Source organism: Sminthopsis crassicaudata, chromosome 4 (assembly GCF_048593235.1).
Source record: "Sminthopsis crassicaudata isolate SCR6 chromosome 4, ASM4859323v1, whole genome shotgun sequence".
Taxonomy (NCBI): Eukaryota; Metazoa; Chordata; class Mammalia; order Dasyuromorphia; family Dasyuridae; genus Sminthopsis; species Sminthopsis crassicaudata.
This window is the reverse complement of record NC_133620.1, coordinates 105,609,949-105,682,037: the sequence shown is the minus strand read 5'-3', so window position 1 is coordinate 105,682,037 and position 72,089 is coordinate 105,609,949.

The following is a 72,089-nucleotide window of genomic DNA, read 5'->3' as shown; positions in this document are numbered from 1 at the left end:
ATATGCCATGGCCATCAATTTGTTTACTCAGTGAACTTAAGCCATTCCTCTAAAGCAAAGGAGCAATCAATAACATAGTCTTTCTGCTTACATGCTAACATTTAAGGTAAGGCTCATGCTACTTGCTTTCTCCCTCCCTCCCTCTCTCCCTCCATCCCTCCCCCCCCCCCTCTCTCTCTCTCTCTCTCTCATCTCCCCCTCCACTCCTATCTCCTAATGATCAGTGCTCTACCTGTTGAAATTCTACTCATTATCCAAGAGTCAACTCAAACCCTGCATGCTTTGTGAAATCTTGATTGCCCACCAGAATCCATACTGATTTCTCCTACTCTGCACCCTTAAAATGTTTGCTGCCTGCAGCGCTCATCTGGCACTTATGATATATTGCATAATATCGTTAATTGTTTTCTCAAATTTATTCATTTAACAACTATTTCTTGACTGACTACTATGTGCAAGGCATTTTTCTAGCTGTTGTGTGAATAAAAAATTTCAAAAGACAAAATCCCTACTTATGATCAAGTAGGAGAAGACAAGGTTTATAAAAAAAAATTAATTACAATACAAAGCAATATGTGATAGATAAAATAAAAATGACTCAAAAAAGGAACTACAGGACAGGAAGAATGATCTATAATTATGCAGACCACAGAAGACTTCAAGGAGGAGGTGGCATTTAAGCTGGACCTTTATGGATGAGTGAGTTTTTGATAGTTAGAATATGGAAAAACACTTATCCTAGGCAAAAGTAATACAGTGAACCAAGTCCTAGAGGCAGGAAAATGCTTTTCCTGTGCAAAGAAAAGGGGTATTTTGGTTTAACTGGACTAGGTAATAAATGACACAGAAGATAGATTGCTGGTCCTGGAGTCAGGAAAACTCATCTTCATGAGTTCAAATCTGGCTTTAGACATTTACTAGCTGTGACTGGTAAGTTACTTAATCTTTCTTGCTTCAGTTTCCTCATGTGTAAAATTAGTTAAAGAAGGAAATAGCAAACACTTCAGTATCTTTGCCAAGAAAAAGGGGTGACAAAGAATTAGATAAATTGAAAAACAACTAAATGACAAAAATAATAAAGATAATAAGTGTGAGAGAGTAATGAAACAAAGACTCAGAAAGATAGACTGAGGCTAGATTCTAGAGAATATTTAGTACCAGAATAAGAAACTAGGTATTTATTCAATAAAGATACCACTAAAAGATTTCTTTACACAAAACTAATATGATTAAAATTTTCTCATTGCAAGATTAATCTGAAAGTAGTATACAGGACTGATTGGAGTGAGGAGAGATTAGAGTCAAAGAAACCATTTAAGGGATGATACAGGCCTGGGTGTAGGCTAAGGCAGTGTGACTGAGAATGAATACCTGTGAAATGCATTGGAAAGAGAGACACAGTAGAAATTAGGAAATTGATTATTTGGGGCAGGGACAGTGAGTAAAGTATTAAGGATGACTTTAAGATTTCAAGTCTGGGTAGCTGGGAAAATGTTGTACACTAGGCTATCTGTGGAAAAATTTCTCCCATCACTACTAATTAGATAACTGAAAATTAAAGCATTTCTGAGATTCCATGTCATACCAATCAGATTGACCAATATGACAAAAATGGAAAATGCACATGTTGAAGGTGCTGTGGGAAAACAGGTTGGTAGAGCTTTGAATGGGTACAATCATTTTGGAAAGTAATTTAGAATTATAATATAAAAAGTTACTGCACAATGCATGCCCTTTGACTCAGTTATACCTTTTTGTTGTTATTCAGTCATGTCAGTCCTGTCTTATTCTTTGTGACTATATCTAGGCTTTTGTTGGCCATAATATTAGAGTGGTTTGCCATTTCCTTTTCCAGATCATTTTACTATTAGTTGCTGTACTTTGTTTCAAGATACAGTGACTATAAATGTTTGCAATGTTAAAAAAAAAAAAAGCATACCACTAAAACTGTGCAAAAAACATGATTCTGGGATCAATGAAACTGGACTAAAATTTTGCCTCTGATATTTACTACCTGTGTGACTGTGGTTAATTTAAATATCCTCCAAGATCTTAGTTGCTCATCTATAAATTGAGAGTGTTGGACTCAATACCTTCCGAGATCATTTACAATTCTCAGTCTGTGATCCCTCATACATCCCAAGACTGGACTCTGGAGAATCAGGTATCTTTTTCAGGAATAATTTTCAGGGTAGTATAGCATATTTCTTCTCCTTTTGGGAGCCTAGAAAAATTGAGGCTTTCTTCTTCAGAAGACTTGTTGTGAGAAAATGCTACCTCTTTCATTCTAATTCCAATCTCCCACACCTCCATCACTATAGCTTCCCACATAAACACACACAATCAACATTTATGTGTTCTATTCTTTCTCTATGATTTCTAGCCTAAGGCATTTGAGACATGGGAGCTTTGCAATTAAATTCTCCCCTCTGGCCAAACTGACCCCAAACCCTGGTTTTATGACACTAACATGTCATTATTTTTTTCCCTTCTTCTTGTGTGTAAGGGCACACAGAACAATTCTCCCAAGCAGGGACCACTCCACTTTGAAAACCTATTTCTGTAGGAGCTGGAGAGTTACAATGAGCAGTGAAGTTGCTGGTATCTCCAGCCTCAGGAGTACAGGAGCCATACTACCCAGGATACTTTTGATCAGAACTGTGGAATAGATCAGATTTATCTCTGGCCTGTTCTACTTTTTCCCTTTATCACCTTCTGCCCACTTGAAGTAACCTCCTTCTGGTAACCAGTGCCCTTACATTGCTCATCCCAGTTGCCCATGGCCCCCCAGGGCTTTATTCTGAAAAACATGAAGATGTCATGCCCTAAACTACCTAGAACATCAGCAATGTAAAGTTTCCATGGTGGAGGTGGTGGGATAGGAACAGAAAAAAAAAAAAAAGAACAAAACTGATGGTCCCTCTCTCTTAGAAAGATAATAAAAACAAGTCCTGTTTTTACAACTCTTGGATGAAAATAAAGGAGTTAACATCTGATATAGGTGAAACCCTGCAATTCCCTGTCCTCATGACCTTAGACCAGTCCCAAAAATGCCCCTACAATTGCATTTCTTCATCTGTAAATTGAGGGGCTGGACAGATGGCCTCTGTATTCTCTTCAAGTTCTAGATCTAGGATGACATCTTATATCAATGCGGTTTTAAAATATAAGTGGCCAACATGTAAAAGAGAATGGCAGACTACCATTTCATAGGATCGTAGCTTTAGGTTATGAAAGGAACTTTATAGATCATCTAATCCAGCATTCCTTCAAAAAAGGTAAGGGAAATAATGGATAAGGAAACCAAAATCCAGATAGATGATAAGATTTGAACTGCAAACCCCAGGACCCTTTGCATTATGTCAAAAAGAGAGTCAGATGAAGGTTGCCTAGCCCTCAGAAAAGTCAAGATTTCTTTTACAAACATTTGCCTTTGGGAAAGGTGGGGGGAAATAATGGAAAAATAATTGATGCTACATATTTCAGTATAATACAATCTATTCTATAAATATATTTATAAGTGGAAATGCATGTACATATGCTTATATATGTATATATGGAAATGTATGTATACACACACATATACACACACACACAAAAAAAAAAAAATATATATATATATATATATATTACAGATGGAAAAATTATAAGGAGTCAGGGAGGAGAAAACTTTTATTCAATAAAAATCTAAAAAGTAGCTCCAAGGAGTTAGATCAAGCAGAGAACAGTATAAGTACATTGTTTTATTTGTGTTTGTTGAGGCAGAAAGTTCATACCAAAAATCACAAAGAGCCTTGTGGTCTCAAATTTCCTTTTCCCACTCTAAACCTTTCCCCATCGTATACTAAATCAAAACTGACTTGTCCTGAGTTCCATTTCATCTTAACCATTCTTCTCAGATGTCTATTTGGCAGACTAATCTGTGCTAAGGCATTATGGACCTGAAAGAGGCATGATTAATTTCCTTTGAAAGTAACCTGGCAGTTTTAGTGGCCTGCAAACTCAATGTGAGGAAAAAGGGCAGCATGGCATCCCAAAAATGTAACACAATCTTACACTGCATTACTGGAGGCCTAAAAGAAGGAAGGGACGCCTTTGGATAAGTTCTGGGCATTACATTTCAGGAAAGACATTGATTAACTGGAGTGAATTCAGGGGAGGGGGAGTAGAGATGGTAAAGGACCACAGGATCAGGCCATATGAGGATAAAGAGAAGGACATACATGGAGCTCAATAGCTAGCTTTAACTACTTGAAGGTTGTCATGAGGAAGAGGGATTAGGCTTATTCTATGGGTTGGAATAGAACAGAAGAAGGAACAGTGGATAGAAATTGAAAAAAAAAAGTAGAGTTTGGATTAAGGTAAGAAAAAACTTGCAAAACTGTTCAATAGCTTCAAGGAAGGGATCTTTCATAAGAAACAGTTCCCCCCATTGAATATCTTTTATTGAAAGCTGGATGATGATTAATCTCCTAAGTTATTATTTATTATAAACATTTACTCTTTTTAAATTTTTGAGTTTCAAATTCTTTCATTCCTGCCCTTACCCATTGAGAAGACAAGTAACATGATATCAATTATACATGTGAAGTTATACAAACCACATTTTCATAGTTGCAATAGCACAAAAACTAAGAAAAATAAAGTGATACAATCATGCTTCAATTTGCAGAGTTCATCATTTTTCTCTGGAGGTGGATAGCTTGTTTCATCATGAGTCATTTGGAATTGTCTTGAATCATTGTATCACTCAGAGCTGCTAAGTCTTTCACAGTTGTGCCATGGATGATCATTTATGTGAGGTACAATTCAATTCAATAAAACTTTGTCATGGTAGGTGTTACAAATCTATCAATTAGTCAATCAACAAGCATTTTAAAAAGTGCTTAGATGCTAGAGACACAAATTCAAAAGAAAAAAAGCCTATACTCAACTTTAAGTACCTTACATTCTATTGAAAAGATATAATATGAACTAAGATAAATAACAGTAATTTGAAGGGGGAAAAGTACTTAACTGGAGAGATCAAGAAATGTTTCTTCTAGGACCCAGCATCTGAGGTTCCCCTTGAAGGAAGCTAATGATTAATTAATCAATCAACAAGCATTTATTAAAGTATTACTGCCTTCTAGTCACAATGCTAAGTGCTAAGGATATAAATAAAAAGTCAAAACAGTCCCTGTCTTAGAGAGCTTGCATTCTAATAGGAGAGACAACATATTCAAGACCCATGTACAAATAGATATATACAAAAGATGAAAGGAAGTCTTTTACAAGGAGGCACTTGCAGCTGGAGAAATCAGGAAAAGATGCAGGTAAAAGAAGGCATTTGAGCTATGACTTGAAGGAAGCCATAGATAAGGGTGAGGAGAAAGAACATTTAGAGAATGAGGGTCAGTGGATACAAAGGCACAGAACTGAGAGAGTGAGTGCCACTTGAGAAGAATAGCAATTTGGCCAGTATGACCTGGTCATGGAATATATGGATCACAATAAGGATTATAAGAAAAAAAGGAAATATAGGAATGGGCTTGGTTATAAAGAGTTTCAAAAGCGAAATGGAGAATTTTATATTTGATCCCAGAAATAACAGAAAGCCAATGGAATTTATTTGGAGAAGAGTGGAGAAACTAGAAGTTCTGTGAGTAGTAAGAATGTTATTGTAATAGGGCAGGTAAGAGGTGATGTGGACTTATGAAGAAGTAAATGTGTGCAAGATTTAATTCATAAAACTCCACAACTGATTAGATATTGAAGATGAAGGTGAAGGAAGAATCAAAGATAGCTTTAAGATTACTTGAGTGACTAGAAAAATGAAGATACCCTCAAGAGAGGTGGCTAAGTTTAGAGGCTTAGCAGAGAAGAAAATGAGTTCTGTTTTGACCATATTGAGTTTGAGATGTTTAATATGCTATAGACAGTGTGAGGCTGGACTTCAGGAGAGAGATGAGGGCTCGATCTATCAATTTGTGAATCATCTGGGTAAGGTGATCAATGAACTGTCAGGATGTTGTGAAGAGGGATTCTCTGACTTATGTGAAATTCGATGATTTTGTGACTTACAAAACCTTAATGTTTTACCCTGACAATGAGGTGGTACAGTGCACAGAGCACCATCCCTGGAATCAAGAGGACTTGAGTTCAATCAAATCCACCTTCAGACAGTTACTATAGCTGTCTGACCCTGAGCAAGTCACCTAATCCTGTTTGCCCCAGTTTCCAAATATGTAAAATGAACTGGAAACGGCCAACTGCTCTAGTATCTTTGCCAAAAAAAAAAAAACTCCTACTCTAAAAGAGTTGAATATGACTAAATAAACAAAGACAATGTATTATTCTATCCTGAGCAATGATACTTTCACAGGCGATTCCTAGAAACTGAAATGATTAAAACAAAAAAACTTATGTTACTTCATTTTTAAAATGATAGGCGTGGGTCAGCTAAGTGTCACAGTGTATAGAGCACTGGTCTTGATTTCAATTCTGTCTTGAGACATTTGACACTATGTGACTCTAAGGAAGTTACTTAAACCTGATTGCATGGGGGTGAGGAAGAAATGGGTTTAGACTAGACTAGACTAGACTAGACTGGAAATTCTGAAGTAATTTGAAAATCTTTGATTCTATGAATTAAATTCCAATAATGCAAGTTTAAGAAGTTTAAGTCAGTTTTTGAGGGATCTGAAGCCATAGAGATTTTTGGGACACAGATTGGATGAATACTTGCCATGAATGTTGCAAAAGAGACATGCATTAGGTGAAAGGAAAGGAAAGGGATAAACCTTTAAATGGATAGTACCAACTATAACCCAGCCACTGTGCTAAGTACTTTAAAATATTGCCTCATTTGGTACCCACAACAACCCTGAGAGTATTACTGCTACCCCTCATTATATACTAGGATAACTAAGACAACTTACCCAGGATCACATAGCTAGTAAGTATTTGAAATTAGATTTGAACTCAGTTCTTCTTTATTAGATGACTACTAGGATCTCACCTATAAATTTGATTCCGTGATTTTAGGAAAGAATAAGAGTTGCTTTTCAGCACCTTTCAAATCACACCATATAAACAAATTCCTGTTCTGGAGTAATATGAGACAAGCCTGATCATAGCTTCCTGTTACAACCAAAGGGCCCAGTTGGGGATAGTGATGTACCACAAGCTGACTTCTTTCTCCTTTTATTTAGGAGATGTTATTCAGCAAACACTCAATTCTGAAGCATAAAGAGGTATTGTGGGAGAAAAGAACATGCAAAAATGTTCATCATGTAGAAGCATAGAACACAATCCCATGGCCTGAAAGGGTAATGTGTATCATTTAAAAACCCTCATGCAAAGTGTTCATTATTTCCCCCCTTTATTTAGAAATAATGGTTTAAAGGTCCCTCAAACAGCAGTATGCTGACTCCTTGCTTAAACATATGATTTTCTAAATCACCAACACTCAAAGTCCCCAGGCTTCCTGGATTACTGCTGCCTCTGAACAAAAGTCATAAGAAGGGTCTCCCAGCCTTCTGAGAATTATGTGAATCACCTTCCCCTTTTGCTAGGGCTAATGGGGAACCAACCAGTTAAAAGTCGTGGTCAAAATGAAGACCAAGTAATCTGGAGTCTCTCCTGAGCCTGTCATCATCCCCAGGATAATAGCGCTTCAGCCTCAGAAATATGAGGACAAGAATTGAGGGGAAATTCAGACAAACCTCCCATGAACATTTGGTGTCTCCTGCTCTGGAGGTTCATCAAGGACTAGATTTCTTGACAAGTGTGCTTTTCTCTAAGGAAAATACATTATATGGAAATGAGAATTTATGGAACTGATAAATTAGAAGGTGGGTGGTTTCAGGCATTTCAAGCATTATAAAAAAGACTTCTTTAAATAATAGTTCCCACTATTGCTCTGAAATGTTTGCTTACAAATTGCAGCTGGCTGCTTGACAGGGAGGCTTTTGAAGGAGGACAGAAAAAGCTAACTGAAAGCTAAGAGACCCAGTATAGTATAATGTAATAGGAGGAGCATTAGTTGAGTGGGTATAAAATCTAAACTTAGGTTCAAGTCCATTCAATCTAATAAACATTTATAAAGCACCTAGTATGTGCCATGTGTACACAAAGACACTGATTCTTAGGAAGTTTATATTACATGGAAATGGAAATGGAATGTCATATAAGAGGGTAAGCAAGTCTGCCATATTGACTGAAATGTAGTGTCTGTAAAAGGGATGTCATTAAAAATCAGTAACCTACTGCCTTTGTAACATGGAGCAAGTTACTCTACATCCCTGAGCTTCAGTTTCCTCATTTTAAAATAAGAATTTTTGATTAAATGAGTTCTAAGTTTTCTTCCAGCTCTAATACACAGAGAGGATTAAAGGAGGTAGGGTCAGGAAAAGAATGAAAAATGCCTCATTTCTAAGATTTCTGGAAAGAGTAGAGGACAAAATAATGCTGGAGTACCTATCCTCGTGTATTTGGGATGCTTTTAAAGTACAATTCAGCTAAGGCCTGACCATGTCAACACATTCACACTCAACACATTTTGCCTTCTTATTCTGGCTCATACTTTTTCCCTGTGTACAATGTTCTCCCTTCTCTTCTCTTTCCATCCAAATCCTACCTATAGTTCAAGGCAATTCAAATCCCACTTGATCCATGAAGACTTCCCTAAATAATCCCACATGCAATAATCTTCTCTTTTGGCAAAATTTTTCATCACCATATAGCACACAATTCAACACTTGACTGTAGAGATTTCTATCTAGAGCCATATATTCTTGCTCCTCAAACAAATTAAGAAAAAAAATACTTGGAAAACAGGGATGGGGGTCAGCATTTTCTTCATCTGGACAATAATAATAGAGAGCATAATCCTAAAGTCTCTCTAGCTGGAACATTATCAAATGCCCTTTGAAAATCTGTATACTTCTGCTGGGCAGCTAGGTCACATGATAGACAGAGGGCTAGATTCAGAATCAGGAAGAACTGAATTAAAGTATTGCTAGCTGTGAAACCCTGGGCAAATCACTTAATCTGTTTGTCTCATCTATAAAATGGGAGTGATAATAATACCTACCACTCAGGGTTGTTGTGAAGATAAGGTAAGATAATATTTGTGAAGTGTTTGCAAACCTTACAATGCTTTATAAATCTTGGCTTTTATTATTAAATGCTAGCAAAACACCTGAAACAGAGCTAAGCATGCAGCAAGTCTCATTCAGTAAATTCTGGTACATTTTTAGATTTGGTCTTAAAAGAACCAAGAGAAAGTAAACTTACCTTTTTTTAAAAATTACAGATTTAAAGTATTGGTAAACCTTGAAATGGACAACTCCATCAGGTTTTGGGTCTTCTTTAAAAATGCATTCAATAAAGGCCATGTTGCATAAGGGAGAAGGTGCAGGAGTTGGAGTGGGTTTAATTCTCACATCAGATTCTTAATAACTATGTGACCTTAAGAAAATTACTTAACCTCTCTGAGTCTAGTTTCTTCATATGAAAGAAGGATAATATCACTTGCCTCATAGGATGATTGTTTAAAAAAAGGAAATAATTTATAGATAGATAGACAAAGATAAAAAGGAAGGAAGGAAGAAAGGAAGGAAAAAAGAAAAGAAGAAAAAAAGAAAGAATAAAAGAATAAAGAAAGAAAAAAAAAGTGCTTTCCAAATGATTTTTGGAGTAGTTCTGTGGTCATTGTAACAATACAAAGTAACACCTGCTCTGAAATTTATAGTCATAGATGATGACCATGAGCTGACATTGAGAGGTTAAAAGTCACATGGCCAGTTTGCATGAGAGGCAGAATTTAAACCCAGATAATTTCCTTCCTGAGATTCATTTTTTTATTATTTATTACTATGACTTAACATACTTTTAAAAATTATTCCTTTCTAGTAGGTCTTAGGTACTTTTTTTTTTGCTTTTTTGCTGAGGCAATTGGGGTTAAGTGACTTTCCCAGGATCACACAGCTAGGAAATGTTAAGTGTCAGAGGCCAAATTTGAACTCAGGTCCTCCTGACTTCAGGGCTGGTACTCTATCCACTAAGCCACCTAGCTTTTTTGATTTTTTTTTAGAGGCAATGGGGTGAAGTGAGTTGCCCAAGGTCATATAACCAATAAGTGTCTGAGGCTGGATTTGAACTCAGATTCTCCTGACTCCAGGACTGGATCTCTAGCCACTATGACACCTACCTGACCCAGGTACCTTTTTGACATGAATAACTGGGACATGCCAGAAGATTTTGCAGGTCCAATCCCATTCTAAAACATTAATTCTAGGCTCTCAAACAGATTATTGCAAATTATTTCCATACCCATAATCTCAAAACAGTTTTAGACTTAACTCCATCATTACCTAAGGAAGTCTCTCCTTTCTGGGGACCAGACTCTTGGAGTAGAAACTTCTGCTTCTAGAAGCCTATGATCCTACTAAGTCTAACTCTCTATGGTCACATGATTCTAAGCAATGCAATCACTTCTCCAAGCAATTATTATCTGAAGTACAGTAGGGAGAACACTGAAAACCTTGGCACAAAACCTATGACTTACTACCCTTCATTCTCGGTGCCTCAGTTTCTTCAGTTATTAAATGAAGGGGACTATTCTCTAAAATTCCTCTAAAATTCCTTCCCAGTTCTAACCCCATTATCCCATGACAACTCTGTGGTTTCACAGAGTTTTGGAAGATTAAGGAGACAATCTCTGTTATACAACTTTCTTTCTCCATCAAACAAAATCATACCACCCAAATCAAGAGAGATATTCTTGGGCCTCCAGCTTTAATTCTTCCCCAGGAACCTAGAGAGAAACCAGATTCTCTTTTCTGATAAAAACAGAAATATTTTATTTCCCCAGTTCACCAGCAATCATGGCATGTTTTACATAAAATGCCCCTAGAAAGCTTGCACTTTTATGCTTTGCCAAAGCTGGCTTTGCTCTTGGCATGGGATGGGGAACAGAGGAAAAATTATGAGTGCGGTTGGGTTTGTTGGCGTGTCTGAGACTGAAGCGACTACATGTATCAGTAACATGTAATGACAGCCTCCCATCTGTTATTGGAAGCTTTGGGTCTGAGCCTTCATCAAGTTGGAAAAGTTGGAAGGAGAAAATGTTGAGGAAGCAGGATAGGGTTATTCTTTCCCAATTGGGCTCAGAGATGCCTGCAAGACAACCCCCCCAAAGAGAGACACTGCTTTTAGTACAGAAAAATAAGGGGTGTGCATATGTGGGCTGGAGTTAGAGAGAAGTAAGCCCATTTAGGGCTGGGGCCAGGAGGGAAGTGATGGTTGTCAGAGGTTCCCTGGTGAAAGGAATCATTTACTCGCCTTCAGCACCATAACAAAACCTCTGACCACTGAAACATTTTCTCAGGGATGAATAGAAATTTGAGAAGGGGGCCCATTCTCCTTAATAGGAAGGGCTGAGAATTCATGGCCAGCCACCCCTGGAATTTTCCCTCTGGACCCTCTGGTGGAGAAGTGGAGAATGACTTAACCTTGATCAAAATTTCTTGGGGGAGGAAGAAAGAAATAGGGCAGAGAGAGAATAGCAGAGAAAGGGAAATTCTAGATCCAGAATTGGAAAGCACCTTTCCATATCTCTTTAATACAAAGTCTGTCATCACACTACCTTTATTTGCATAAACATTGCCTTATTGTTCACTTCAATTGCTCCAAGCACACACCTGTTACCTCCCTAAACAGACTGTAAATTCTTCTAAGGAGGTTAGAACTGGTACTCTCATTCACTTAATTTTACAGATGAAGAAACTGAGACCCAGAGAAATGACTTAAGGTGCCAACAGTCACTCAGTTAGTGAATGAGTTAATAGATTTTACTGTAAGTCCTTTGAGTTCAAAGTTAATGTTTTGTTGTTGTTGTTGTTGTTGTTGTTTTCAGGATCACATCAGTCTCTAGAGATTCAAAAAAACAACTTAGCAACAATAACAACAATAAAATCCCGAGGTTGGGGATGCAGGGTTTGATAATACTTAGCTAACTTTCCAGGATACAGGGCCAGAGTGTGTGCAAGCACCCAGGAGTCAAGGAGTAGTCTAGACTTCCGGGACAAACAGAATGCAAGTAACATCCAGACCTAGTCCCCAATTTGAGCAGTAACATTGCCAGCTAGCATCTATCACGGAGTGATCTGGGAGCCCAAGGCTGCTCATGTTTGCCTCCGGCGACAGATTAGCCAGCGAGAAATCTTATTAGGCGCCCCACTTCCCTCTCGTACTCCCCTCCCCCATGAAGCCTCCCCCTGGGGGACAGGAGGGGGACATTTTCATGGATTTGATAAATGCTAATGGGAATCTGAGATCATAGGCTTGGAATAAAAGGGGAATGTGAGCAGGCGATTATGGAATTTGTTGAGGCTGGAATATGGCTTGTGAGCCTCCAAGAAGAGGAGGAGCTGAAGAAGGATCCTCTGGGCTAAAGGCAGGACTGACAGGCATTTGGGCCCTGCGTGCTGGAAAAGCCTTCCCTTCTCCTCCTCTCTGAGGCTGCAAATCCCCGAGCCCAAGCAGCCTCCTCAGTCCCTCTAGCCCCAGCACATCTCCAGCACCTGCCTTGCCCCTCCTAAGGAACAACAGTCCCTGAAAAAGGCCCCCTGAAATGTGAGACAGAATGAGAATTCTTGTGGATTTAACACTCCAGACTGCTGCCAAGAAGCCTTGAGGGTGGGGATGGGGGTGGGGAAACATTGGGGAAAAGAAGCCATATCAACCATTAGATGAGAAAGGATGGGATACTTACTATGTGCCCCGTGGAGTGATGGGGCTGTGAGAACCCTAATGGGGCTCAGAAACCAGACTCTTGGAAAGTCATGTCAAAAGGAAGATGCTTGGGGGGGAAAAATCTAAGAATAATTCTAAGGCAATACTAATGCAAAGTGGTTATGGTTTAGACTTTATATAAAAGATTGAGATAGAATATTTGTTAGTGATAATCATTGTAGTCTGGGACTGGTTAAAAAGGAGTTCAAGGTAGTTGCAAAGGCAATGAAATTGGCAGCAGATACTCTAGGTTCAAATTCAAGGCTTGGTACTTTACTATATGAATGGCCTGGGAGACCAAGTCAATTAATCTTTATGGGTTTCAATTTTCTCACCTAAAAACAAATATGAAAGGTTTAGGCCAGATGACCTCTAAGGTCATTTCCAGTTTTAATAATAATAATAATAATAATAATAATAATAATAATAATAATAGTAGTAGTAGTAGTAGTAGCTAATATTTACACAGCATTTACTATGTCCAGGCCTTATACTATAGACTTTACAATTAGTGCTTCATCTGATCCTCACAATGTTCCCAGAGGTAAGTGCTATTTTTAATCCTCTTCTTACAGATGAGGAAACTGAGATAAACAGAGGTTAAGTGGCTTGTTCAGGATCGCACAGCTTGTGAATGTCTGAGATATGATTTAAACTCTAGGTCCAATGCTCTATATGCTCTGTACCACCTAGGAGCTCTAAATCTATGATTCTATGATCCTCAGACAAAAGTCATCATCTAGACCTAGGAAGAAATCTATATATAGATTTTGAACTAGTAGAGAGGAAATGGGAGGAAATGCAAGAAATTATGAACAGGAGCCGGGAGAGTAGGGAGAGTATAAAAAGAAAAGAGCTGGAAGGGATTTTAGATGTCACCTGTTCATTATGCAGTTGCTTTTCAGCTGTGTTCCACTCTTAGTGACCCCATTGGTAAAGATAATGGGGTGGTTTGCCATTCCCTTCCTCCCATTTTACATATTAGAAAACTGAGGCAAACAAGATGAAGTGACTTGCTCAGGATCATACAGCTGGTCGGTGTCTGAGGCCGGACTTGAACACATGAAGGTGAGCCTTTCTGACTCCAGGTCCATGGTCCTCTATGCACTATTGTACCACCTAATTGCCCCCATTGCCATCTACTGCAACCCATTTATTTAGCAAGGTAACTGAGGCTAAGACTAGGGGGGGAATGGTATGCATATTTACACAGTCAATCAGTAACAGAGTTAAGAGGTGCAGTCAGATCTTCTGCAAAACCAACATTCTTTCCACTGTCTTATGCTACTACCTCTGCTTAACTCCTCTCCTCTCCCTTCTGTGGCCACCAATCCCTTCAGAGTAGGGGTGAAGAACAAGACTTGTATATGCAATTCTTACTTACCCACTTATCTACTGAGGCAATGTCTCCTCTCAGCAAGGCCAGATCCAGAAATCTCTTTTTTTTTTTCATTTATTTTCTTAATGTGTCATTTGGCTACATGGTTTAGGACAAAATAAAAAGATAAAAGTCTTAATTTCCCAAGATAGTTAACTAAGAAAAAAAGAAAAAAAAAGTTGTAGAAAAGTCTGCAAACTTATAAGGATATTGGGATAGAGATTAGAAGGAATTTTAGAAATACATTAATCTGATCCCCTCATTTTACAAATAAGGCCCCCAAAAGATGAGGTGATATATATATATATATATATATATATATATATATATATATATATATGTATGTATGTATGTATATATATATATATATTTTTTTTTTGCTGAGGCAATTGGGATTAAGTGACTTGCCCAGGGTCACACAGCTAGGAAGTATTAAGTGTCCGAGGCTAGATTTGAACTCAGGTCTGCCTGACTTCAGAGCTGGTGCTCTATCCATCAAGCTACCTAGCTGCTCCAATATACCTAATTTTTAATGGCAACAAATAGTGAGTCCAAGTTCAGTGTTCTCTTCAAAACTTTAAAGTATGACTTGTAATTCAGATTAGACAAACAAACATAAGGTGACAGTGAATAGAGTTCTAGGCCTAGAGTCAGAAAACTCATTTTCCTGAACTCAAATCTGGCCTCAGCCACTTCCTAGCTGTATGACTATGGGCAAATCACTTCAACTTTTTTTCCTCCTTAGTTTTCTCATCTGTAAAATTACCTGGAGAAAGAAATGATAAATCACTCCAGGATCTTTGCTAAGAAAACACCAAATGGGGTCACAAAGAATAAGACATGACTAAAATGCCTGAACAACAACCTCAAAACCAAAACTACTTGTACAGAATAGATATAGTAAAGCTAATTTCTTCCTAAGAGACAAAAGCCATAATCCATTTATTCCCTCCTTGGCTCTGAGTAAAACAAGATTTCCTTGGTCAACAACATAAGGTTTTCACTCTTTCTGTTGTTGTTTGCTTGCATTTTGTTTTCTTTCTTAGGTTTTTTTTTTCCTTCTTGATCTGATTTTTCTTGTGCATCAAGATAACTGTATAAATATGTACACAAATATTGGATTTAAAATATATTTAAACATATTTAACATGTATTAGACTATCTGCCATCTAGGAGAGGGAATGGGGGGAAGGAGGGGAAAATTTGGAACAGAAGGTTTTGCAAGGGTCAATGTTAAAAAATTACCCATGCATATGTTTTGTAAATAAAAAGCTTTAATAAAAAAAATAAATTAAAAAAATAAAGATTTCCTTGGTCAATGATGGAATTTAGAACAGGGTTTTTAAAGAGAATTGAACTGATTAGCAGACAGTACTGAAGAAGTAAATAGTCATTCTAGACAGGAAGATGACTTACCCTTTTGTAGATTTCTTACCAACATAAAAATCCCTTCACTAAAAGTCACCTCCAAAGGTCAACTAATCCATCTATCAGTCTCTAAACAGGACATCCCTAAACCTAGCCTAGACAAATGAATCTATCTACTCAATAATCCAATCTTTCATTCACCAATGATTCCTGTTTTATAGGTCATGTAGAAAGTATTTGTTGAATACTTACTATTCAAAATAAGCAAGTAATTATTAAGGGTTTATTATGTGCCAAACTTACTCTTTAAGCTTCAGCATAAATTATTGTCCTTCTTCCTTGTAGAAAAAGAATAGGAGAGAATCTTAGACCTGAAAAGTATCTTCAGAGCCATCAAGTGAAATCTCTACCTATGCAGAAATGTCTTCTAAGAAGTCACCATCTAGATCTTGCAAAAAGGTGTATTGAGTCTATTGACTGATGATCAGTGGAAATCAAGGAGCAGGGAAGGGACATTAGAGACAATTCTAGAAATTAAGCCCTAGAACCTTGAGGAGAAAATTGGGGTATTATTGTTTTTCCTTCCTTTTGAAAGAGTACCATTGACTTCAGGAGTATTGTCTTGACTTTGTGTGAAATTAATTTAAGTGAAGCAGAATTGCACAAAGTCATCAGTCTCACCCTCTCCTCCTGAGTCATCAAAGTCACCCTTGGAAAACCTATCCTAACAGTGCCATTAGATGTTGAGAAATTAGCCCTGCTCATTCCCACTGCTTCTAATGTTTCCTTCTCAGATCAAATTAAAGCAATCTAAAAATCCCTCCTCTTCAAATACTTAGACTTTGATGTCTTATCTTCTATGAGCTATGAATCCCTCATTGCTTTTAAATGATCTTTATATAATACAGTCTTGAGACTTTTCACCATCTTAGTCTTTTTTGATAGGCTAGCTCATTGAGGTCTAAAATATCTCATTGGTTTCTAAAGTTCTAAAATATGACATATCAAATGGAACTCAGTTCTCCAGGTGTGGTCTCACTGTGGCAGATTACAGTGAAGCCATCACCTCCCACATTCTGAACATTTGGCACCTCTTAATACTAATTAAATATGGCATTATCTTTTCTGACTGCTGACTCACATTGAGCTCAAAGTCAACTAAAACCCACATACAAGATATAGTTTCTTCCCTAATGGAGCTTATGACCAAGTAGATGAAATACATAAATAGAATCTAAGAATCTCAGAGTGAAAAAATACTTTTAGAAACCATTGAATCCAATCCAAATAACTCCAAGATGAAGTGATAAATGAAAAACATAAAATGAAGTACCATACAAAGAAGTACCTACTTGGAGAAAGAAACATTTGGACTTCATTGAAGAGGTGGGATTGAAAATGAGTTGTAAAGGATAGCAAGGACTTCACTTGGTGGGGTTAGGAGATGATTGAAGGTCAGCGTAGATTTGAGGAATGACAATAATCTTGTGTGGTTACAGCATAAAGTTTACAAAGAGGAACAGTATGACATTTGGTAGACTTAGGATTCCACGTGAAGGAGATTGAATTTAACTGGTAGACAACAAGGAGAAATTGGGGAATATGGGATTATGGGAGCTTAGATTTAGAATTGCATTTGGTCATTTCCATCCAGTCCACTTATTTTACAGAAAAGAAAACTGAGACAAAAGGAATTACCCAAATTCACCCAGTAAATAACAGAGACAAATTTGAACCTAGGTCCTCTGATTGCAAATCAAATCTTATGGCATTTTTCTGGCTCTATACAAATGCAAGGTTTAAAGGAATTACCCCAAATTCACCCAGTAAATAACAGAGACAAATTTGAACCTAGGTCCTCTGATTGCAAATCAAATCTTATGGCATTTTCTGGCTCTATACAAATGCAAGGTTTAATTATGAAAAGGGCTATCCCTGAAAACTACTATATAATGATTTTTGGAGATTAGATTCATTATATGTTCAAAAATTACTACTTATTCATTGGTTAATAACTGATTAGTTTAAATACTCATGCTAACCAATTCATAACTTTCAATATTGAATAAATCCTTGATTAGAATCAATCAATCAACAAAATTTATTAAATACCTACTATGTTTCAGGCATTCTATGCTACAAGTAGAGATACAAAGAAAAATAAAAACAGAAGCATATTCCTTTCCATCAGGGGAAGCAACACGTATATAGATAAGCATTTACAAAAACATGGGGGGAAATATGAAAGTAGGAAAATACGCTAGTGGGGAAAGGGACTCTCCGGAGGATTAGAAAAGGCTTCATTTCAAAAGTATTGTTAGATCCAAATCTTTAAAAGTCTCAGCTATTCCAAAAGTCAGAGGAAAGAAGGAAGTGAATTCTAGTACTGGACACAATCAGCACAAAATCATAAAAAGGGGAAATGGAGTACCATGTAAGGAATATCAAAAATAATCAGTTTGGACTAGAAAGTATGTGAGCGAGGGAAGCTCCAGAGAAGTAATATTATTGGTTGGAGTCATGTTGTGAAGAGCTTTCCCGAAGATGGATAGTGTCATTGGATTTTATTATGAGGTTGAGGTAAAAGAATAGATATGACCACCTTTTTTGTACTATTGTGCTTTAGGAAAATCACTTAAGTAGCTGTGTGAAGAATGGACAGGAGTGAAAAAAATATCTATGGCTCACCTAACTCATCTGTGTTCTGAAAGGATAGCACTTCAGGAAGATCCAGGCTGGAGTGTGAGAGCCAATTGTTCAATTTTCAATACAAGCACTCACACCTTGGAAACTGACAAACACTACAGATCAAGACTTGATATAGCATTTTGTTGAAAAAGATGGAGAAAAGTCTTACTGATGCAAATTCAACTTGAAAGCATGTTTTTTGGAAAGCCATTTGTTAAACATTTACTAGTACACCCCCGAGTCCAAACCTGGGTAGCAAGAAAAAATTTTTTAAATCCAGTAGCAATTTGCTTAGCAGTATAGTAGTGGAAGGAGAGTTAGAATTAGAAAATCTGATTCAGATTCTGCTATTTACTACTAGAAAATTATTGAAGCTCTTTTAGCCTCTGTTTTATCATCTCTACATCCTAAGAGAGAGACAAGATTGTCTTTGAGGTTTCTTCCAATTCTAAATCTCTGAATTTAAGCAGTGATCAGCCCTTAATGATCACATAAAATGAGTACCTTTTAAAGAAGCTACAAATTTTCCTTTTTACTCCTCCCAAATTTGCCTGGTATCTTCTAGAATTCAGTTAGATCTTGGTACTACCTGCATCTAACCACTGGTTATCATCAGTGAATACATGATCTTAGTCCATGTTCTTCTCAACATCCTGGCTGCCCTATGGAGCCACCAAAGGAGTCCTCTACCTTCACTTGGGTCCACTTAGTCTTGATTAAAAGCTGAAAATACAAAGATCCTTAGATAGCAGATTCCCCAGGAAACAAAGAAAACGTGCCCCTTGATTCACCTCCAGCCCAACCAGTCCTCTCCTTCCTAGTGATGGTCAAAGGGAAGCTGACATGCCAGGAATTATGTATGATCCCAAAATTGGCCTCTGCTCTTAGGAGCTGATCAGAAAAGTTGTTTGAGAAATAAATCTCTCAGCTCTGTAAAAGAGCTATCTCCTCAGGTGAAATCTGTTCTGATTCTTCTTTGTTCCCATTCCCAACCTGAGCCTTTGGGGAATGAGAATGAAGTCATAGTTCTAGGACTGCCCCTAACTGTGAGGTTATGGGTGGTTGCCCAAAAACCATATTTGTCATTTGTTAAAAAAAAAAAAAAACTTCAACTGTGAGGAAAATTCTACCATGCCTAGGTATGAGATTGTATAAGAGACTGAAATAAGGTTGGGATAAAGTGAGGAGAAAAGGAGGAGAGATAAAGATAAAGACCAATGAGAGAGAGAGAGAGAGAGAGAGAGAGAGAGAGAGAGAGAGAGAGAGAGAGAGAGAGAGAGAGAGAGAGAGAGACAGAGACAGAGAGACAGAGAGAGACAGAGACAGAGAGACAGAAAGAGAGACACAGAGAGACACAGAGAGAGAGACAGAGAGAGAGAGAGAGAGACAAAGAGAAAGAGAGAGAGAGAGACAAAGAGAGAGAGAGACAAAGAGAGAGAAAGAGAAAAAGAGAGAGAGAGACAAAGAGAAAGAGAGAGACAAAGAGAGAGAAAGAGAGAGAGACAAAGAGAGAGAGAGACAAAGAGAGAGAAAGAGAAAGAGAGAGAGAGACAAAGAGAGAGAGAGAGACAAAGAGAGAGAAAGAGAAAAAGAGAGAGACAAAGAGAAAGAGAGAGACAAAGAGAGAGAAAGAGAGAGAGACAAAGAGAGAGAGAGAGACAAAGAGAGAGAAAGAGAGAGAGACAAAGAGAGAGAGAGACAAAGAGAGAGAAAGAGAAAGAGAGAGAGAGACAAAGAGAGAGAGAGAGACAAAGAGAGAGAAAGAGAAAAAGAGAGAGACAAAGAGAAAGAGAGAGAGACAGAGAGAGAGAGAGAGAGAGAGAGAGAGAGAGAGAGAGAGAGAGAGAGAGAGAGAGAGAGAGAGAGAGAGAGAGAGGACTACTGAGAGACAGACCAAAAGAATTTCCACTTAAAGTCAGTAACAGTAAGAAGACAACATTCTGTTTGGGTAGAACTCTATACTTGGATTGAAGAGGACTTGTATTCAAATCCTACCTCAGACAGCTGCGTGACCCCAAACAAATAAGATAGTTTCTTCAACTGTAAAATGTGGCATCTTAGACATCCCCTTTCCTCCACTTCTAGGGTAGCTAGGTGGCCCAGTGGATAGAGTGTTTGAGCTGAAGTCAGAAAGGCTCATCTTTCTGAGTTCAAATCCACCTGGGCCAGTCACTTAACGCTGTTTTCCTCCACATCCTCATCTGTAAAAATGATTTAGAGTAGAAAATGGCAAATCACTCCAGTATCTTTACCAAGAAAACTCCAAAATGGAATCACAGAGAGAAAGACATAACTGAATAACAACAACAACAACAACAATAGCAGACCCCTTTTAGTTCCATACCTATGATACTATGAAAACAGAGGATCCCAGAATGGAGAAGAAAGTCATTGTACCTGCTGTGAGATAAATCTCTACTTTTTCTTTTTTGTCCATGTCAGAATTAATTCAGGAAGGAGGCTTAGGTGGAGCTAGAGTGAGATGAAAGGGTGGGGATGAGATAAAGGAAAAGAAGTGAGATAGAAAGATGTGCCCTTCAGTCCTTATCCATCATTTTTTACCTTGATGGCATGCAAATCTGCAAGAGAGCTGAGACAGAGGTCGATCTGTGTTTAGTCTTAATGCATCACCCCCTGGGGATCAGATCCTTTCACCATGACAGAGTCATGGAGACAGGCAGCTCTTTAAAGACCCAAGTCATTTGAGCATCACCACCCAGGCCACATGGGTGGCTTGTTGTTTCCACATCCCCCTCCTCCCACTCCTGAACATTGGTGGATTGACATTAACTCCTCTCTGCAAAGGTCACTGCTAGAGCCTGGGCAGATCCTGAGTCCTTAGTATATTGGATTTGACGACAGACCATTCCTGCTCAGAGTAGAAGAGGAGGGAAAGGGGAAAGGGGGAACTGAGGCAGGGGTTGGAGAATATAGTGATTGTATTCTCATGATCCCACTCCTGAATTAATGTGAATACACCAGTCTCCTAGGAATTTCTCTGACTCCAATTTCTCACCACCCCAATCCATCCTATATATCAAAGCTAGATGAATCTTAGCTAAGCACTGAGCATCATTTTTTGTATATACTTTGTGATTACTTTTTTATCTGTGTACAGCTTCTATCTTCATTTTTCACCAGGCTGTGCTCCTCTGAATTTGTCCACCTTGTTCCAGAGACCTTTTCATCATAGAAAATCATTTAAACCTTGGAATTCTCAACTCAGAAGTACTTTCTACCCCTAGGGTCCTTCCCTCAAATTGGATGGCTTATGCTAGAATTTCCCTTTAAGAAAGGTACCTAGACTGACCATTTCTTAATTTCCTTCTAGGTTGCACTCCTCCAGATTTCTTCTTGGTCTCTCTGTTTCCCCCTCATCCAGCCAAGCTAGGTAATTTCTCCCTTTCGTTTTTTTTTTTTTTTTTTTTTTTTTGGCATTGTCTTTTTTTTTATTCAAATGTAAATTCTTTGAAGGCAGGAACTATCTTTCTTTTTGCTTGTATTTGTACTTAAAATGATTGGCACGTGGTAATAATAATAACACATATATAGGACTTAGTATGTGCATTGTGCTAAGCATTTTTATGATTATTCTCATTTGATTCTCTCAACAATCCTGGAAAGTAGGTGTTAGTGTGATCTGCATTTTAAAGATGAGGAAACAGAAGAAAACTTGTTTAAGTGACTAGTCCAGGTTCATACTGCTAGTAAATGTCTGAATCTAGGTTTGAACTCTGGCCTTCAGTGCCCTTAGCCACCCATCTTCTTAATAAATATTAATTGACTGACTTTATCTTCCCAAATTCTTCCCAATAATCTCCTTGAGGGCAGGGATTGATCCTTTTTTGCTTTTTTATATCCAGTATCCTAATAGATAATGAATTGAATCAAATTAACCAAGTGAATAAGAAATAAATAATTATAAATAAATTGGATTCTATGCCCAGTCTTGCTAAAGGCTGAATTGAATTAAAAGGAATTTCCTGAGAAATTAGTGAGCTTCAGAACCTAAGCTGCCTTGCACATGATAGGTGCTTAATAAAAGTCTGTTGAAGATCATGGAGTTTCTATTTGGTCTGACAGGCACAAAGAATCATGGGAATTCATTGAGAGGTAGTGGGAGTCAGGAGTAGTTATACAGTCAGATCTGTGCTTTAGGCTCTCCCACCTGAATTACTTCTAACACAGGGAAGAAGAAAAAATGTGGATTCATATTACAACAAGTACAGAGACAAATGTGTCGCTCCCTTTGGACTCCTTTGTCTTCTCACAGTACCAGCCTTGAAATAGAAAGCCTCAATTCCTCAGACTTTCAAGGCTCTATAAAACATAGACCCAACCCTTTATTTTCTACCATTCAGTATATGGGCCAACCAATAAGTTTTATTAACTTCCTAGACTGGGTCATGAACTTTGCTAGGCACTGGGCTTACAGATTCAAAAATGAAACAGTCCCTAACTTCAAGAATATCCTAACCTATCAAGGGAGATTAACAACAACAACAACAATAATATAATGATTTTAGGTTTACAAAGCACTTTGAAAATATTTTCTCATTTTGTTCTCATAGCAACCCTAGGAAATAGGTGTTATTATTATTGTCCCCATCTTATAGTAGAGGAAACTGAGGCAGACAAACTTAAGTGCCTTGCCCAGGATCACACAGCTAGTATCTGAGGCTAGATTTTAATTCGGGTCTTCTTGACTCTAGGTCCTTATCCCCATTCATTGTATATATATATATATATATATATATATATATATATATATATATATATATAATATCTATGATATATATTTTATACACTATATATATGTGTGTGTATATACCTAATAATATGCAAATATATATGCAAAATAAATTAAAGGTACATTTTTTAAAGGGAGATACTAACAGCTAGGGTAGCGTGGGGAAGCAGATCCAGAAAGGCTTAGTATATAAAGGAGTGTAGCTCTTAAGCTGAGTTTTGAAAGAAACAACAGCTGATTCTAATAAGAAAAAGTAAGTGATAAATGAGGGCATCCTCCAACACTTCCTTAATCAGGTTGGTCTCTGCATAGTACCTGATAAAACCCCGCTCATTTCCTTCCATACCTCTACTTTTGTTGTATCCCTAAACTAGAATATCGTCCCCCTTCTCTGACTACTGATCTCCTTCAAAGTCTAGATCATGTCTTCCCTGAAATCTTTTAGGAACACTCCCTTGCCCATTATTGGCTTCTCTCTCCTAGACAATCCTTACAGAATTTAGAAGCTCTGTCAAGTAATATATCACTTAATATACTGTCCTGCATTACTTCCTTGCCAATTTGTGTGTATTAGTCTTTTCTCCTATTAGAGAAGTGATTTCATCAGGACAAGAGGCATTGTATTATGCTTTTGTGTGCCTCCTACAGTGACATACCCACTCCACCTTCTTCAGGGGCAGAGGAAAGGCCCCTGATTTGCTGATTTATTATTGATTGTTTGAAAATGAAGAGATGTTGTCTCCAGCTTTGCATTTAATCAGGTAAAAGACCAAAGGGTTGAGAAGCCAAACTGAAGGTAGGATACAAGGATTCTGGCTCCATTCAAATCTATTGTTTTAAATAATAGCTGACATTTATGCAATGATTTAAAATTTGCTAAACAGTTTATATGGTTTATTGCAGTAGAGTGGGTGGGAGCTCAGACCAGTGATTTTCACTGGAATAGAGAAATCTCAAAGAAGTTACTCTCTGTAGCAATTGAAACTAGCACCTGCTCATCTTAACAAGTTGTTTGACACAATGAAAAATTAAGTGACTTACCCAGTGTCACACAGTCAGCTTGTATCAGAAGAGATTATTGAGCACAGTCCGTCCTGATTCCAAAGTCAGCTCCCTCTATACCAAGTCATTCGTATAGAGAGACGGAGACGGAAAGAGAAGCAGAACCACACAGAGAGAAAGGAAAAGAGAGAGAGAGAGAAACAGAGGAAAACGGAGAGGCAGAGATAGACAGAGAGAGTTACTGGAGACACAGAGACAGATAGAAATAGAGACAGAGAGAAACAGATAATGAGATAGATGATAGATGGAGATAGATATACAGATGTAGAGATAGATACAGAGATGGACAGATGAGAGAGAGAGAGAGAGAGAGAGAGAGAGAGAGAGAGAGAGAGAGAGAGAGAGAGAGAAAGAAAGAAAGAGAGAGAGAGAGAGAGAAAGAAAGAAAGAAAGAGAGAGAGAGAGAGAGAGAGAGAGAGAGAGAATGGTTTATTAAGCTGTTAGTATGTCTCTGGCGCTGTGCTATACTGTGGATACAAAACCAACCAAACAAAACAATTCCTGCCCTTGAGGAGTTTATATTCTAATAAGAGAAGACAACACTTAAAGGGGAACTAAGGGATAAGAAAGAAGATGGCTAGATTAGTTTGAGTTAGTAGGAAAGCAAGGGGGAGGCTTGGTTCTGAGGAAAATAAGGGAAAAACTCACTATCTGAGCTTTTTTATATTATGTATATATTTTCCTATTTATTTCTCATAACAATCTTATCTAGTCTCCAAAGGAGACTTTAAATCTTGCCAGGAGGAGAAGCAGAAGGTCTTTCCTTTGATATTTTTAGTCTAGGACATATTATTAGGTTCAATCTAATTTCTGATTGCTGTTTCTCGTCACTGGAGGAAACGAGGACCCAAGGTCTGCATTCTTGACCCTTTTTCCACTCGATACCAGTTCCACACATAGCAAATATCGAAGAAAGGCATAAATTCAAATCACAATAAAAAAAGAAACCAGAGAAAGCCTTCATAGAAGAATATATACAGACAATACAGAATGCTTCCATTTCCTCTTTTTCCAGGAATCTGGCCACCTTGGTCTATTGCACGTTATACCTAGAGTTTCTCAAGTGTTGAAGAAAGAAAATAAAACTTTTTTCTTTTCTTTTTTTTTTTGGGGGGGGGAGAGGGGCGTGCTAGATTTTAATGTACTCTCTGTATGTGCCCTGGCAGTTTGGATGCTTTTTTTTTTTCAGAAATGAGGGAAAGAGGGAAGTTTTCCATTCTTTGAGTTATACTTAAATATCCTGAATTTCTGGGAACAGATAGGGCAGAAGCTTTCACCTTTGTCCTGACAGGTATCAGGTCCCTCTTGTCACTAAAGATTTAGGCAGTACAAGGAGGCAGATTTGGGAGAAGGCAGGGCTAGGGCCGTCTAGGACATATCAGTCACAGCATGAAAGCCCTAAGGGAAAGAGAAATTTCTAAATGTGACTGGACTGGGCTCTGATTACACAGAGCCTGTGTAGGCACTTAGTAAATCTGACCCCGGGAACCCTAGGGAGGGTTTTGGCTTTAGGCTATGAAGTCTGGCCAGACTGCAATTGATAGTGAGCTATGCATTGTGCAAAATTATCCCATAAAGCATGGAATAGGCTTTTTTTAAACAAAGCAAATCAAGATGAATAAATATTAATGAATAGTCTTCTCTTTGTGGCAAGAAGGATGTGAGGTTCAGCTAATGACTGGCAGCAGATAACATCAGCTGTAAATATTTCATAGAGCTGCTCATTTGGACCTTGCAGAGTGAAGGTCCCTCACACACACATGTAACATATAGTACTCGCAGATTTGCAAGAACTACAGGAGAGATAGAAGAGTTTTCTTGACTTCCTTTCTAGAAGAATGTCTACATCCTCCAAAACATCTTCTAGAGTTAAGCTACTACCTGTGTGACATTGGGTTATTTACTTAATCTCCCAGAGCCTCAGTTCCTGATATAGGAATGGGATTAGAGTAGATGACTTTTAGATATATGATTCCATCCTAACAGGGGACTGACCAATAAGTCTTATCTTTATGAGCATCAGCATGCTCAGCTGTTGCAATTCTCCATGTGGAGGAGGTTGCTTCCTGGAGATTGGTGGTGGTATGTAATCAAAGTACCTGTTGGGAACATGTGTAGACATTCTAGGTCAAGATCCTGTTGCACTACAATATTGCAAGCCCAAGATTAAAAAAAAGCTTTGTCCCTCCTTGCTCCCTAGGCTTCGACTCAGGGATTGAATTTGTGGCTCTTTCTGTCTTGTGCAAGTTTCCCAATGGACCAGAAATTTGCCCTTCCTGTGAATGTGTGTGTGTGTGTGTGTATCTAAATGAAAGAAAGGCTTCCAAACTTCCAGAAAAGTTGAAAAAGGCATAGAATGGTCTCTCCCTGTGAGAGATAACACCTATATTCTGAGCTCTTCTGAGGCACATGTAAGTGATATCGTAGTTACTACCATCATCATTATTATTGTTATTATTATTATATGGCTGCCAAGAACATAAAGAGATGCTACAGAGATGAAAAACCTTACAGACAATAAGTGGTTCTTTAAAGACACCATGACCACCCCCCCCTTACCAGTGCCATCTCTTTCTTAGAGGGAGCGCCCCAAGGTGCTGCCAATCAAATCTCTTTGCTTAAGAACTGAATTCACTTAAAACATTTTTTAAAAAGAAGAAATTAACAAATGGAGCTGGAGCACAATTTCCCCCCAGCCTTTCTCTGACGTTTCCCCACCCAGAGGCAGATAAAATGCTTCACTTGTCAGTCAGCAGTAAATGCCAGGTTTGGCTTTGTACTGTACATCCCAGAATAGACATCATTAATGGCCTTGATGACAGCCACTGATTTCTGAAGCATGGAAAGGGAGGGAGAGAGAAAGAGATGGAGAATAAGAGAGGAAAACAGGGCAGAAGAAGAGAAGAGTGAAGAAAGAGGAAAAGGGAAAAGAGGGCAAGAGAGAGAAGAGAAGGGGAGGGAAAGACAAAGAGACAGAGGATAGAAAAAAGGAGGAAGGGACAGAGAGCATGAAAATACACAGAGAGGGAGAAGATGGGGAAGAGAGAGAGAAAAAGAGAGAGAGAGAGAGAGAGAGAGAGAGAGAGAGAGAGAGAGAGAGAGAGAGAGAGAGAGAGAGAGAGAGAGAGAGAGAGAGAGAGATGGAGGGAGAGAGATGGAGGGAGAGAGAGAAAAGAGTACTAGAGGAGCTAGGTGGTATTTTGTGGCAGACTTCCACATCTTTCTTGGGGTATCATGCTCCTTGTAATTTTGTTCCTCTTCATCATCTGAAAAATTTAATGAAGTGGATATGGTGTTCATTTCACTCAGCAGTTTTTTTTCTGTTGTTTTTGTTAAAAGAGCCATTAATAAAAGATCCATAGAGGCCCAAAGGGGAAAAAATTCACCAGTCTAACCAGTCTAATTTGGGGAGCCAGACAATTATTTCCAGATTCTGAGGGCCCTTAAATACTTCTCATTAGCTACACAACTTTCAGTTTGATTTTTGAGAAAAAAAAAAAAAAAAAAAAACAAAAACACCTTGTGAACAATTAAACCTGTTCCAAACAGAAAAGAGTTAGAGAAGTTGGGAGTTCAGCACTGATAGAAGGTCTATCAATGGCTTTTTCAGGGGAGGAAAATAATTATAAGAAATGTTGAAATGGTAATTCCTGGTCAGATACAAGTTGGATTAGGTGGTCACTGACACCTTTTTAAACTTTAAGTTTCGGAGAGACTGGTTTTGTCAGGGACTCAAGTTTGTCCCCCATTTAAGTTGCCAATTTCCAAAAGAAAGGCAAAAAGCAAGGAAAACCATGCTTTCCAGTGCATTTTGTGTATAGGGAGTGGGAAAGGGAGAGGATGAGGGATGTTTGATTTATATAACAGAATAGGCTTTGGAAATTCTCGTTGGTCCTTGAAGACTGGGGTTTAATATCTTAACATGCCCTCTATTTCCTCTACTTGTCAGGGCTTAACTGCCTCTTTGATGCTGAGTTTTCAGGTAGACACCAGCAGGGCTCCCAAGTCCTGCTTCATTAGGGAACTCATGACCTACCCTGCATGGAATATGTTCTATAATAGAATTATAGGAGCTGCAGAAGCAGAGGTATGACCAATGATGAACACTTGCCCAGGATCTGGGAATGCTAAGTCCCTGTCACTAACAAGTACCTCCACTGTTATGAATAATAAGACTATGATAGCAGCCTGCTGGCTACTACATCAATGACTCCAAAGATTAATGTAGGAAACACTAGATTTTTCTGTTTAACTGGGCATCCACTCAAACTGTGTGTGACTGCATAAACAGAAGGAGATGTAACTTGTGATTGCTAGTGAAAAAGGTGAGTGTGATGTGATATTTAAATAGGGAATTTATGGAGTTTACTGTAGAGCTTCTTGATAGAGACATATATGGTGCTCTCTTGAAAAGAGATACACAGCAGACATAAAGGGGAATCTATCTTCTTCATGTGTCCCTAACTTCCAGCTTCTACCTTAGAGACTGCTAGAATGGACCTTTTTCTGTGAGATCAGGCTTGAATTGAATTCTTATCTCCTTCCCAGCTAAAGAACTTCCTCACTCTTCTATCCTCTGGTTCAACAGTTTATATTTGTCTATTTGCTTATTCATTCCTTTATTTTTAGTTTGTTTACTTACCTTACAGACTAAAAGATAATGGAAATTCAAGACTGCAGCAATGAAGTTTAATTTGAGATTTATTGAGATAACCAGAAGTTCCCCAAAAGGAAAGTATCTTGGGCTACTTTAAGAGGGACACAACTTCTAAGAATACAGAGGGGATAGTCCTGCTGTCCTCTGTCCCAGCCAGACAATCACATCCACATATGGAGCACTTTAGGAATAACATTGATAAGCTGGAGCACATCCAAAAGAATCGGTACTCCAAAAGGCCTTGAGGCCTTGCTATATAAGAATAAGTTAAAGGAAGTAGGGATATTTAGCTTGGAGAAAAAAAAATTCAGAGGAAGTATAATAGCTTTCTTCAAGTATTCAAAAGGCTGTCAAATGGAATTGGGGTTAGACATATTATCTTTGTGCCCAGGAGGCAGTAATAGGGCCTTAGAGACCTTTTCTTGATCTTATGATAAGTGGCAAAGAAAAAATCTCTAGATTGAATGTCAGAAAAATGTTTTTCTTAATAATGTTTGTTATTGTTTTTGTTCAGTCATATCCAATTCTTTGTGACTCCATTTTGGGGTTTTGCTGACAAGTATTCTCAAATAATTTGCCTTTATTTTCTCCAGCTCATATTTCAAATGAGGAAACTGAGGCAAAGAGGATTGAGTGATTTGCCCAGGTTTACACAGCTAGTAAGTGACTGAGCTCACATTTGAACTCAGGATCTTCCCGACTCCAGGACCAGAGCTTTAATTCTTAACAATTAAAGCTATCCAAAAGTAAAATGAGATGCCTGCGGTGGGTAGTAGATTCCCTTACTTAGGAGGTCTTCAAGCAGAGGCTGGACAATCATTTGTCAGGCATGTTGTGGCCGGGATTATACTGTGAGTATGGATTGGACTAGATCAGGGCATCTTAGCCCCTTTATTGTGTAAAGGACCTCAGCAGTCTGAGGAAACCTATACCACTTCTCATAGTGATGCTTTGAACTTACTGAAGAATATGCTAAATTCCAGTTTAAGATTAGTAAAAAATAAAGATAAATTTATCCCCCAAATTCACAGACCTCCTTGAATCATCAGAACTCCTAGACTAGGTGGAAGCTTTCTTCTGAGTCTAGAATTCTGTGATTGTGCAAATCAAATATTTGAGAGCTAAAAAAGAGAAATGCCTTCATTCATACCCTATACTCTGATTTTCACTCTACCTCCAATTCCTACAGGAGACTGTAGAGTATATTTGGTATGTTCTTCAGTACATTTCACAGGAAGCATGCCTCTTGATTACGCTGAGCTATATGTCCTTTCTGCCCTTCTCTGTGTCTAGTATTGTGGCTATATAAATAACAGGAATTGCTCGATCCTTATACCTTTTGCAGAGGCCAGGAGAAGGATGAAGAATAAGGAAGGGATGGACATGCAAAGATTTCACTCACTCAGAGCACCTATATCAGTGGACAGTGGCCATTATTCATAAGCACCAAAGATAGACAACAAGTTGCTAGAATCACCTCATATAGTAGTAAAAGTAACCCTAATAACCAATAAGACAGTGGCCATTAAAAAATAAAATAAAAAGAGCATTTAATGTAATTAGGAGCTAGGAGACCTGAGTTGAGGGTTGGTTCTGCCACTTATTCATTATGTGGGCTAAAGCAATCACAAGTCAAGTTAACAAGAAGGATTATTAAGGATCTACAATGTGCCTGGCACTCTGCTAAGTTCTGGGGCCACAAAGAAACATAAAAGAAATTACCCCTGTTCTCCAGATGCTCACAGTATACTAGAGGAGACAACATGCATTATACAGTATAGATTAGAAATAATTACAACCTCTCTGAACCGCAGTTGTTTCCTTTGCAAAATAAAAGGAATGGCCTAGATCTTAGATTCTAGTGAGCTGTGAAAGTCTGGGAACAAAGACATTAAAAGGTAAGAGGCCCCAAGTCAATCCTCAACTTAAACTCTACTGTTTAAGCCTTAATTTTCTCCCTCCCCTTAGAACTTACTATCTACCTTATACCCACATGTACATATTCCTATTATTTATCCCAGCATGACAATATTTGGAGACATCACCTGCTTCTCTCCCCATAACACAGACAAGAAGGAGTCAGAGTCCTATATTCCTAAAGAGGCCATTTAATCAAATGGGTCTCTTCTTAATAAATAATGTCTTGCTAGTGACAGCCAGAATTGGGATAAGACATCCATGATCACCAGTCAAGACTTGGAAATCAAATCCATTTCTATTTAAAAATTGACTCTGCTAAGGTTCCCAAATGCTATGTCCCCACCATGTGTTACTTACCATCCTCCAAAATCTTTGAGCTTTCACTGTCACATAAGTAACTTGACATATCACAAAATAAATACCCTTGTGCCAAGGACAACAGTATTTTCTGGCATCAAAAAGTATGTGCATTTTAAAAAGGTAACATTTAGAAAGTGTCTGTAAGGTTGCCCAGTGATCTCCCAAGCATCACATTCTAGGGACTACAATTAGGAGTAAGCTCAGCTGGTACAACCCAGATAAGCAGTACCAGCCTGGATCAGCTATCACAGTATCCTTATATCTCCCATACTTCTAAACAATACAGTGGAAAGGGGAAAGGGCAGAAAAGGCCTCAACACCATCCACAAGAACAAAGGAGGGAGGAAAGTAAAGTGGTGCTGTGAAATAGTTACTGGATTGGGAATCTGAAGGTCTGTGTTCCAATCTTGTACTTCCCTAGCCTTCATTGTTTTCATGTGAAAAATGAGAATGTTGGATTAAAGGTATTCATTCATTCATTCATCTAAACTTTATGAAGCACTTATTTTATGCCAGGAACTATGCTGAAGACCAGGATATAAAGGCAAAAGCAGGAGGAAACAATATCAAGATAGATAAATTATACACCTAAATATATGCATACACATATTTATATTTACATATACATATATACATATACATGTTGTATATAGTTGTAATATAAATAGTTAATCACTTCAGAATCTTTACCAAGCAAATTCCAAATGGAGTCATAAAGAGTAGGACGTGGCTAAAAATGACTGGAGAACAACAATGTATTTGTAAGTATGCATGTATGTTTTTCTCTGTGTATGTATATACATATATATGTATATATAAAGGGAGAGGGAAAGGGAGAGGAAAAGAGAAAAGGAAAGGGAGGGAGGAAGATAAAGTAAGTACAGCATGATTTCCAGAAGGGAAGGAATTAACAAATTGTAGAACAAAGATTAACACCTAGAAGGGACTTCAAAGGTTATTAAGTGCAACCTTTTCATTTTACAAATGTCATAAAACAAGTACAGAGAGGTTAATCAACTTGCTCTGGCTCACCCAGCTAATGACTGTGTCTGAAGTAGGATTGATTTAAGCCCAAGTATACCTGACTCAGTTCCAGTTTCTACTCCACTCCACCAAAACTTCCTCTCTCATAGGATCACAAGGGGTCTCATGTTAGAGTTGGTCCTTGAACTGAGCCTTGAAGGCTCTTAGAGATCTTATAACGTAAAGATGAGGAAGGACTGAATTCCAGGCATGGAGAACAGCCTTTGTAAATACAAAAGAGGTGGCAAAAGAGTTGAAATGTCATGTGTGAGAAATACCGAACAACCTGCTTTGCCTGGAATGCAAGGTCTATAAAGGAAAATAATAGTCCATAAGCCTGGAAATTCTTGTTAGAATCAAGTTATCAACATTCTTAAATGCTAGAGAAAATTGAATTCCATCCTAGAAGCAGGGGGGAGCCACTGGAGTTTCTTGAGGAAGGCAGTGACCAAGCCAGAACTTTTCTAAAGCAATAATAATTTGGTAGTTAGTAGTGGAGGATAGATTGGAAAAGTGAGAGACTGGGTGAGAGACCAATTAGAAGGCTCTTACCATAGACCAGGCGGGAGGCTACCAGAGTTTGAATCAGTATAGAATGTATTTGAATACAGAGATAGGGATTGTTATAATAGATTTTTGAAGGAAGAAATAATTAGACTTGGCAAGTAATTGGACATAAAAGAGGAGGGAGAGTCTCTGAAACAGCAAATCCAAGTGCCTGAATTGTCATCAACAAATATATAAAAACAAGAAGGAAGGAGAGATTTGGAGAAAAGATGAATTCTCTTTTAGACTTATTGAGTTTGAGACACCAGTAGGATTTCAGGTAAAATAAAGCAATGCATAAATGAATGAAAAAATGACAGAGTGAAAAAAAAAATCTTAAATGCTTACTATGTACTAAAATTACTGTTCACTAAAGAGATAAATATAAAAATAAACAGTCCCTGCCTTCAAGACCTTACATTCTAATAGGAGAAAAAGCAGCTTTTATAGAGTATTTTCAGAGACAGAAATTTTGGTCTGAAGAGTCACTGAAAAGGTGTTAATGTATATCATGTGGACTTGCTATAAGTAGTAGCAATATTGATTTGATTATTGTGATCAAAGATAAAGATATAAAGGGTAAAGGTTAGGCAAGAAGGTATAAGCATAGTGGACAATAAATGCTAAGTTAACTTGGCTAAATGGGACATGAAGGTGAAATGTACAATTATCCCTTCCATATCCCAAGAGTTAGGTGAGTATACTCATTTATATACTTACTCACTCATTTATCCATCCATTCTTTCATTCCATTTCCCTTGATTTGGAAAATCCACAATTTTTTGATCTCCCCTTTATAACAGAAAAAGTCTATATTATTATGGTATTAAAAGATAAATATGTTGATATTATATAATACTATATATAGATTTTGTGCATTTCTTAGTTTCTAAACTTTTTCTGTGTCACCTGATGGCTTTCATAAAACTCCCTAAAAGTTCAATTTACTTTCTTATACTGTCCCATAATATATCATAATCACGATGGGAATGTCACCAAATGGAAGGGATAATTCTATCTTGTTATCTAGAGCCAACTAGCAGATATGATGAGTTAAGTGGACTTTATACTCAGTCACCAATCAAAATAGCTGGGCCTTAGTATGGAATCTTCAAACATGAATGCATTGATTTCTCCAGGGAGCGAGTACAGAGATATCAGAGATCCAGGAAGAAGTCTAGCTCCATTGAGAAAGATCAGAGGGTAAGAATCAAGGCAGATGGTGAGGTAGAATGCCCAACAGACAGTTGTTAGTGTGAGGCTGGAACTCATCAGAGAGACCACAATTGGATATTTACATCTAAGAGTCACCTTCACAGAGATATATAGTTGAACCTAGGAGAGGTGACAAAGTCACTAGAGTACATTGAGTAAGAAGAGAAGAGGTTCCAGGACAGAGCTCTGGGATAAGAGTAAGCATTATATACATGATGATCCCACAAAGAATTGAGAGGAAACAGCCAAGCAAATAGAGGGAGAACCAAGAGAGAGTAACTGTGTCCTGAAAACCCAATTAGAAAAAAAGAATGCAAAAGAAGGATTTGATCAACTACAAAGGGTCAAAAAAGATGAAAACTCAGAACTTGCCATCTGATTTGACAATTAAAAAATCAATGGTAACTCTGGAAACAGCAGCTTCACTTAGGTGATGATATCAGAATTCAGCCAGCAAGGGGTTGAAAAGAGATTGAGGGGGGAAATGGAGACAGTTGGTACCCTAATTACTCTGATATAAACCACAGCACAGCATCTCATAGGCACATAGATTTAGATCTGGAAAGGATCTTAGAAACCTTTGAGTTAAATCTCCTCATTTTACAAATGAGGAAACTGAGATTCAGAGAGATTTGACTCAGCAGAGGCTTTGCAACCACTGGATTGTATCACAACACAGCTGCCTACTTTGTTTTTCTTTAATGTAAGTTCTGACTACAGCTAGAAGGATTTGGGACTGGAAAAGGAATAGAACAGAGAAGAGAGATGGTATTCAGAGCTGAGATTTCATCAGTCTTAGTAAATTCTGATGAAAAAACTTCATCTACCAAAATAAATTGACAAATTTTGTAGCCTTAAAAAGTTGCCTTTGGAAAGCAGCTAGTTGGTTCGGTGGATAGAGTGCCATCCCTGAAGTCAGGAGGTCCTGAGTTCAAATCTAGCCTCAGACACTTAATACTTCCTGGCTGTGTGATCCTGGGCAAGTCACTTAACCCCAATTGCCTCAGCAAAAAAAAAAAAATGCCTTTGGTATTGATTAGTAACAGAACCAATGTGTCAAAATGTGAATTCTGACATCATATCTTTCTTACTCTGAGGCCATGTTTGCTCTCATTTAAAAGATATAAGCATGTATACATAGGGGTCAGAAATAAGAGGCTGTGTTTTCTTATACTTGCTTATTCTTCTATCTTAATTTTTCTAACCTGTAAAATGGGGACATCAGTCATTCTTGAAAAATCTCAAAAAGTGCAATGGCCCTAGAAATACATTGTCACTTATCATACAGCCAGGATTTGAGGTTTGTGTGTATGTGTGTATTGGATATTTTAAAAGTATAATAAAGTGCTATTTTCAAGGCCATAATCTATACTCTTACTTCCCATCTATTCTCAGGAGGCTTTCCCCCACTCTTTCTCCAGAACATCAACTTTAATTTAAAGGCCTGTCAAAGATCTTTGAAGACCTAAATCTTTCCTTCTCCAGCTGGTCAGAGATATTGGCATATTAATCTATTTAGTAATTATGCGAACAAGCTCCAACCATGTGTTATTGAAAATTAAACTATCAAAATGTGTCCAATCAAATCGCTCAATTTCTCAATCCCGTCGTGTCGTTAGATTCAACACCAAGATTAATTATGAAGCAATGGGCCAGGTTCACCAGATGTTCAGCTGACTCTAGTCAAGGTGCATCTGTTTCTGCTTCTAGCTTTGCAGACTCAGTCACTGAGCCCCTAACCACATGTTCTCTCCAGAATTCCATTACCCAGAACCAGCCATACAGAGACTTGATCAGTATCTTTGCTCACTGCAGCTGTTGTTCAAGGCCATTGAGAGGGAATGGTTTGCTTCTTTCCATACTCCCCCAAAGAGAAACTTGAGGGGAGGTAGGGAGATGGTGATTAGCTGCAAAATAAACAGAAGAATTACAGAATTGGAAGGAATCTCTGATGTCATCTTGTCCAATGAATACCTCGAATTTGCTTTAAATGTGTATACATGCATGGAGCATTTGTGAGGAAGAGCCTGTGGCTGGCCCCTTGCTAAAAGACATGTAGAACACATGTCCTCTGTCCCCTTGCCAAAAGATATGCAAAAGCAATGGCCCCTGGTTGGTTTTTTCATCTCCAACATGGAGGGGAAGGACGAAGTAAGGATTGTACTGAAGATAGTTGGCAATTAACCAGGAAGATCTTCCTATTCAATATTGAGAACTAAGAAAAAACAGCTTCCTCTGTCTTTCCCACCATTTACAGATTGTCTCTGGGGATCTGGCAGCCTTTCCCTTAGGCTTCCTGCAAAGATGAAGAACAGATTTCTCTCTTCTCTCCTACCTCCTCCAGAAGTTATACTAATTACACACACGGGGCAACAAGAATAGGTGTTTGCCTAAATGAAGCTAAAATGGCATTTCAAGTCTCTAGCTATCTCCTCTGCTTTGTGTTTTTTCTTTGACTTTAGGAGACAAAACAACAATCCTGAGATGGGCAGTTGAGATGTATATTACTAGCCTTGGTAGCTATTCATGAATTCAAGAGTTCAATGATTTTAAGGTCAGATTCTGACTGCCAGTGGAAAATTTTACTTCTCAGAGAAAGATTCCAGGAGTACATCTCCAGGAGAATTTTTCAGTCCAATGGCTAAAGTCCAAGCCATACCCCAGCTGGCCAGAGAGTTGAATCCCGACTTCCTGCTTACATTGTTCAAACTAAGGTGAGAGTGGCATCTGTTTGGCAATCTCACAAGATACTTTTATTTTTTGAAAGTATAAAATAGAATTGTTAGATTATGATTTACATTTTAAGTATGTGTTACTATATATTTAGGAGTCTTTTGTGTTATAAGTATTTCTTTTGTGGTAGAGGAATGAATAGCTGTCCTATATCCAATATCTTCTACTTTGTACCTGAGTACCTTTCTAAAAGGGACCCTGATTATCACTTTTGTGGAGAACAAAGACATAAAATATAACTGTTTGTTTTAAATTTTCCCTCAGCACTGTACTTTGTTGTGAGAGGATGAATTAACAAATATAAAAATATCTAATTTCTTTCTCTGGCTCAAACTCCCAGGAAATTAGACCCGTCTTCCTAAACCCAGAGCCAGAGACCTTTATCTGAGAGAAGGTGACTTTTAAACTTCAAATCTCACATGCACACATACATATGTATGTCTGTACACATATATAATAGAAAGAGATATTCACATCTAGTTTTGTCCAAAACACACACACACACACACACACACACACACACACACGCTCACACACACACACACACACACACACACATGCACACACATATATATACATTGTTATTGTTGTCCAATTTTTCAGTCATATCTGACTCTTCATGATCCTAGTATGTATTTTCTTGGTACAGATACTGGAATGGTTTGCTTTTTCCTTCTCTAATGCATTAAAGCAAATAGAGAATAACTGAATTGCCCAGAGTTACTAGTAAATATCTGAGTTCAGACTTGAACACAGGCAAGTCTTACTGACTCCAGGCCCAGTGCTCTATCCACTGGGCCACTTAGCTGCTTTCATATTTCTGTGTATACACACACACACACACACACACACACACACACACACACACATAGTGTCTTGAATATGTGTGTATATGTATATATGTTTAAATATAATATTCAGATATGAATATGTATATATATATATGTATTGGAGCATACACAATGTATTTGTATGCTTGTCTTTTGAACACAGCTAAATGTGACTGTGTGTCTGCCATTCAAATGTAAATTCTTTGAGTTTAGGGACTTTTTGTTTTTATGTTTTTATCACTAGGACTTAGCACAGTTTCTGGCAAATAGTCAACTTTTAGTAAATGCTTGTTTGCCTTGTAGATGTATACACTAAATAAGAATCTTCTCAAAAATATAACTCACACATAATCATCCAGCTTTTGCTTTGAAGATTGCCAGTGAGGGGGAATCCACTATATAACATTGGCAGTCTCAGATACTTGTAGAATATGAAGATAAAAGGACTGGGAAGCTGTTCATTTTGGGTCAAGCCCAAGATTTTAAGATCATTCATTCCCCTATAAAATTGGTCTTTAAAAAACTATTTCATCCCCTGCGGACAATGCCCATTCTAGGGATAATAATAGTATGAGTTAGTTTAAATATAAACATGTGGACCAGCCAATGAAAGGTCAGTCCCTAGAGCATGTATGATATATCCTGCCTAGTACCAACATATGGAGTTTTGGTGAACTTACTTCTAGGTATTCATAATGGGGGGGGGGGGCTCTTCCCACCCACTTAGAGCATATGAAGATATTCTCTGATTGTTTCCTGTTGGCTTAATGGTGACAAAAGTATTTTTTTTCATTGAATATTAAGCCAGAATTGAATATGTTTGCAAAATATTACATGCATAAATGCATGAATAAACCAAGAACAACTATGAGATAGTAGATAAGGGAAGTCCTTCCCTCAACTAGCCACCATATGGCCATGAATGCATGGCACCTCAGATTCCCTGTATTTATTCTTGTCTAATCTTAAGTGAATTGGTATTTGGAGACAGAACAAACCAGGTTACAACCTTGTGAGGACTTCAAGTGAGCACTTGAAAGGTCAGAAGAACCATGAGAGATCCAACAACCAGAATTAAGTAGCAGACTCTGGCAATAGTCTAATGAGTCCTATCCCCTGTGATAGGATCTAGCAAAGAGTCAGTCTAGGTGAGTGAGGAGTAATTTGTCAATCATTTGGCTCACACACAGATGAGAACTTGGTAGGGACCCTACAAAAGTAAAAAAAGGACCTCTGCTGCCATGTATATATATATCCCATTGAGGATGGGGGATGTTTTATAGCAATCATTTTAAATTTGAGTCAGCATTCCCCAGGGACTGAGTATATGTACAAAGGGGAGAGAGTACCTCCTACCTTGGGACAGGAAGATTGTTGTTATAGTTTCTCAGTAATTATCCCTTGGCAAATGCTAATTGATATTAATTTGTTCATTGATATCAGGAAATAACTTCTGAGTATCTGACATTAGGAGTATACCAGATGGGGGCTCTTAAGCAATTGTACTAGAATACACAACCCCTAACGAACACCCTCAGATCTCTGAAGAAAGAAGTAGCAGAATCCTTCCAGATAATTGCTTTGCTAGTACCAATGCAAGAACCAGGGAGAGTGAACCTAATATAAATATTACCTGAAATTCTCAAAGCATTTTACATACATTATCCCATTTGATCCTCACAACAATCTGGTGAAGCAAGTACTATTATTTTTCCCATTTTATAGATGAAAAACCTAAGAAAAAGGTTCAGAAAAGTTAAGCAACTTTCCCAGCATAGCATAACTAACAAGTAACACTCTTATTTATTACACCAAACACCAAAAGCTATCCATCACCCATCATTGTATCATTCTGGATCTTCCATTTCCCTCAGGGTACAGATTCAGCGGAGAAGTCTCTCCAATTCACTGCAGTTTGTTGTAGATTTATTTATGTAAAGAGCAATTTATTGTGAACTTAACTTTAAACAATAACAAAATCAATTAAACTTACACTGGCAACTAATTAAAAAAATTTAAAGCATCTTCAACATAATGACTCAAACCATTTTCAGATTCTACCAGAAGTGACAAAGGCTATATTTTGTGGTAGAAGGAATGTTATATTTGAATGCAGAGAACCTGAAATCAAACTTGCTCTGTGAATTCCTACCTGTGTGACTGAGGACAAGTCATTTGGTATTACTGGGCCATAGTTCTGTAAAAATAAGGGATTTTTCTTCATGACTTCTAATGTCTTTTCTAGCTCTAAATTTGTGATTTTATTATCCTAAAATGTGCATAACAACTTCTTAATTATTCCCTTTATGTCCCTTTCCCTGGTCTTTATGTACATCCTCCACTCCTGATTTGTTTATATCTATTTATTTTATATGGTCATGGGTGTATATTGAGGGTACATGACATATTAGACAGTGGTTGGCCTTAGAAGTCAAGATGACAATCACTAGTATTGCTTCTGACCCGTTAGTTGAGAAAGCATAGGCAAGTCAGCTGATCTTTCAGTTTTTCCCAGAACTTTGACAACAGGAAACTCAAAAACAAAGAAAAGACTAAAATGATCAATGGTCCTGTGTATTCCCCATCTTCAGCAGAGATGGTAGGAGAATATAAGAAAAAAGGGCAAAGTGTTCTAAGAATCACAATATTTATCAATAAGCATTTATCGAACTTACAATGTAGCAGGCATAATGTTAGACACTGGAGATACAAAAACGAAAATGAAATATCCCCTGCCCTCAGGGAATTTACCTTCTATCAGGGGAGGCAACATATGCATAAATAACTATATGTAAAACTAAATAAAATAAACACAAGTCAATTTAGGAAGAAGGAAGGAGAACATCCCTGTGAAAAGCTTCATGCAAAACAAGAGACTAAGAAATAGAGGTAAGGTAGAAATAAATGCATTCTGGGGATGAGGTGACCAGCACAAAGCAGTATGGAGATGGGAAAAGGAATGTTGTGTGAAAAGAATATTAAGAAAGCCAGTTTGACTATATTGTAGAGTATATGAAGGGGAATAATATATAATAAGATTGGAAAGATAGGTTGGGACAAGGTTGTAAAGGACTTACTTAAAAATGAAGCAAAAAAATCTTATATTTGATCTTAGATTCAATAGGGAACCACTGGAATTTATTCAATAGGGGAGTGACATGGCCAGACTTACCTCTTAGAAATAGCATACTGGCAGCTGCATTAGAGGGTGGATTCAAGTGAGGGAGACACTTGAGACAGAAAGACCAATTAGGAGATTATTAGGAGATAATGTGAAGGTAGAAATGACAAGATTTAGCAACTGATTGAATGTGAGGTGAGAGAAAAGAAAGTCAATGATAATGTCAAAATTTTGAACCTTGGCTACTGGGAGGAGGAGGATTCTCTTTATAGTGACAAAAAATTTTGGAAGGGAAGTTGATTTAGAAAGAAAGATAATGAGCTCAATTGTGGACATGTTGAGTTTGACATGACTTTAGGACAGTCAATTTTAAATAAGAGTTTGGAGACTCAAGACTAAAGTTGAGGATAGAAACTAATGTTGGCTATATAAATTTAAGAGTCATCTGTTTAAAGATGATAATTAAACCCATGGGAGCTAATGGTGTAGTGAAGTGAAAATATCTAGAGAAAAAGAATAAAGGAGAGTTGAACAGGATATGTCCATAGTTAGGAATGGAAAATGAATATGCAGGGAAGACTAAGAAGAATTGGTTATATATTTAGATAGAGAATCAAGAAAGAGTCCTGTCACAAATAAATAAATAAGCAAATTAATGTCTGATTGATTGACTAAATGAATAAACTAATAAGAAGGAAGAGTAGGAAAAGATGGTCAAAAGTGCAAATGCTGCATAAAGGGGAAGAATCAGGATTGAGAAAGAGAAACAAGATGAATGAAACCACATTCTTTTTCCATTCATAGCCCATGTACTATTGCTTAGCCATGTTAAGTTTATAGGACTTAATTATTGAAAGAGCTCTTAGGAGTCATCTAGTCCAACCTCATTTTACAAAAAAGTAAACTGAGAAATGTAATCTAGAAATGGGAAAAGTATTGACGAAGTCTATCCAGGTTGTAAATGTAGTACAATGTAAACAGTGTTGATTCTGGAGCACTCATGTTTAAATTCTAATTCTGTGATTAACATCTTGATAACATTTATCAAATCACAATATCTCAATTTGATCTCAATTTCTCCATCTGTAAAATTAAAATATTGTACTAGATAATTTTGAAAATCCCATCCAGATCTTATGAACGCATATCCTTTCATTCTAACTTCCATTCAGTTAGTATTCATCCAATAAGCATAATCTTCTTCTGTATGTCAGAAGTTGCATGAGTCAGTAAGATAAAGATTAGATATGTACTTTCATTTACAGTAGTTTGACCATACCAATGAAGCTCAGAACCTCCCCAATACAATAGATAAGTTACATAGCGTTTCTTGGGACATTGAAAAGTTAAATTATCTTGAGTGAGAAATGGAAAGGAGATCATGTCATTGATTCAAAGAGGAGATACAGAGGAGTAAGATATAAGAAGACTGGAAAGGTAGTTAGGGGAAGCTTATGAAGAAATTTAAATGCTACACAGAGGACTTTATATTTGATCTTGGAAGTAATAGGGAGCCACTAGAATTTATTAAATTTGGAGAGGGAATGGGAAAGGATGACACATAGATTACTACCACTTTAAAAAGACAATGGAAATAAAGTATTACCACCAATCAGAGCAGGGCCAGAGCCCATAAGCATCAGCACCATTACCTACCTAAGACAGAAAACGACCCAAAATGAATTAGTTGCTAAAATGTTTTCAGCAGGTGATCTGTTTGACTCATTAGGGGAGCTACAGGTTCATTAGCCAATCAGCCTGGTTCAGTGGATAATACATTTGATTAAACAGGTGAAGTCTTATTTCTTTTTAAAAATGAATCTTCCTTTCCTTCCCAAAGCATGAAGGATGTGTCTGATCAAAACAACTTTTGTTTACTGCTTTATTTCTTTTAGTATTTCTTCTTAAGTGCCCATCAGTGTATCGTGGAGGTTGGTACGTGTGTGTGCATGTGTGTATGATAAGTGAGAATCTGGAAACTGGCTATTTAAGTCACTCTGCTTGGGACCTACCAGGGTGTTTCTGAATTCAGTTGAAAAGCTCTCAATATGCTCCATAGACAGAATGGGGCTGTTTTTAGCCTGCTGAGACTCACAACTATGAAACCTTTGTTTGCAAATCATTCTGCTTTTCAACAATGGTGGGTGCTTTGCCCAAAATAACACATCCAAAGTCATTTCTTTCTCAAGGCCCCCAGTGCAAGTGAGACTAAGGCATCTCCCATACTGAATAGCTTCCAAATGTGCAGCTTCTATTACTACTTATCCAAACCCATGGCATGGTATGGAAAGCACCAAATGAATATTTGTCCAATGACCCTTATTGAGATGAGAGAGCAAATGCAACCTGCTACTCCTAGAAATTTGCTGAGGTGCATAGTACCCTGGAAATTTATCCAATAATACAGATCCGATGTCTGTAGAGATACAGATGAAACTACTTTGTAACCCACAGTTATTGCCCTTTAGAAGAGTCTGAGGAATCAGGTGGTAGTGGTGCTCCTGACACATTTGAAAGAGCTCTGGGATTTATTGTCTGAGGAAAAGAATTAAAATCCAAATTGTATCATTTACTTGTATGCATTTATGCAAGTGATTTCACATCTCTTACCATCATTTTCCTACTCAGTAAAATGAGGGGGTTGGACTAGATGGAAAGGACCTAACATCCTTTCCAACTCTACCTTTTTCTTATCCCAACAGAGTGTCTAAAGCCCTAGAGGGTAATAAGTAAGAAAACAGCCTCTTCTAAAAGTGCTAACAGTAGCATCTATTTCCCAGAGTTGTGTCAAAATAAAGTGAGAGAATTTTTGTGGCTTTGCATACCTTAAAGCATTATCATAAATTCTAGCTATCATCATCATCACCACCATCATCAACATCACCATCATCATCATCACCACCATCCACCATCATCATACTTATCATTGCAGACAAAAAAAACCTATTATTTCATACAGTATACTCACTATCCTAGTTGAAAACCTATGTTTAAAGGAGGAGAGATGTACCTGGTCTCCATTTTTAAATTTTTAAAAATTATTATCAAAACAATCATCATTACTGTTGATGTCAACATCTCAAAAGACATGAGAAACATCTTTTGATTAATCTCTTCCTGAGAGATTTAGGAATAATAATTTCTCTCAGCCTCAATTTTTTTTATCTATAAACTATGGATAATAATATTTGTGCTAGTTCCCTCACCAGCTTATTATGAGTGTAACAGGCTTAGGATCTGCAAGGGACTTTAGACCCCCTTCTTACCACCCTCTCACTTCACAGAGTGGAAAAATCAGGACTAGAATGGAAAAGTAGCAAATTAGATAGAGTGCATGTTAATAAATGCTTATTGACTGATTATATGTGAAGGGTTTTTTATGGTGACTGATAAAGCCTATGTAAATGTGCATTTCTGTGATTGTGAGTTGTAATGAGGAGAGGGAATATTTCAAATTTTCATATTTTTGGTTGATTAGAATGGAAAATTCTTGAGTAGAGAGATTTTTTTTTGGTCTTTGCATCCCCACCTTTACATTAGGGCTCAGTACATAAGTCTTTATTAAGTACAACTTTAAGAAATATGTCAGCTTAAAAGGCTACTTCAACTTGATTTAGATAGGAACAGCTTATATTATTTTCCATTTGTTAAATATTGGTAATCCTATCCCTCCAAAATGAATGGTTAAGTTTTCAAAGGCAGGTATCCCCTTCTATTCCAATTAAATTCAACTAATATTTATTAAGTACTTATTATGTACAAGGTCCTTTTTTAGATATTGGGGATATCAAGATAAAATAGTTCCTGCTGCTCTTAGGGAGGGCTGAAGAAAGAAGGACACAACATGTACATAGATAAGCAAATTTAAAACTTATAACATAATAATAAAATATCAAAATAGAAAGTTCACTAGCAACTGAGGGGGATCAAGAAAAGCCCCAGGTAGGAGTTGGTACCTGAGCTGTGTTTCAAAATAAGATGGAATATTATATTTCAGGACAACTCGGTACAGAGACAAGATAAAGCACAGCAACATGTAATAAGTTTAGAAATGTAAGTGGGAACTATATTGTGGCATGAATGGATATCAGGGAGAATAACTAGGATGCTTTTGTAGTCATTTAGATGACAGTTAAAGGCAGGGATTGTGGAAAATGTAGAATTACTAATGGGGAAACTAAATGGCAGTCAACAGAGTACTAGGGTCCTAGAGTCAACAAGCCTCATCTTCCTGAGTTAAAATCTGGTTTCAGACATTAACCACATGTATGACTCTGGATAAGTCACTTAGCTCTGTTGACCTGCTTCTTCATCTGTAAAATGAATTGGAGAAGAAGGAAATGTCAAACTACTCCGTGTCTCTTCCAAGAGACCCCAAAACAGGTCATGAAAAGTCAGACAGAAATAAAACAATTGAATAACAAAAAAGAATTAACAAGACTTGGTAACTTTCTCAATGGATAAATAGGCAAAGGATATAAATCCACAATTCTTTTTTTTTGTTTGTTTGTTTGACAGAAAATGAAACAGGTTTCTAGTGTGATCTATTTCATTCATTGAGAGGAGTTAGATCTTGATACCCCAGTTTCCTATGTGTTGTAGGAGGAAAAAGAAATGGTCCTTAAGAAGGGGAAAAGTGGAAGAGCCATAGAAAATGAAGCATGTAAAGTACACAGGGAGAGATCCAGTACTGAGAGCATTCAGGGATCATTTTGGAGATATTTCTGGTAAGAGAAGATACCATCCCCTTCTACCCCACAAAGAAAAAAAATCACACATAATATCATGATCCAAAAAAATATTCTTGATAGAATATCAATATCATCAATATCTATTAATCTATATACACTGTTTCTGTATTTCTAAAATTTCTCTGACAATACATAGTGGATGCTTGCTTATTTGGCTGAAATTATGCTAAATAATAATACTAGCTGATATTTTTATAGCAATTACTGTGTGCCAGGCACTATGATAAGCACTAAATAAAAAGATTAGTTTAGGGAGTATTGTCATCTTTATTATATTTTCTTGACCTATTGATGAGCACTTGATATTTTTCCAATTGTTTGGATCTGACTTTATTTGTGTAGAAAGTGTTTTGTAGTTTTGGTCATATAGTTCCTGACTTTCCATTGGCAGATAGATTCCCAAATACTTTATACTATTGACAATTATATTAAATGGAATTTCTCTTTGTATCTCTTGCTATTGGATTTTGTTAGTGATTTATAAGAATGCTGATGATTTATGTGGATTTATTTTGTATCCTACAACTTTGCTAAAGTTGTGGATTACTTCTAATGGCTTTTTAGTAGATTCTCTGGGGTTCTCTGAGTATACCATCATATCATTAGCAAAGAGTGATGATTTGGTTTGCTCATTACCTACTTTTAATTCCTTTAATCTCTCTCTCTCTCATCTCTTATTGCCAAAGTTAGCATTTCTAATACAATAGTGAATAGTAATGGTGATAGTGGGCAACTGTGTTTCACTCCTGATGTTATTGGGAATGGTTTGTTTATCACCATTACATATGATGCTTACTGATGATTTTAGATAGCTATCAATTATTTTAAGAAAGAGTCAATTTATTCCTATACTCTCTAGTGTTTTTAATAGGAAAGGGTGTTGGATTTTATCAAATGCTTTTTCTACATTTATGGAGATGATCATATGGTTTTTGTTAATTTGGTTATTGATATAATCAATTATGCTAATAGTTTTCCTAATATTGAACCAGCCCTGCATTCTTGATATAAATCCTACTTGATCATGGTGTGTTATCCTGGGGATGATTTTCTGTAATCTCTTTGCTAATATTTTATTTAAAATTTTTGCATCAATATTCATTAGGGAGATTGGTCTATAATTTTCTTTCTCTGTTTTCAACCTACTTGGTTTAGGTATTAGTACCATGTCTGTGTCATAAAAGGAATTTGGAATTTGGTAGAAGTCCTTCATTCCCTATTTTTTCAAATAGTTTATATAGTATTGAAGTTAATTGTTCTTTAACTATTTGGTAGATTCACATGTAAATCCATCTAATCCTGGGGATTTTTTCTTAGGGAGTTGATTAATGGCTTTTTCTATTTCTTTTTCTAAAATGGAATTATCTAAGCAATTTAATTCCTCCTCTGTTAATCTGGGCAATCTATATTTTATAGGTATTCCTCCATTTCACTAAGGTTATCAAATTTATTGGCATAAAGTTGAGCAAAGTAATTCCTAATTATTGCTTTAATTTCCTCTTCATTAGTGGAAAGTTCTCCCTTTTCATTTTTAAGACTAACAATTTGATTTTCTTCTTTCCTTTTTTAAATCAGATTTACTAAGGGTTTGTCTATTTTGTTGTTTTTTCTTAGAGCTAACTCTTAGTTTTATTTATTAATTCAATAGGTTTTTTTTAGTTTCAATTTTATTAATTTCTCCTTTTATTTTTAGTATTTCAAGTTTAGTATTTGATTGGAGTTTTAAAATTTCTTCTTTTTCTAGCTTTTTTAGTTGCAACCCTAATTCATTGATCTTTTCTTTCTCTATTTTATGCAAGTAAGCATCTAGGAATATGAAATTACCCCTTATTACCACTTTGGCTGCATGCCACAAATTTTGGTGTGTTGTCTCATTATTCTCATTCTCTTGAAAGAAATTATTAATTGTGTCTATGATTTTCTGTTTCACCCAGTCATTCTTTAGGATGAGATTATTTAGTTTCCAATTACTTTGTGGTCTATTTCCCCCTAGCTTTTTCTTGAATGTAGTTTTTATTGCATTGTGATCTGAAAATAATATATTTACTATTTCTGCCTTTCTCTATTTGATTTTGAGGTCTTTATGTCCTAAAATATGATCAATTTTTGTATAGGTTCCATGAATTGCCAAACTCTATCATACCTAACTATTCTAGTATTCTATTTACCTCTTTAATTTCTTTCTCATTTATTTTGTGGTTTAATTTATCTAGCTCAGAGAGTACAAAGTTGACATCTTCCACTATTATAATTTTACTGTCTATTTCTTCTTGCAGCTCTCTTAACTTCTTATTTAGGAATTTAAATTCTATACCACTTGGTGCATATATGGTTAGTATAGATATTTCTTCATTATCTATGGTACCCTTTAGCAAGATATAGTTCCCTTCCTTATCTCTTTTAATTAGATCAGTTTTTGCTTTTGCTTGATCTGAGATGCCAACCTCTGCTTTTTTTTTTACTTTACCTGAAGCATAGTAGATTCTGCTCCAGTCTTTTACCTTTACTCTGTATGTATTACCCTGCTTTAAATGTGTTTCCTATAAACAACATATTGTAGGATTCTGGATTTTAATCCAATCTGCTATCTGCCTCCATTTTATGGGAGAGTTCACCCCATTCACATTTACAGTTAAAACTACTAATTCTATATTTCCTGCTATCTTATTATACTTTTCTCTTTCCTTTTCCTCTTACTCCCCCTCCCCAGTATTTAGTTTATGGGCACCACTTGCCTCAAACAGCCCTCCCCCTTTAGAGTCCCTCCCCTTTCTTATATCATTCCCCTACTTTTTCTATATTTCCTTCTAATAAATCCACAGTTCTTAAAAGAAAATTATAAACTATTTTAAAATGTGAAATATTGTTCCAAATCAATAATAACCTCTCAGGCAACTAATTGACAAAGATGATAAATGATTAGATAAGACATTACTAAAGGTGGTAAAGGAAGATGGAGACACTATTATATCATTGGTGGAGTTGTGAGTAAGTTCTGCTGTTGTGGAAATCAATTTAGAATTATTCCAGAAAATCACAAAGATTCCTCCACCCAGACATCCCTATTGGGATTGCATATTGGGTATATTTTATTGGAACTATACCTCAAAGTGATCAAAAGCAAAACAGAAAAGATAATTATTTATGTTTTCTCCTTAGATAAGAATTGAGAACAAAATAGGTCTCCATAAGTTTGAGGAACATAATGGAATATGGATATACCATAAGAAATGAAGATAAGTTTAGAAAAAAAACACAAAAAACCTATGAACTGATGCAAAGTGAAATAGGCAAAACCAGTAAAATCAGATAGCCACAATAACTACAACACTGTAAATATAAAAAATACAATGACAGAGAATGTAATGCAATCCTAATGACCAAGTTTAATACTCAAGAAGATATGAGAAAATGAATCTTTTTCCTTTCAGCATCCTCAGACCAGCAGCCCTGCCTCTTGCCTATCCCACTCCCCAAACAAGGAAGCAATCTCTTGAAAGATTTGACCAGGCGATTACCCCTATAGGTGCCCTGTAGGTACCCTTGCCTCCTCAGTAGCCACAGCTACTGAACATCTAAAAAAGAAAGTTCTTGACACCAAATCCTTAACATAATTCAATGATTTGGCATTAGAAACCTATATAGCTTTATTCATGAAAATGATACAAAAGGAAGTGCATTATTATGTGTTGCTGACACACCCTCTAAACAAGTGGAGCTTTCTATCTAACTTGAGAACTGAACCCTACTATATGTGTTTTCTCCATCTATTAGAATGTGAAATCCTTTGAGAAAAGAGACTATTTCCCTCTTTATATCTTCATTACTTAGCATATAGAAATAACTTAATAATTTATTTTTCACTCATTCAAAGGTAGTAGGAAAGGTGGTAGAATGGATGTACAGAATATTATATATACTGTCTATTGCACACAATATGCAATTGGTTTTGTTAAACATTTTTAAATATTTGTTACAAAGCAAGTAGAGTAGAAATAGTAGAATATATTAGTAAATGAATAGAAATTTTTAAAGTTATCATTGGGATATGGAAGATGAAAAAGAGTGAATAATCATTCATTCTTCAAAGTCATAAACCTGGATGAATAGAAGGTAGATGGTGTTCTTTACTAAACTATAGAAATTTTGATCAATTTGAGTAAAACATAAAATCTCTTGTAAAACATGTGCAAACAATTTGATTTTGAGAAGCCTATGGGATTTTCAGGTATAGCTGTCTAACAAGTGGCAGTATATGAATTTGTAGTTCAGGAGAGAGATTAGGGATGGTTTAATAAAGTTTTTTATTAATTTTATAATTATAAAAATTTTAACAGTACATATGCATAGGTAATTTTTTACAACATTATCCCTTATACTCCCTTCTGTTCCAAATTTTTCCCCTCTTTCCCTCCACCCCCTCCCCTAGGTGGCAGGCATTCCCATACATATTAAATATGTTATAGTATATCCTAGGTACAATATATATGTGCAGAACTGAATTTTGTTGTTGTTGTTGTTGTTGTTGCAAAGGAAGAATTGGATTTGGAAGGTAAAAATAACCTGGGGAGAAAAACAAAAAATGCTAACAGTTTACACTCATTTCCCAGTCTTCTTTTTCTGTGTGTAGCTGATTCTGTCCATCATTGATCAATTGGAATTGGATTAGCTCTTCTCTATGTTGAAGATATCCATTTCCATCAGAATACATCTTCATACAGTATCATTGTTGAAGTATATAATGATCTCCTAGTTCTGCTCATTTCACTCAGCATCAGTTGATTTAAGCCTCTCCAAGCCTCTCTGTATTCATCCTGTTGGTCATTTCTTACAGAACAATAATATTCCATAACATTCATATATCATAATTTACCCAACCATTCTCCAATTGATGGGCATCCGTTCATTTTCCAGTTTCTAGCCACTACAAAAAGGTCTGCCACAAACATTTTGGCACATACAGGTCCTTTCTCTTCTTTAGTATTTCCTTGGGATATAAGGCCAGTAGTAGCACTGCTGAACCAAAGGGTATGCACAGTTTGATAACTTTTTGGGCATAATTCCACATTGCTCTCCAGAATGGTTGTATTCTTTCACAACTCCACCAACAATGCATCAGTGTCCCAGTTTTCCCACATCCCCTCCAACATTCATCATTATTTGTTCCAGTCATCTTAGCCAATCTGACAAGTGTGTAGTGGTATCTCAGAGTTGTCTTAATTTGCATTTCTCTGATCAATAGTGATTTGGAACACTTTCATAGGAGTGGAAATAGTTTCAATTTCATCATCTGAAAATTGTCTGTTCATATCCTTTGACCATTTATCAATTGGAGAATAGTTTGATTTCTTATAAATTAGAGTCAATTCTCTGTATATTTTGGAGATAAGGCCTTTATCAGAATCTTTAACTGTAAAAATGTTTTCCCAATTTGTTACTTCCCTTCTAATCTTGTTTGCATTAGTTTTGTTTGTACAAAAGCTTTTTAATTTGATATAATCAAAATTTTATATTTTGTGATCAATAATGATCTCTAGTTCTCCTTTGGTCACAAATTCCTTCCCCCTCCACAAGTCTGACAGGTAAACTATCCTATGTTCCTCTAATTTATTTACAATCTCATTCTTTATGCCTAAATGGTGGACCCATTTTGATCTTATCTTAATATGTGGTGTTAAGTGTGGATTAATAAAGTTGAACCATAAGATATAGATTTAGGGTTGTGCAGGACCTTAGAGGCCTTTGAATTCAGTCCTTTCATGAGGAAATTAGAACAGAGAGGTATGATTTACCTAGGATCACATATCTAGCAAGTATTGGAAGGAGGCTCAGATCTTTCTAATATCAAGTCCAGAATATTTTGCGTATAACTTCTGTATAGAGGCAGCCAGTAGACATAATGATGAAGCATAGAGGCCCAGCTATTACTTGAACTATGAGCTATTATTTCAAAGCCTGGTGCCCTGTTGGACACAGTATAGAATCATTATATGAGTCTGATTAATGGACATCATTGAGTCAGGTTGATGATTCCCCACTCTTCAGGAGTACCAAAGATGATTTTTTTTGCTTGCTTGCATGATAGAGGTGAAAAGCAAAAACTAGATTCCATTTTAGGTTCATCTCATATTTTAGTAGCAATTTAAATAGGTTTTCTATAAATTGGACTGGTATTTTCACACTTCTTTTTTATATTCTGCCATATTATTGATTGTTCCTCCTCATTGCCAATATCTTCCCCTCTGAAATTGCATCTCATCCACTCTACATACATTTTATTTAGACCTAGGAATTTTCAGGTTACCTCCCTCAGTAAAATGTAAGCTCCCTGAGGACAGGAACTTTTTAAAATTATCTTTCTTTGTTTCCCCAAAATTTAGAACAAGACCTGGCACAGAGAAAATACTTAATACATTCTTTATTGATTATTGATTGTTCATCTAGTGGAACTCCTTTGTTCATACAAAGGGAAGTTGAAAAGTGAAGTCACTTTCTCAGAGCCATAATAGATAGATAAGTGGATGAATGAATGGACAGATAAATGATAAAAAGATAGATTCATGGATAGATCAATGAATAGATAATTAAATAAATGGATAGATAGGTCATAATAGAGAGACAAGCACATATATTTGGACATGGATAGATGGATGAACATAGATTAAATGATAGGTAATAGAAAACTGAATGGACAAACAGGTAGGCAGATAGATAATAGATAGCTAGGATTGGAACCCAATATTTCAGTAACAATATACTTGTATTCTATATTTCTATATAATGTATATATTTTCTATATTCTCAATACTTCTATAAGTGTCCTTTCTACTAAACCAGCTCCCTACTATAATACTACTCTATGTTCAACACTGGGAAAATGCAAATAGTATAAATTCTAACATGGGAAAATAAGCCAAGTACACAGACAAAAACAATAGAAATCAGATATAAAGTTCTTCGAAGATCAAGAGGGAGGAATCATTTCCATGTGTATGAATCAGGAAAGGTTTTACAGAGAAGTAATTTTGTTGATTCTGTAATATTAGATAAATTATTAATAAGCAGATATGGGAGTCTGGGAATTCTAGTCATATGGAACAATTTGAATAACAACATAGTAGAAAAAACCATGGACTGCAGCAGGGGCTACAGAGTAATTCATCTTGACTAGATAACCAACAATGAGAGGGGAAGTTGTATATGATAAGAGTGGAACAAGATTGTGGAAAGCCTTGAAAGCCAGGCCATATATCAAATGGGGACTAGATAGATTTTGGAGATAAGATCAAGAGGAATCAGTCACTGAATAGAAATGGATTTTTTAAAAGTAGAGAGGTGTCAAAGGTGACTCTTAATTAACAACATGGGTACCTGATGGAGATTTATGGTGGTCAGGAAGAAAAGTAGGATTTGAGAAGATATGTTGAATTTAATGAAGTTCTAGTCCAGTTCAACTCCTCATCAACTCTCTCTTGATCTATTGCTATCATCTTCTCTTATGGTCCTACTGCCTCCAGGCTCTTCTCTGGGCAACCCATTCTCTGCATCAATAAACCAATCAATCAATATTTATTAAGTGCCTACTATATTCCAGGCACTGTGCTATGCACTGGAGATACAAAAAGAGACAAAGGGCAATCCCTAACCTCAAGGAGTCTACAAGACACCAAGGGAGACAACTTGCAAGCAAATATATACAAAACAGCCTATATATGAGGAAATAACCAACAGAAGGAAAGCATGAAAATTAAGAGGGATTGGGGAAAGCTTTCTCTAAAGGGTGATATTTTAGTTGGGATTTGAAGCCAGGGAGGTCAGTATTTGAAGTGGAAGAAAGCATTCCAGACATTGGGGACAATCAGAGATAACGCCTCTATCTCTTAATGATCCTGTGATATTCTTGAAACCAATTCTTCCCATGCCATTCTCATCCCCCACATACCTTCAGTAGCTCACTTTTGCTTCTAGAATAAAATACAAAATCTTCATCCTAGCATAATCTAGCTTCCATCTACTTCTCTAGTCACATTTCATATTTCTCTCCTTCACAAAGTCTCTGTTTTCGTCAAATTGGCTTGCTTGCTATTCCTTTACAGAGCCCTTCATTTTGCTTCAAAGCACAGCTCAGGTGCTGCTTCCACACAAGCCTTTTCCTTCTTTCTCCATTATTAGCCCTCTCTCCTTATATTCTTTCTATTATTTTATACTTTGTATCAATTTAGGCAGGTACATGTTGTCTCCTCCAGCAAAAAATTAACAATAATAATAGTTCACCTTTATATAGCTCTTTAAAAGGTTACAAAACACTTTACAAACATTATCTCATTTTATCCTCACAGCAAATGGCAAGGTAAGTGTTGCTATTATCTGCATTTTAAAGATGAGGAAACTGAGGCTGAGAAGGGTTAAGTATCTTGCCCAGGGGAGACAACAGGCAAATAGCTGTGTAGAAATAAGATAGATTCCGGATAAATTGCAGATAATCAACAGAGGGAAGGCACTCCCATTAAGGCATATCAAGAAAAGCTTCTTGCAGAAAGTAAAGTTTTAGCTGAGACTTGAAGGAAGCCAGAGACGCAAGAGAGAGATGAGGAGAGAAAGAGCTTAGAAATTGAGTGACAGCCAAGGAAAATGGAATGAAATGGAAGAAAAAGCAAGGAGTATGTAATGGGGTGCGGGGGGGATGCTAGATATAATAAAATCGAAACTATATGAAGGAAATGTTATTGTTATTATTCTTAACTATAATAATTTGCAACTAATATTTATATATCATATATAACATTTATAGTTATTGTTTGTACAGTATTTACTGTGTCAAGCACATTATATATATATATATATATATATATATATATATATATATATATATATATATATATATATATATATATATACATATACACACACATACATACACACATGTAGATATGCATATGTATGTATACACATACATGCACCTATGCATACAAAAACATGTACATGCTATATGAATGTCAAGCACATAGTAATCCATTTATGAACACACACATATATACACATATATACATATACTTATGCATACAAAACATGTATATGCTTTATGAGTATTTACATATATGTGTGTAATGAGTATTGTTATGTGTGTTATATGCATGGCATCCATGCATTTATGTGTATAATATGTATATTACATGTGTGCATTCCATTATATATAGCATTTATGTATGTATAACATGTCAATTGAAATGTATATTTTGTTGAATGTTATATGTATTCTATTACATGCAAATAACAATATAACATGTATGTGTTGTAGGTGTGTATAAATTATAAGCATGTGTGTACATTATAGGCATGTGTGTAAGTTATATGTATGTATAATATATGTATATAACATGTGCATATAATAGATATTCCTAAATTGTATGTGTTTATTACATTACATAACATGTATGCCTTATTGTCTATTATAGGCATATAAATTAAATGTACGGATGCTTATTACTATATAAAATTCATATGTAACATATAGTGTGTGTATTATAAGAATGTATAAATTATATGTGTGCATATTACATGCCTATAACATTTTCATGTAACATATGTGCTGCATGTATTATAATTATTTATAAAGAGATTGTTGCATGCATGTAACATTCATATGTAACATATTGCTGTATTGTGGTATAGATATATATGTATGTACATGTATTGACATTTTATATGACATATGTATTGTGTATATATTGTAGATGTGTATAGATTATATGTTATACAACATTTATATAGCATACATAACATTTATAGCTTATATTTATATACCATTGATTATATGTCAAGCATAAATATTATCTCATTTAAGCCTCACAAAAACCCTGGGATGTATTGCTATTGTTAGCTCCATTTTATAAATGAGAAAACTTAAGACAGAGATTAAGTGATTTATTCGAAGTCATACAACCAGTAAATATATAGAGTTGGATTTGAACTCAAGTCTTCTAAATCCAGACTTGGCTCTTTATCCACTGTACCATCTAGCTTCTTCTGAAGGGCTTTAAAAAACAAGATTTCACAATTGATCCTGGAGGCAATAGGGAGCTGGCATTGATTGAATAGAAGAGTGCTATAATCAAACTTTTGCTTTAGGAAGAACTTAAACCAGATGTTCCTATCTCCTAGCTCAATTCCACTCACTATACCAGGTTTTCTTTATGTAAACTCCTTAAGGGTAGAGAACATTTCATTTCTATCTTGTATCTTCAGCTTGTAATAAAATATCTGAAACAAAGGAAGCGCTTTAATTTTGGTGAGTTGATGGATCCTCACAATATGTATATGACATTCATGTATAACATATATGTGTTGTTATAGATATATAACATATGTACGTATATTACATTTGTATTATATGTAGTTGCTGCCATTTTTAACAAATTAAAAAATTGAAAAGCAGAGAAGAAAGTTTCCATGTATAAACATCTAATGTTGTGTCAGAAAGTCCTGAGTTCAAATCCAGTCTCAGAAACTTAGAGCTCACTTCTTTCATCTGTAAAATAAAAATAATAGTAGTACCTACCTCCTGGGATTGTTATGAGTATAACATTAGATATTTTAAAGCACTTTGAAAACCTTAAAGTGTTATATAAATGCTAATTATTATAATTATTACTATAGTTATTATTATTAAGTGGCTACATCTAAGTTTTGATGTTGTTGTCAATTAACTGAGTGACAACAAAACCTAGCTGCAATAATAATAAACATAGTTTGGTGGGATGGGGAAGGGGACTTTTTTGGTAAAGATACTGGATTGTTTTGCCATTTCCTTCTCCAGCTCCTTTTTTATAGATGAGGAAACTAGCAAAGTTAAGTGACTTGCCCAAGTTCACACAGCTAGTACATGTTTGAGACTGGATTTCAAGCCAGGAGGAAGAGTTTTCCTGACACCAGACCCAGTGCCCCTTCCAACCACTGCTTAGCAAATATTAGACCTATGTCTCTCCTGTTTCCAAGTTCTGCACATTTTCTCTACCTTTATAGGCAGGGAATTTAACTTCTGAGGGCTTCAGTTTCCTCCTTCATGTCAAATGCTCTTGGAGATACATCATGAAGGAGCTCTTCCACCCACTTCAGAGCAGGCTCAAATACTCCTGATTGCTTCCTGACTGCAGTGAGAAGGGAGAGGTCTCCTCCTTCCTATATAGTCAAGGGGTGCCACATCTATAAAATGAGGGGATTGGAATAAATGATCTATAAGATCACTTCCAACTTTAAATGCTGCAATATGAGCAATGGAGTGATATAAGCAGACTGTGCTCTAAGAAGATCAATCTGTCTGTAAGATGGATTGAGGAAGAAAGAAAATGAAACAAGACTTGCAATAGTCCACTACTAAGATGACAAACTGTGTCCTTGGGTAGTAGCTCTCATCTATATACAGTAGTGCTTTATCTATGTAAAGGGTTTCCCCAGCCTAAGTTCTATGGCAGTCTGGGGAAATATTTACTTGTCATAGGTTTATAGAATTAGAGGTTAAAAAGTGATTAGAAAAATTAAAAGGAAAAATTTAAGACCATGCTAAGGAAGACTACTTGGGCTACTGGCAGTTTCTTCTTAGGGTAAAGATCAACTCTTTACAATGTTTTAGGTTCAGAGTAGACATCCAATCAATAGCATTCATGGCAGAAAGACAATGGGTGGGAGGAAATATTACATGAGATGACAAAGATCTGATAATATCTTCTTGTAGGAAATTTCCCTGTAGCCTGTCTGCTTGTATAGATGCAACCCTATAGCCCTGTTTCTTTGGCATTTAGCCTGAAGAGATGGGTGAGTGGGGAGATATTTCCTTCAAACTCACAGGATTAATGCCCCTCCAGATGTTCAACAATACATAATCTCCTTTGTCCCTCCACCTCCTCAACAAATACACAATCTCCTTTCAAAATGAAGCTCATTATTTAACAAAGCTAGAAATATCCTGGAGGTAAGATCAACAAAGTATGTATGTAGATGTATGTAGAGATGTATGTATGTAGATACATGTAGAGAGAGAAAGGAGAAAAAAGTGACTCCCATATGACAGCATAGGTGCCTGGAAAAGAGGTAGAGATCTCAAAAAGAATGGAATTGAAGTAAAGATGATGACCTTGGTAGACTAATGGGATATTCAAGAGGAGACGAGTAAACAGCTGGAAAACTGAATCTGAACCTCAAAGAAGGAGCCCCTAGTGTGGGGTTAGAGATTTGGGAGTCACCTCCATAGAAGTGATAATTGAAATTGTGATATGAAAGAGATGGTTAAGGAAGAGAATGTAGTGAAAGAAGAGGGTTAAATATAATTTATAGACTCATAGAATGAGCATTAAAAGGAATCTCAGAGCTCATGTAGCCCCACCCATAATTAAAACATGAATAGCAATAGCTCACACTTTACATTTTAATGTTTATAAAAGTACTTTCCAAACATTAAATCTTTTGGTTTAATTCATCAATTCTATTAAAAGTTTATTACAGGTGCTGCTACCTGCATTATTCTTCAATGGAGGGAACCAAGACTCAGGACTTAAGTGACTTTCCCATAATCATACAAAGAGTATTAGAGGCATTACTATTTATTCAGATTCATTACTCTTTCCATTATATCATGCTGCCTCTCCTGAAATCTGAGTACAACAACTGCAAAAGTGGTCATGGAGTCTCTCCTTAGAAATTTCTAGTGATATAACAGTACATCTGAGTTTTAGACAGTTCTATTTATGAGAAAATGCCCCTTCATACTGAGCTGGAATCTATCTCCCCATAGCCTCTACTTATTAAACCTAAGTTTGCTTCTAAGGCAAGCAAAACAAATTCTAATTCCTCCCTCATGTCCCACATGACAATCTTCCAAATAGTTGAAAGCACAACCTTGCCTCTCTAAGTGTCTCTCTTCTGCAGGATAAATATCCTCAGCTTTCAAACCCAATCATCAAATGGCATGATTTGGAGCCCCTTCACCATCCTGAGTCTGAATTACTCTAATTCGCCAAAGTTCTTTTCTAAAACATGGTGTCCAGAACCAGTCATAGTGTCCGGGTATGTTCAAAGAAGGGCATAGTGCAACAAAACTATCACCTTCCTTGTTCTGGACATTATATTTTTATTAATTCAATCTAAAATTGTATTACTTGGGGAGCACTTGAACCCTAATGCCTTATTTTTCAAAAACAATCTTAGCATGTATTTCTGGGGCAACTGACATTTTTCAGGTGTTAGTTTCATCATCTTTATTCAACCTATCATTTCAGTTGTTGAGAGCTTACTGGATTCCAACTTTGTGATCTAATATATTAGCTTTCCTTTCTAGTTTTGTATGTTTATGATTTTGATAAGTATGACATTTAAGCCTTTATTTTTGTCATTGGTAAAAATGTTCATTGGAACAGAATAAAATCTAGAGTTCTATGATACTCCACCAGAGACTAATTTACATTGAGCCACCCCTTAAGCATCACTCTTTGAGCAGTCTATTCAATCAAATCAGAATCCAATTGAAACCTCTGCATAATTAATAAGCATTTATTAAGGCCTTACTGTGTGACATGCACTGTGTTAAATATTAAAAGATATAAATGCAAGGAAGAAAGACAGTCAGGATTTCTTTAGCCTCAAGAAGCTTACATTCTAAAAGAAAAATACAACATCTAAAAAGAGGTTTAAAATAGTGGGTTTGGAGTGGCACAGGGGCATGATCTAAGCAAGATAGCTCACACACATGCAAACAGAGCCCAAGATAGTCCTTGTATTTGCCGTGGATTATTGTCGAAAAGTTGAGTCAATCATAGTTGTGCATCACCCAATGTTGCTAATGCTATGTATGATTGCTAGAACTCTATCTTCCCAGAAATCAGCAGGAGTCAGGATCACTAAACGTCTTTATTCTAGATCTTTACCGTTGCCTCCAACGCCAGGTCACAAGTGCGAGTGAGCGTGAGTTCCACCACCCAAGTTTCTCCTACTCCTCCCACACAAGTCACTTCCCCCTCTTTGTCCCACCAATCAAGTTAGCACAGAACAGCTGGGGAGGGTCAACCTTCAAACAAGTTAATAGGGAACTATCCAATTGGCAATTAGTCTCACGTGCTTCATCATCCAAGTGCATTGCTCAGTTCTAGCCCTTTACATCTCCCGCTTTCTTTTGTTTTAGACCACAGGTGGTCGTTACATCCCTGACTTTTCAGGGAGATGAGAACCCCAAAAAGGTGATCACGCCCCCCCCCCTGACTTCTCAAGAGGGGAGATGAAAGCACTAAAAAGGAGATAAGCATGCCCTCCCTGACATCTCAGGAAGGGAGATGAAAAGCACCAAAGAGAAGTGAGGATTTGCTAGCGGGTTTCTGGGTTGAAGGGCCTTATTACAGACAAGTATGCACAAACCCATCAACATGGGAGGTATTACACAAGCACAAAGCAATAACACAGAGGCTATTAGTGATGACTCTCCCCACAGTCAGTGCAGACTCGATGTGGTGTAACAAACAGGAATTGTACCTGCAAGGAGTGATATAACAAACAATATAAATCAACACTGATGACAGCAATGTCCCTTTTGACCATGACATCAGACACAGTTCCAGTGTTGCAGCTGAAATGGACTGTCTTGGGTGATATGCAATATAAAGACTATAAATGGACAATGGGCCTGCTTGCTTCTCCCGTGGCTACTTGCCATATGGTGGCCTGGGAAGAGGCTTTGCCCTATGCTTTCTATTGAAGGACTATGCTTTTAAATTAGTGGGTGAAAAACTAATGCAACCACCTGCCATTGTTATTGAGACAATGTTATTGGACATAACTTTGCTTATGTGCACCTGTGAAACTAGAATTGCTCTAGGATTGTAAAAAGTGCAATAGAGAATTGTGATAAGCTAGAATTGCTCTAGGATTGTGAAAAGTGCAACAGAGAATTGTAAGAAACTAGAATTGGTCTAGAATTGTGATAAACGTAACTACAATTGTGACAACCTACTTCACTGATATTTAATTCTTAACTAGAATTGTGATGTTTTACCTTGTTGACTTCCCACCTCAGTGTTGACATCCTACCTCATTGGCATCCAACCTCTTTGGTATATTATCTCGAGTATGACTTTGATGAATGGGTTGAACACTTGGGCCACTGTTGAGCCTGGTTCTCATTGTCATACTTCTGTTTACTGATCTGCTGCTTTGTACCTCCTTGGGCATAACACTCTGTCATCTCATGGATCAAGTGAACTAGAGCTGGTGCTAAAAGTTTAGCTTGGTGAGATGTGTGGTTCCCGCAAAACAAGAGAAGGGAATTTTAAGGGCCCTTTAAATGGGCGGCGCCACAGCACATCAGGAGATTGAGGCCCAGAACTAATTTCTGTGGATATTAGGACTGCCCTTGGGTGGGATCCTGGCCATATTGAGATAGCTTCATAATAGGTGACTCTCTTGCTGATTGGCTGTGTGTGTGACTTCACAGGACATTTATAAGCCCACTGCAGGCAGCAGTCGCTCTTTTTAACTTGGCGCTCTTCACCCTGGTTCCCTAGCCTGAGTGGCCAAGCCAAGATGGGTAGCCAAAAGAGGTAAGGAGTTTGGTAGTGAACACATGGGTCTTCTGATCAGGTGTTTACTCGGGAACCAACAAATCAGGGCATCAGTCAGGGCATTATGTGAGTAGGTATAATAAAGGCTTTTAAGATTACATGTGGCTGTTCTTGAGTGCTACCGGTTATTAAGCTATAGATTCAAGAGATTGTGGTCAGAGACCTTTGAAGGCCTCAGAGAAGGCGAGCCAGGTAGAGTTCACACTGCAAAGGACAGTGGTCAAAGGTACTCTGTTGGGTCTAGGACAAACTAATAATTTTAACTGCCAGGAGAGCACGTTACATATAATGTTTTCCTAGTTCTGTTTATTTCACTTTGTATCAGTTCATACAAATATTTCCAGATTTTTCTGAAATCTGCCTGTTCATCATTTATAACTACCCATTTCATGAAATTCATGTCACAGCTTCTTCAGCCATTTCCTAATTGATGGGCATCTCCTTAAATTTTCAATATTTGACACCACAAAGAGGGCTGCTATGAATATTTTTACACATGTGGGCATTTACCCTTTTTATGATCTGGGTGTTGGTGACCTTGAATTCAAAATGGTGGTGCTTCCTTTGTTGTAGGGTTATGTTCATCTTTATTCCATGACCTGATTTCAGGAATGCTGTTCAGTATCAAAGAATTGGGGCAACAAGTACTGTTCTCATCTGTTAAACACTATTTAAAGGCATGTGAGTAATTAGGCTCTTCATTTTGAAATATCTGCACAAAACTGATCAGATTTGTACCAGTCATGTTATAAGTGATATCATTTTCCTGTGATGTGGCTTTAACCTCCAGGGTGATCTTTTATTTTAATATAATTTTAATATGATTTTAAAAAACCAATAAGATGTGTAAATTTTATATAGATGATCATGGAAAATATGTTTTTACTTATTTTCATTTTCCCACAACCTTTTTTAACTTCCATGCCAATTTTTTAAAGTTTTGGTGTATAGGCTTTCTCAAAATTATTCAGCAGGGAAATCAGACACCGGACAGTCAGATTTTTGGAATTTTGGATGTCAAGGAAATAAGAATTATTTTTCATAATCATTGCATGTCTGTGGAAAGACATCATTTTGTTTTTGTGAAAATTGGACTCTAGATATTCTGTTCCTTTAATATTAATTCAATTTACATGTCTTATTTCACACAAAATACCCAAAAATATTGTAATCTTTATTTGTGAATTTTTTTTTACTTTCTTCTTTAATAAAATATTGACAATATTATATTTTGGGGATATAGACCTAGCAGTGGTATTGCTGGATTCAAGGATATGCACAATTTGGTTGTCCTTTTGGGCATAGTTACAAATTGCTCTCCAGAAGAGTTGGATCAGTTCACAGCTCCACCATTGGGTACAATAATGTCCCAATTTTCCAACATTCTCTCAAACATCTCTTTCCTTTTTTGTAATATTGGCCAATCTAATAGGTATGTATTTCTCTAAGCAAAAGTGATTTAGAGATTTTTTTCATATGCTTACAGATAGCTTTGATTTCTTCGTTGGAAAATTGCTTGCTCCTATCCTTTGACCATTTATCTATTGAATAATGGCTTATATTCTTATAAATGTGACTCAGTTTTCTATGTATTTGAGAAATGAGGCCTTTATCAGAGACACTTCTATAAAGATTGTTTTTCAGCTTTCTGCTTTCCTTCTAATCTTGGTCACATTAATCTTGTTGGAACATTTTTAATTTAATATAATCAAAATTATCTACTTCTGGATTTCATAATTCTATCTTCTGTTTGATCAAGAATTTTTCCCTTTATATTTTTACATTTAAAGGTTCTGATAAAGGCCTCATTTCCTCATATATAGAGAACTGACTCTAATTTATAAGAAATCAAACCATTCTCCAATTGATAAATGTTCAAAGGATATGAACAGACAATTTTCAGATGAAGAAATTGAAACTTTTTCCACTCATATGAAAAAGTGTTCCAAATCACTATTGATCAGAGAAATGCAAATTAAGACAACTCTGAGATACCACTACACACCTGTCAGATTGGCTAAGATGACAGGAACTAATAATGATGAATATTGGAGGGACTGTGGAAAAACTGGGACACTGATGCATTGTTGGTGGAGTTGTGAAAGAGTCTAACCATTCTGGAAAGCAATCTGGAATTATGCCCCAAAAGTTATCAAACTGTGCATACCCTTTGATCCAGCAGTACTACTACTGGGCTTATACCCCAAAGAAATACTAAAGATGAAAAAGGGACCTGTATATGCCAAAATGTTTGTGGCAGCTTTTTTTGTAGTGGCTAGAAACTGGAAAATGAATGGATGTCCATCAATTGGAGAATGGTTGGGTAAATTATGGTATATGAATGTTATGGAATATTATTGCTCTGTAAGAAATAACCAGCAGGATGAATACAGAGAGGTTTGGAGAAACTTACATGAATTGATGCTGAGTGAAATGAGCAGAACCAGAAGATCACTATACACTTCAACAACAATATTGTATGAAGATATATTCTGATTGAAGTGGACATCTTCAACATAAAGAATATCTAATTCAGTTCCAGTTGATCAATGACGGACAAAAACAGCTACACCCAGAGAAGGAACACTGCGAATTGAGTATAAAATGTTTGCACTATTGTCTTTTTACCCAGATTACTTATACCTTCAGAATCCAATTCTTACCGCCCAACAAGAAAATTGGATTTACACACATATATTGTATCTAGGTTATACTGTAACACATTTAATATGTATGGGATTGCCTGTCATCAAGGGGAGGGAGTAGAGAGAGGGAGGGGAAAATTTGGAAAAATGAATACAAGGGATAATGTTGTAAAAAAATTATTCAAGCATATGTACTGTCAAAAAATTATAATTATAAAATTAATTTAAAAAAAAGAAAAATTTCCCTTTCCCATAGGTTTGAAAGGTAGACTTTTATTTGCTCTTCTAATTTGCTTATGGTGTTTCCTGTTATATGTAAGTCATGAAACCATTTAAATTTTATCTTGGCATACTATGTGAGATATTAGTCTATACTAGTTTGTTTTTCAGTTTTATCAAGAGTTTTTATAAAATAATAAGTTCTTATCCTCAAAGCTGGAGCCTTTGGGTTTATCAAACACTGGGTTACTTTTGTTATTGCCTACTGTATCTTATATACCTAATCTATTTCACTGATCCACCTCTCTATTTTGTAACCAGTACCAACTAGTTTTGATGGTTACTGTTTTATAATATAGTTTGAGATCTGGCATTCTAGGCAACCTTCTTTTGTTCTTTTCCCCCATTAATTTCCCTTGATATTTTTGACCTTTTGTTCTTCTAGGTGAATTTTGTTGCTATTTTTTCCAGAGTTACCAAATAGGTTTTGGGTAGTCTGATTGGTATGTCACTGAATAAACAAATTAGTTTAAGTAGAACTGTCATTTTATTATATTGGCTTTGCCTGCCCATGAAAAATTGATATTTCCCTAATTGGATATGACTACATTTGTATGAAAAGTATTTTGTATTTGCATTCTATAGTTCCTGGATTTGTCTTGGCATGTAAACTCCCAAGTATTTTATATTATTTACAGTTATTTTAAATGGAATTTCTCTTTCTGTTTCTTCCTGCTGGACTTCCTTCTAGTTCATATAAAGAAATGCTGGTGATATATCTAAGTTTATCTTATATCCTGCAACTTTGCTAAATGTTTTAATTATTTCAAATAATTTTTAGTTGATATTTTAAGGTTGTCTAAGTATGCCATCATGTCATCTGCAAATGCTGATTATTTTGTTTCCTTATTGCCTATTCTAATTCCTTCAATTTATTTTTCTTATTTTATTGCTAAAGCTAACATTTCTAGTACTATATTGAATAAAAGTGGTGAATAAAAAGTGGCTTCACTCTTGATTTCAATGGGAAGATAAAAGAATTTATGTTCTAATAAGGGAAGACAATGAATTAAAAAGAGGAAGTAGGTACTAGGAGTGTGGAGGAGGTTGGGGATACTGAAAGATGTCAGACTCTAAAAACATCAGAAGAATTGGGTAGGTCCCTTTACAAAATATTGGCTGTGAATGACACTCAACAATAAAAGAAGCGGGAAGAATACCAGAGGGATATACCAGAGAGTGAAAGCTCCAGGTTCTAAGGGAAGTCCCAAGGTCAGATTGTCTGCTGAGACATCATGGTGGCAAAATCTGGAAAGTCAGAAGCAAAGTTGTGGGAGGAAATTCAGCTCTAATCTCACATAAGTCAATTGATACAGCATCAGTCTTCTTCCATTTAGGTGAATTAGACACCTTTATTAATATCTCCCTGGTTTATGGGTTTTGATATCTCCCTTAATAATTCAAGGGAGTTGGACGCTTCTTCTACCCACTGAACATTCTGGAAGATCATTTTAGCCCTGGACTCACACACTGAAAGTATTCTCTGCCCCTGGAACTCCTTCAGAGAATAAAAAGCTCACCCCAAAACTTCCATTTAAGAGGGAACCTAGGCCACAAATGTCTCAATTCCTTATCAGGCTGTTCTCCTTTGGACTTCACCATCATGCCTCCAATTACCTTCTCTCCCACTCTCCTTTTTCAACTTTCTTTTATGTATTATCTTTTCCATTAGAATGTAAATTCCTTAAGGGAAGGACCCTCTTTCTTTTTTACTTGTTAGTCCTCAATTAAATACTTGTTGACTGTTACTAAGTGTTGAGCTTTCTGATACAGACTTATTACTTGGCATGTGGAACGATAGATCCCAATCAGCTCCCTGGGAACTGTGAGGGAGAAATTTAATTTAGATGGAACATATTTCCCTTCCTTTGCTGTCCCAGCCTTCCAACAAATTAGACAAACCAACAAATCAGAATTCTCTGGATCTCCTCAAACATATCAATAATATTACTTGGGCTTTCTGTAGCTTGTGTAAGGATGGAAGTGAGACTCACAGTGACACACTGCCAATTCTCCTTTGCTTTCTCTCCATCTTCATCAATGTCTATCTAGGCAAGGATTAATAGAAAGAAACTGTTCAATTTAGCCCTCTTCACTCTCCCCCTTCTTTGGGGATAGGGAGATTGATTGAAGAACTGGTACATGCTTTAATTAGGCACTTCAAATTTCTTAATCTACAAAATGATCTGGGTGAATTAGATAACTTATGAAGTCATTTCCAGATTCAAATATTCTTTAAATGAATTACTGGAAAGGTATGGATTATTTTCTTACTATGTGCCAAGCACCATGCTAAGTAATAGGTAGGCTACTACAAAAATATAAGACAGCACTGTACTCAAGGAATTTACACTCTAATAGAGGGAGACAATACATAAAGGGAAGATAGAAATGGGGTGGGGAGGTTATTATGGTTTGAAAATGGATGAGGAGTGATATGAAGATATGTTTTTAGGCAGTGGTATGTTAATAAACATTTAACAACCAACTCTTTATAGAGAAAAAAATAAAGGTCACATGACAAGTTTAATCTACATTATTATCATTTTCTCTTTACCTTATTAAGTCTAGACAATAAAAATGAATAAATCCAGCCATAGTTTTTAGTGTTTGCACATTTCCAGGTTATAAATACATAACCTGAAATTTTAAAAATAAGTTTTCTACATCCCTAGTCCCAAGCAAGGTAGCTCAAAACTCACTATCAGAATCTAAGGTAGGCAACCAGGTGAGGATCTGATGTTCCGGAGGGAGGGGCATGAGAAGATTTAGGACAATAGCCATGAAGGGAATAGGAAAGATATGCATGACAGTATAGGATGAAGATATCTAAATTAAGTATAGTAGGTCTGATTCTAGCCTGGATATAGAAAACTCTCACTAATCAGTAGTCCAAAGCAAAAGCTGGAGTGCTGAGTTAGAGGTAGATACTGGAACAAGGAAGTATGTGTCTCTATCACCCAGGAACTGGGAAGATATACCCAAGGTTTTAACTCACTCTCTATCCTTAGGATCTGACATACATATTTCATAGACTGAGCAACAGAATTTATTGTATCCTATTTATGTAAAACTAATTTATGTAAAATCAAAGAATGTTATCTCTATCTCTGGAAAGTACCTTGGAGAGCACCTTTTCGTTGTCTCCTCATTTTGTAGAGAAAGTAACTGAAACTGAGAGATTTGCTCATAGTTATAGAGCTACTAAATGTGGAGGCAAGATTCAACATGTCTCCTAATTTCTAATCATTTTAAGTCCAGGGCTCTTTCCACTAAACTACAGTGTCTTGACAGATAGTCACATCAATCATGTTCCCCAAAAGGATTATGGAATCATAGATTTAGAGCTCAAGAGGAGCTTAGAGAAGAGGTCATCTAACATCTTCATTTTATAGATAAGGAAAGTGATGTGCAATGATGAAGTAGGAAAAGAGTAAGATTTGGTGTCAAACAACCTGAGTTAAAATGCCAGTTGTGCTACCTACGTGACCTTGAAAAAGGCCAGTAACCTTTCAGGGGTCACTTTCTTCATTTAAAAAAAAATGAGTTGTTTAGATTAAAAAGATTGAGACAGAATTTACAGCTAAACTCTGTGTTAAGTGCTAAGTATATAAATTCAAGCAAGGATCATAGTGATCCTATCCTCAAGGAGCTTACATTCTAATTGGGAAAGATAATACATAGAAGGGAGTTGTAAAAGTGGAAGAGGAAAATGAGTAAATGGCAGGTAATTAGAAGGAATCCAGAGAATGAGGTCAGACATAACAAGGTAAAAAAATATTTTAATTCTCTTCTAACCCTAAATCTATGATCCTATATTAAAAGACTTGCCCAGTGAATAGATGAAAGAGTTGAGAAACAAACATCTCTTAGCTTTAAATGCTGTGCTTCTGCCCAACCCTCACCCCATCATGCAAGGTTTAAAAGGAAAAAGTTACTTTTAAATTTGGCCCAGTTCCTAAATCTCTTGTAAGATCTCTTCCCAAAGCTGTGTATTTCATTAAAAGCATGCCAGAAGGAAAAGAGATGGAGATTCCCTATGTAAATGATGGCTTAGCTTTTGTCACTGAGATACTCTTTTTGCTGACTTGGACACAATCTTATAGGCAGCAGACAAAAGGAGAAAGTATTCTAGAAATCAATCCTACCTAAGCTGTTCCTTCAAAATCTATTAAGGGAGAGATTGGGTAGCACCTGACCTTTTTTCAGTTTGGTTATCTGTATGAGTTGAATTATCTAACTCTTCATAGTACCACAGATAGGTACATAGACATAGTCATAATAAAACTGGACATTAGGAGTAAGATGACTTTCTCCAAGTAACTAGAAGTCAAAAAGCATTTGTAAAGCACCTACTATGTGCCAAGCATTGTGCTAACATAATAAGAAAACATAACATAACAAAGAAAAGCAAAAAAAAAAATGGTTCCTGGTCTTAAAGAATTCATGTTCTATAGGCAGGTAGAATAATAGTATAGTTCAATTAATAGAAGAACTCAAAAGTGCTATCTCCCAGGTATAGTGACAATATTTTTTCAGCATTCAAAACCATCTCTGTCCCTCTTTTAAAGACATCGTTTCCCTTACCTCACCTCCCACCTCCTTTCAGCTCTTTTTTTGTCTTCTTCCATTAGACCATAAGCTCCTTGAGGGTAGGAGCAATTTCTTTTTCCATATTTGTATTCTAAGCACTTAGTACAGTGTCTGACATATTAGTAAGATCTTTTTTTAATTAAAGTTCTTTATTTACAAAGCATATTCATGGACAATTTTTCTAACATTGACCCTTGCATAACCTTTGTTCCTAATTTTCCCCTCCTTCCTCCTTCCCCCTCCCCTAGTTGACAGACAGGTAGTTCAATACATGTTAAATATGTTGAAATACACATAAGATCCAATATATGTATACATATTTATATAATTATCTTGTTGCACAAGAAAAATCAGATCAAGAAAGAAGAAAAAGAAAAACTGAGAAAGAAAACAAAATGCAAGCAAATTACAACAGAGAGAGTGAGAATGCTATGTTGTGTTCCACATTCTGTTCCCATAGTCTTCTCTTTGGGTGTAGATGGCTCTCTTCATCACTGCACAAGTGGAACTGGTTTGAATCATCTCAATGTTGAAGAGAGCCACATCCATGAGAATTGATCATTATAGAGTATTGTTGTTGTGGGGTATAATGATCTACTTAGCATAAATTCATGTAGGTCTCTCCAAGCCTCTCTGAAATCATCCGGCTGGTCATTTCTTACAGAAAATAGTATTCCATAGCATTCATATACCACAACTTATTTAGCCATTCTCCAATTGATGAGCATCCACTCAGTTTCCAGTTTCTTGCCAATTAAAGAGGGCTGCCACTCTCCTATGTTCTTCTAGTCTATTTATAGTGTCATTCTTTATGTCTAAACCGTGAACCTATTTTAACTTTATCTTGGTATACAGTGTTAGGTGTGGGTCTATGCCTACTTTCTGCCATACTAGTTTCCAATTTTCCCAACAGTTTTTGTCAATTAATGAATTCTTATTCCAAAAGGTGGGGCCTTTGGATTTGTCAAATACTAGATTGTTATAGTCACTGGCTATTTTGTTCTGTGAACCTAACCTATCCACTGATTAACTTCTCTATTTCTTAGCCAGTACCAAGTGGTTTTGATAACCACTGCTTTATAATATAGTTTTAGATCTGGTACAGCTAGGCCACCTTCATTTGCTTTTCTCTTCATTAATTCCTTTGAAATTCTTGACCTTTTTTTCTTCCAGATGAATTTTGTTGTCATTTTTTTAGGTCAGTAAAATAGTTTCTTGGGAGTTTGATTGGTATAGCATTAAATAAATAGATTAGAGAGTATTGTCATCTTTATTATATTCACTTGACCTATCCATGAGCACTTGATATTTTTACAATTACTTAGATCTGACTTTATTAGTGTGGAAAGTGTTTGGTAGTTTTCCTTGTATAGTTCCTGACTTTCCCTTGGCAGATAAATTCCTAGATATTTTATATTATTAACAGTTATTTAAAATTTTTCCCTTTGTATCTCTTGCTCTTGGATTTTGTTAGTGATATATAAGAATGCTGATGATTTATGTGGATTTATTTTGTATCCTGCAACTTTGCTAAAGTTGTAGATTATTTCTAATAGCTTTTTAATTGATTCTCTGGGGTTCTCTAAATATATCTCATATTATCTGCAAAGAGTGATAATTTGATTTCCTCATTGACTATTCTAATTCCTTTAATCTCTTTTCTTCTTTTATTGCCAAAGCTAGCATTTCTAATACAATATTGAATAGCAGTGGTGATAGTGGACAACCTTGTTTCACCCCTGATCTTATTGGCAATGGTTCTAGTTTATCCCCATTACATATGATGCTTGCTGACAGTTTTAAATAGATACTACTGACTATTTTTAAGGAAAAGTCTATTTATTCCTATACTCTCTAATGTTTTTAACACAAATAAGTGTTGGATTTTATGAAATGCTCTTTCTGAATCCACTCAGATGATTATATGTTTTTTTTCCCTTTTTTTTTTTTTTTTTTTTTTTAGGCTGGGGTTAAGTGATTTGCCCAGGGTCACACAGCTAGGAAGTGTTAAGTGTCTGAGACCAGATTTGAACTCGGGTCCTCCTGAATTCAGGGCTGGTGCTCTATCCACTGAGCCACCTAGCTGCCACTATGTTTTTTTATTAATTTGGTTATTGATATAGTCTATTTTGGTAATAGTTTTCCTAATTTTGAACCAGCCCTGCATTCCTTGTATAAATCCTACTTTGGTCATGGTGTATTATCCTGGGGATGATTTTCTGTAATCTCTTTACTAATATTTTATTTAAGATTTTTGCATTGATTTAAGCATAAAGAATGAGATCATAAATAGATTAGAGGAACAGAGAATAGTCTACCTCTCAGACCTGTGGAGGAGAAAGGAATTTATGATCAGAGGAGAACTAGATTTCATTATTGATCACAAAATAGAAGATTTTGATTACATCAAACTAATAAGTTTCTATACAAACCATACTAATGCACACAAGATTAGAAGGGAAGTAACAAACTGGGAAAATATTTTTAAAGTTAAAGGTTCTGATAAAGGTCTCATTTCCAAAATATATAGATAACTGACCCTAATTTATAAGAAATCAAACCATTCTCCAATTGATAAATGGTCAAAGGATATGAACAGACAATTCTCAGATGATGAAATTGAAATTATATCCACTCATATGAAAGAGTGTTCCAAATCACTACTGATCAGAGAAATGCAAATTAAGACAACTCTGAGATACCACTACACACCTATCAGATTGGCTAAGATGACAGGAACAAATAATGATGAATGTTGGAGGGGATGTGGGAAAACTGGGACACTAATACATTGTTGGTGGAGTTGTGAAAGAATCCAACCATTCTGGAGAGCAATTTGGAACTATGCCCAAAAAGTTATCAAACTGTGCATACCCTTTGATCCAGCATTGCTGCTATTGGGCTTATATCCCAAAGAAATACTGAGGAGGGGAAAGGGACCTGTATGTGCCAAAATGTTTGTGGCAGATCTTTTTGTAGTGGCTAGAAACTGGAAGATGAATGGATGTCCATCAATTGGAGAATGGTTGGGTAAATTATGGTATATGAAGGTTATGGAATATTATTGCTCTGTAAGAAATGACCAGCAGGAGGAATACAGAGAGGCTTGGAGAGACTTACATCAACTGATGCTAAGTGAAATAAATAGAACCAGAAGATCGCTGTACACTTCAATGCTGTATGAAGATGTATTCTGATGGAAGTGGATATCTTCAACATAAAGAAGATCCAACTCACTTCCAGTTGATCAATGATGGACAGAAACAACCACACCCAGAGAAGGAACACTAGGAAGTGAATGTAAATTGTTAGCACTACTGTCTATCTACCCAGGTTACTTATACCTTCGGAATCTAATACTTAATGTGCAACAAGAAAGTGGTATCTACACATATATTGTATCTAGGTTATATTGTAACACATGTAAAATGTATGGGATTGCCTGTCATCAAGGGGAGGGAGTAGAGGGAGGAAGGGGATAATTCGGAAAAATGAATACAAGGGATAATGTTATAAAAAAAACTACTCATGCATATATACTGTCAAAAAAATTATAAATAAAATTTAAAAAAAAGATTTTTTTCATCAATATTTTGGGATATTAGCCTATAATTTTCTTTCTCTGTTTTCATCCTACCTGGTTTAGGTATCAGTACGATATCTAAGTCATAAAAGGAATTTGGTAGGAGTCCTTCATTCCTTATTTTTTCAAATAGTTTATATAGTATTGGAGTTAATTGATCTTTGAATGTTTAGTAGAATTCACATATAAATCTATCTGGTCCTGGGGA